This window comes from Mangifera indica, chromosome 7 (assembly GCF_011075055.1).
Source record: "Mangifera indica cultivar Alphonso chromosome 7, CATAS_Mindica_2.1, whole genome shotgun sequence".
NCBI classification, from domain to species: Eukaryota; Viridiplantae; Streptophyta; class Magnoliopsida; order Sapindales; family Anacardiaceae; genus Mangifera; species Mangifera indica.
Window position 1 is genome coordinate 9,788,532 of NC_058143.1, and position 72,089 is coordinate 9,860,620.

General features: G+C 30.2%; 2 protein-coding genes across 6 annotated transcripts; one reads left to right on the top strand and one right to left on the bottom strand.

Moving 5' to 3' along the window:
- Positions 1 to 16,514: 16,514 nt before the first annotated feature.
- Positions 16,515 to 27,397, bottom strand: LOC123220565. 4 transcript variants are annotated; one of them, XM_044642823.1, is made up of 12 exons: positions 26,965 to 27,397; positions 26,437 to 26,514; positions 22,551 to 23,507; positions 22,197 to 22,282; positions 22,004 to 22,098; positions 21,615 to 21,899; positions 20,956 to 21,468; positions 20,060 to 20,810; positions 19,680 to 19,910; positions 19,447 to 19,571; positions 18,751 to 19,169; positions 16,515 to 17,814 (listed from the first exon to the last, which is right to left on the bottom strand). In XM_044642823.1, the coding sequence occupies exons 2-12, from the start codon at positions 26,482 to 26,484 to the stop codon at positions 16,798 to 16,800; spliced, it is 4,527 nt and encodes a 1,508-aa protein (XP_044498758.1). In that variant the 5' UTR covers positions 26,485 to 26,514; positions 26,965 to 27,397; the 3' UTR covers positions 16,515 to 16,797. The 4 variants fall into 4 exon arrangements, with proteins under 4 accessions (XP_044498758.1, XP_044498757.1, XP_044498760.1 ...); XM_044642822.1 differs by having other exon boundaries at positions 21,615 to 21,905; XM_044642825.1 differs by having other exon boundaries at positions 21,615 to 21,905; positions 22,551 to 23,510.
- A 20,304-nt stretch (positions 27,398 to 47,701) lies between these two features.
- Positions 47,702 to 51,944, top strand: LOC123220022. 2 transcript variants are annotated; one of them, XM_044642014.1, is made up of 5 exons: positions 47,702 to 47,857; positions 48,610 to 48,745; positions 50,662 to 50,755; positions 51,445 to 51,525; positions 51,602 to 51,944. In XM_044642014.1, the coding sequence occupies exons 1-5, from the start codon at positions 47,824 to 47,826 to the stop codon at positions 51,737 to 51,739; spliced, it is 483 nt and encodes a 160-aa protein (XP_044497949.1). In that variant the 5' UTR covers positions 47,702 to 47,823; the 3' UTR covers positions 51,740 to 51,944. The 2 variants fall into 2 exon arrangements, with proteins under 2 accessions (XP_044497949.1, XP_044497950.1); XM_044642015.1 differs by having other exon boundaries at positions 51,614 to 51,944.
- Positions 51,945 to 72,089: the final 20,145 nt, after the last annotated feature.

Below are 72,089 nucleotides of genomic sequence, written 5' to 3' on the forward strand. Positions count from 1 at the left end.
CAGGTTTTCATCACTTAAGAGGGAGACAAACAAAATTCGCCTGACAATAACCTTAGCATATCATTGAGCAAGTTATAAACTTTCCTTTAGTCTGATTATTTAAAATTGTGTACATTATTTGCCTGAGATTACTTTCTTGAAGTTATAATTCAAGCCAAGGACATAATCAAGAATGAGTAATTAATATTAACTGAAACTCAACATACCTAATTTCAAAAATGAATAATGAATATTATATGAGATTATATTTTATTAACTAAGTTTCAATACAAGAATATAACTCGATGGTAGTAACTAGTGTACATATATAACATAACAACTAGTGTATATATAACCAATTTGATGCCCTTAAACCATAAACGATACCAACATGGTCAATTAACAACTTAGTGTACATATAAACAATTCTCATAGTACATAACCAGTGTATATACAAGCATGCCAGTAAGAATATCCAGTGTATAGTAAAAACTCAGTTTATATATAACCAGTTTAATGAGCATGAAAGTTAAACTTAGAAACTCAATGTACATATATAACCACGTAAAGAATAAGGGTAGGCAAACAACTTACCGACAACAATGAGTTGAGTGATAAATGAAACATGTTTGATGAAGGCTAATTGATTGAAGCTTAAGATGAAGACTAAGACCAAAAAGATGGTGACAGGGCTATGGTAATTTTCTAGTGAGAAAGAACGATGGTGATGTTAGAGATTCAAGTAAAGGTGGCTATGTTCGTGTGTGGGATATGGTTGTAACACGGAAAAAGAGGTAGTTTAAAGATAACTTAGGTTTATCAAGTTATGTTTTAAAAAATAAAATAAAATAAAAATTATATATATATAATTTACGGTTTAGTTTAGTTTGGAAACCGCAAACCAAACTATGAACCATTTTTTTCAAAAAATTTCAACCCAAACAAAACTATAATTTTTTAATAGTTCAGTTTGGTTTTATGGATTGAATTGAATTATACACATCTCTATAATCTAACTTGCTAACTATATGCGCCAAATACCTTGTACAACCTTTACTCAACATCTTTTTGGCTTTAAAACCATTGATCATCAGACTAAGTATTCAACCCTCTCTAAAGAAGAACCTATTCCAATTGTCTAAATTGAACCAAACTTTTTTGTTTCTACAGTTTATCTCTACCCCATATTTGCTCAGATAACTCTATGTTTTCTCTAAGAACCTTTTGCATAATCTTCCTGATGACTACTAAAGGTTTGTCCTTAAGCCTCTGTTTGGCTTCTCTTTTAGGTAAATACCTCTAAAGCATCTCTAATAAGTGTCCTAGATCTCCTCATCCTGAAAAAAACTTAAGTCGAGCAAATGTACTACTTATCCTATGTAGGTTAAAATTTACTTACAGTAATAGGCACGTAAAAGCGACCAACGTTGCATGAAACGTCACTTTCTTTACTTAATTGACTTCTACATTTTTCAAACATACTATGACTTTACACTTTTTGAGTTCCAAGAACATGCTCTAATACTAAGAAATGTAACACCCCTTTTCTAGAAGCATACCCTTAGATGAAATATGACTTGAAGAGATCTGCACAACATAACTTCTTAAATAATACAACAAAAATAATGAGCATGTAATAAGACATGCAACTCATATACATGTAAAAGGTGTAAGAAATAAAAATTCTTAATTAATAAATAATCATAATAAAAACGTCCTAAATATAAATTTATCAATTAAAAATATTGTCTAAAAAATATCTAAATCCTCAAAACAAATGCATAACTCAAGCAACTATCTAAATAAAATGTCTAATTCATAAAACATGAAAATGTTCTCCCACTTACATATGATAGAAAATTTGAACTGAATACTTGAACACAGAAATCTCATACAATAGTATATTTAATATTTGTAAATGTTTCATGCAATCTTGTAAGCAATTTGTAGTTGGGAACTTATTACTATGCATTTGTTAGGAATGACATAGTCACTTCAACACAAAAAAATAATAATAATAATTTATTGTTAGTCTTATTGCACTCTAAACTTACTTGATAACACTGACCTCTTTAATCCCTAAAAAAATTATGTTATCTCTTTGTTTATCATTGATCAAGTCATATCTCACATGTGATTGACAAGATCGATCACCTAATGGATATACAAAAAATAAATAAGTTTTTCTCTTCACTTCAAAATTCTCAATTTAAACTTAGCTTCGTCTCTCGATGAAGCTATTCGACTTTCCAGTCTAAATTTTGATTGACCGACATTCCAGAGGAGGGAAAAGAGACCATCGAAGCATGGTGATGCCTTTGGAAAGCTTCATCGTTGGCAGTGACATCAGATTTAACATCGGGGATTAAAAACTAAACCCTAAGGGGGGAATACTATTTTTTAAAACTTGGTCTATGGGAAAATGGTTAGTTTTTAAGAGGTTAAGGGGGAAAAAAATGCAATTTTAATTTATTTTTAATATTATTGATAAAATAACGATTTTGCCCTTTAAACCATTAATTTTAATAGCCCATGGGTGGGTAAATGGGATTTTCAAAGTTAACAAATAGAAACTTAAAATAACAGCGTACTTTGGGTGGGAAATAGTCCTTTGGCTTTTGAATAACAATAAATAGTATAACGGTACCAACATGAGGTAACCTCAAAAAGTCTCACACAATGAGGAAGCAAGGATTTATTTACTCATTACTTTTATTGGTCGAATATGCGCAAATGGTATGAAACATTTGTTATAGTGTATATTCCTCATAACTATCATACATAAAAATTGTATAAATCTGAGTTTAGTTGTTATACCCAACACCTAACTTAAGTTTTTAAATATCTTCAAACTTACAAGTGTTAATTAAGAACTCACATCTGACTTTCACAAATTATATGAATGTGGGAAATTTAAAGCGATCATTGTCAAATATGTCAATCCATGAACTTATCTTGACTAATCATGAAGGTGACATTTCAACTTTAATAAATCTTTTTCTCAAGAAATATCTCTTATCTTTGATCACTTTCCCAATGCTAAAGAAGATTGCTTGTGTGAGTAAGCCATTCTATAACTTATGTAACATTTTAAACTTGTTTAGTTTCCAAAAAAAATGATGCATACATAGTGAAATACCAAGAATTTCAAGATGCAAATTCAAAAAAAAAAAACTTAAATCATGGTTTTCGATGTTGTGTTACAAGTACAATATATAAGCCTAATAATATATCAATTACAGTCTATGTAATCTAAGAGATTTAACATGTACAAGATATACATCTCTTGGAATACATTTGGTCAAAAGATCAACATCCATATGATGTATAGAAATATATTGTATGTTTACTTCCTTCTTTGCAATGATGTCTCTTACAAAATTTTATCGAGTATCAATATGTTCGGTTCTATTATAAAATTTTGGATCTTTTGTAAAAGTTATTATAGCTTGATTATCGCAATGGACAACTATTGGTCCAACTATATTGTTCTGTATACCCAAATTTATGAAGAAGCTTCTTAACCAAACAATTTCTTGCATAATTGTTAAACAAGCAATAAACTCAACTTTCATTGTAGATAAGGCTATGCATGTCTATTTCGTACTTCTTTACGATATAACACCTTTTGGAGCAAGAATGCATAACTAGAAGTGGATTTGTGTTGGTCTAAATTACATCCCCAATCAGCATTTGAATAACCAACCAAACACAAATATGATCCTTGATAATATAAACAATAATCCACAATACCTTTTAAATATCTCAATATCCTTTTGGAAGTCTTCTAATGCTCTTTTCTAGGATTTGACTGATATTAACTAACCAACCCAATAACAAAACAAATATTTGAGCATGTACACATCATATCATACATAAGGGTTCCAATTACATTTGAATATGTTACTTTAGACATTTTTCTTCTTTCATCTTGAGTTTTGGGACACATTTCTTGGCTCAATAATTTGTCTTTTGACACAAGAGTATCAACAGGTTTGTAATTTGCCATATTGAATCATTCTAAAATTTTTTGAATATAATGTTCTTGTGACAAAGCTAAAAGTTTCTTCGAACAATCCCTTTTAATTTTAATTCTTAATATGTAATCTACCTTATCCATATCTTTCAAGTGAAAATTTATATATAACTAACCCTTAATGGTCATCATGTACTCCAAATTGTTTTCAGCTATTAAGATATAATCTACGTACAGAAATAGAATTGCAAATTTATCATTAGACCTTTTTCACATAAACACAATGTTTTTGATCAATCATTTTGAAATCATAAGACATTGTAGCCTTATGAAATTTTAAAGACCACTATTTGGATGACTATTTTAGGTTATATATTGATCTTTGAAGCTTGCACACTTTACACTCCTGACCATTAACAACAAAACGCATAGGTTGTTATATGTAGATTTCTTCTTTAAGCTCCCTAATAGTGAAAGTTGTCTTGACATCTATCTTATGCAAATCTAAATCTAAATATTTTACAATAGTTAGAATTAAAAACCTTACAATTGGGAAAAATGTTTTTTCATAATTTATATCTTTTTGTTGGGTATAACCTTTCCTAACAAGGCGAGTTTTGTATCTATTTATTGAGTCATTTATCTTACATTTTATTTTGAGAACCCACCTATTTCTAATAGGTTTTCATTTCAGTGGTAAGTCAAATAAACTCTAGACTTTGTTTGTTTTCATGGATTCCATCCCTTCTTCCAATGTTTCATGTCATTTTTCCTTATCAGGAAAAGAGAGGATTTTTTTTATGGCTTTAGGTTTTTTATCATCTTGAGGAATGATAATGAAAACCTCATTTTCAATATCAAAATGTTGCTTAACTACTTTTGGATGATCAATCTTACGTAATTAAGGATCATCACTCTCATTATTTAAAATAGGTTTGAGCTTTATCTCATTGTTCCCACATGGTTGTGATAGATAAGACAAGTTCTCATTGCTCCCACTATTTAGAATACGCAAATGCGTTACCTCCTGGGACTCAGCTATTGGTTTATAAGATATGTTTATTCCCCATTCTTCTTTCATCTTATATAGATGAAGACCTTTATCGATATCACATTTATTAGAAAAAAAAATCTTCTATTAATGTAACATCTCTTGATTTAATTTTAGTTAATTTTTAATCAAAATCTTCCCTAATGAACACATACCCTTTAGAGTGTTTAGAGTATCTTATGAAAATACATTTCTTTTATCTTGGTCCCAATTTTTCAAACTTATAAGAAGAGTTATAGGTATATGCAACAAACCCTAAGGTCGCACTCACACATGATTTAAATTAGGTTTTCTACTTTTTCATAACTCATAAGGAGTAAAAGCAACTGATTTAAAAAAAAAACTCGATTAAGTATATACATACCTAGTTAATAATGCATCACCTCAAAATTGTTAAAGTTTTTATTGTTTTGTCTAATTGATTTTCAATCTCATTTATATAGCTTCTAAAGCAATATATTACTTTTTACTTATGGGAGATCAAGTAAATATGACTGAATCGAGTATAGTCATCTATAAAAGTAATGAAATATAAGGCACCATGTCTTGCCTTAACATTCATAGGACCATAAATGTCCAAGTGTATAAGTTGCAAAAGAATCTTAGCTCTTATAGCTTTGTCAAATGGTTTTTTAGTAGTTTTTCCAACTAAGAAATGTTCACTTGTAAGCAATTCAAGTTTTGTGATAAGTCTTAATAAACCTTCACAAGTCAATCCATTCATTTTTTTTTTTTGGCCAATATGCCTTAATATTGCACGTTATGTATTTGCATCTACATCCATGCTTTTAGGGGTAACAAATAAAGGAAAACTAACATTATTATCATTATTATAATAAAAAGTGTCCCAAACCATAAAACTATTTGCAAAAAAACTAAATCCATACAAAATAGTACTGTTGTAAATTTTAACATTATTCCCATAAAAGTTTAAATTATATCCTAACTTAAGAAGAATAAGCATTAAGACCAAAGTTCATCGAATGTCTTGAGCATATAAAACTTTATATAGGTATAAGGTTCGACTACCTCATAAAACTAATTTGCTCGTGTCTATTTCTTTTATTTTAACCTTCGTATTGTTAATGACATAAATCCATCTCGTCTCCTTTGCAATTTGATGAAATTCCACGAAAACTCCTCTATCATGAGTTACATGGTTTGTGGCCCATAAGTCTACAATCTACATAAGATGAGATTCAATTAATAGGATAATACTAGAAACATAAGTTTCATAACTTAAAGTAGAATTAGATAATTCCTTTTTCAACTTCGTGCATTCATGAGTGAAATAACCCATTTTGCCGTAACTATAACAAGTAATCTTGGTTTTGTCTTTCTTTCTATCATGTTTGCCTTTTTTTATTCTTGTTCTTGTCTTTAAAGCCTTGTACAATCTCTTTTCCCTTATTGGACTTATGTCATTTACGTTTAAAGCAAGAAAACCTCTTGAAACTAAACTCTGCAATATAAGCATGAGCACCTAATCCAACTAGGCGCTCATCATCTAGCTTAATACAGTGAGCAATGTTAGAAAAAGTCCTTATGTGCTTATTATGAGTCATATTCACCTTTATATGCTCCCAACATTTTGGAATAGATTGTATTATAGCTTGAATTTGTTGTTAATCTGATAGGTTGTACTCATCTAACTTTAGCTCCATTATCATATTTGACATGTCCCTTAGATGTTGTTTCATTAATTTGTTAAGGACCTTATTATATCTGTCAAATTTGATGGTCAATTGCCACAGTTTAGAGACAATAGTTCCTCTAAATTCAAAGCCATCTTTAAAGTGTGTGCAGTTGGGTATTGTTCATATACTAGGTCATCATTCATAGAGCTGATTAAGATACCTTGCACAGTGGAGTTTTTCTTTTTCTATACGTGATATGCATCCATATCACATCTATGTTAGGCATTTTTCAAGTTCTACCCTTAAGCTAGCCAAGACTCTTCCATAACTTGATTTATGACTTCCAAGGCCTCTTGCTCATCTAGGACATAATGCATCTTTAGATGTCATATATTATAGTTTTCTCCATCCAGTTTTTTGTCTTTGTTCAAATTAGCTATGATGTTTTTGGATGCCATGACTAATCAAACTATAGAGACATATCAAACATAACATTAACTAATGCAATTATGTATACATAAATTGTCACATTTGTACATAAAAATTTAATTGAAAGTTCATTATGTTTCCAATCTTTTATGATTCAAATATTAGATATTTTAAAATTTAATCCAATTGTGTCAATGTAAACTTTAGATGAGAATTTCATTAAATTCTATTCATCTTAGAATTCTCACACATAACATTTCTAATATGTAATCATATACATAAAATTTATTCATCTCTACTATGACTATAACCATTTTTAGGATTACTCTTATTTTGAGACATATAGTTATTGAAACAGGGTATTCTATATCTCAACTATTCTTCATGTTTATTGTTTGTTCTCTATTTGGTGTTAAGAAAGACCATTTTATCATTACGTACAATTCTTCGAGTCACTTTATCCATGATAAAGTTTTTATGTTGTTTGTGATAGCCCATATGCGTTGTACTTTGTTGATTTGGAAAAAATAATAAAGCAGTGGATTTTCTCACATTCATTATAATATATTGCTCTTTAGCAAGCTATAATCCATCCACATAATCCCAAAAACTCTTTATATTCTTATCTCGAATAAGATAATATATCATAGGAGTCTAATAGTCAGACATGGATATAAGTAGAGTATATATTATCTCTATTCTGGTTAAAAATATGTGACTTACTTCTAAGTCTAAATATCTATGATACACAACCCCAACATGCACAATTAAATTATCAGATGGTCTTATGTAATATTTTAGGTAATGGTCCTTAATTAATACGTTTGTCCTTATATGAAGAAAAATAGAAGCATAATAAGATAATATGTTGTCTAACATTGCATAATTCAAAACATGTGCCTGGAAACACTGTTATGTGTTTACATAAACCGAAATGAGGTCTTATAGGCTTTCATGTCTCGTAGGGCCTACTAGACTTAAGTCCATGCCTTCATCTGAGTGTTAATGCACTATCACACATTGACAAGAGGATTCCATGCGTTTTCACGCATTAAGACAGTAACTAACATGTTGAAACATTATCCCCACGCTCCAAAATTAAACCACACATACCAACCATGCATAAAATTGAACCACTCATGCCATTAGGTTTAGATCATGTGTAGTTTTGGGTTAGGTTAACTTGTTTACCTAGTTAGGTCAGACTATTGACCATTCTTCAATTAACCAACCTAGTGGGCATTGACTTATTTAGATTGTCTGGTTAACCAAAAGGAGCTGACTTATTCACTTTTAGGTATGGACTACCCATTGATCAAATGAATTGGGTTACTAGGTTTTCGCAACCCGATTTCAACTTGTGATTGTCAAATAACCCTAATTTTGCCACTGTTTAATTCATCAATTCTGACTATCAATTAGGTTGGAGATTGTAAGGCTTTTAATCAATGCATGCTAATTGTGTTTCTCAACATATTACCTAACATTATTGTCATATGGAACCAACAAAATTAGGACAAAACCCATCATGATTTTAGTCTTGTTTTTTGTCAGTTCTGACCAAAACATAGGTTGATTTAACATTTGATTCATGCAACACAAATCCATGTATCAACCTGACATGTTTCTAAGTCCCAATTTCATGTAATTTTACTCAAAACAATTCGAACCCTAAACTTCAAATTTCAACAATATATAAATGCAAAACTAGAATTCCAGGTTATGATTCCTATTCTCTGGATTATAGAATCACAAGCATAAATAAATAAATAAATAATAATTAAATGTTATGAAACTTGGGGCTTTTAATGTAAAGAATGCTTGGTTTGTGCTTCATTTACAACCTTTTCTCTATGGATTACACTTATGAAATGAACTTGTGTTTCTAAATTTTAATGATTTCAAATTCATGGTATGCTAAAATCATGCCAAGGATTAAAGATTATGAAAACTAAATTGAGGTAAAATTTTAAAGGTGCATTAATTACGAAATGAAAATATATTAATGGATTAAACTTAATAGTCAAATTTGAGCAACAAATTCAAACTATGAGTTCGAGCTATGAATTTGAATCATGAATACAATTCATGAATTTGAGCACCGAATCCAAGCCATGGCTACAAACCTTGTAATTAAACACTAAATTGAATTCAAACTAACCTAAGTTTCAGTTCAATAAACTCGACTCAAACTCAAACTGTCATAATTTTCTATCGAGACAAACTTGATCCAATCAATGTTTTGGCTCAGTTCAGTTCATATCCAACCCCAATAATAAATTGATATTGTTGAACTTAGTTGAATTTATTAATGTTGTTAGAATTGATATGTTACTTGGATGTTGAACTTATTGGTATTGTTGGATATTGATATTGAAAGTTTTTTAATTAAGAAGAATTTTATGTTGAAATGGTCTTTGGTTATGTTTTGGAAGGCATTGATCATGGATGTCAACATTTGGTATTGGATGTGTTTGTGGACAAGCTTTTTATCATTCCTTTTTTATTTATGCAAAAAAAAGGGAAATGATTGATGAGTTATGCAAATTATGACTGTATGAAATGATTATACAATGCACTAAATAGCCTAATATGCAAATGAACTTGGTAATTTAAGTGCTTTAAAATGATGAAAATACAGGGAGCAAATACGCAATCAAAGAGAGGGAGCAATTACATTTTTCTTTTAATTAAACTTGTTTTGGTCATCAATAAAAAAAAAAAAAGGAGATTGTTAGGTCCCTAAATGTTTTAACGATAACAAAAACAAGTTTAAAATCACTAATTTGTACAAGGCATGACATAGATCATGACCAAATTGGACAACACTTGAAAATGTAGAACAAAGCAAATGCACAATTATGTGCCCTTTATGCATGCCCATGCATACTTAAAAATCCAAGCATACATGCCAAGGTACTTGACGGTGTGCAGTGCATGTTTAATATATTGGATTTCTAGATTGCATCAAACATACCATGTACAATTGTTCATGCTTGACACATTCTTGTACATTGCTTGTATAAGGCTAGTCATGAACAACCCTCTTCTCATGCATTTCATCTCATTCATGTATAGGTTAATGCAATATCTTGTCAACAAATAATGCACGCCTTTAAGCATCTTGTGTAAAGGAGTCATGATTAGTTTTTCCTGTTCATCAAAAAGTTATGCATGAAAGTTCAAGTCAAAGTAAAGTCAATACTCAAGGGCCCACCTATATAGAAGGTATGCACACCTATACACAAGTTAAATTTAAGGTGTACATACTCCCTACATGGAAGGCATACAAGTTATTGGAATCATCAAGGACTTGATCTCATGAAGCTATTTATGACCATGCAAGATATATGCAAGTTCGTACATGCGTTAGGCATGAGAAATAATTCAACCATTGGGAGGTTCAACCGAGGTTAACTTTATTTGAAAAATAGATTTTCTGGTTAATCACGACCATACACTTGGTATGCAGGTCCATATATCTATGCATTTCAAGGGAAACATGTCACTTTCAGATTTCAATGATTACCTCTTCATATTCAAAAACTATTTCAAGCTTTCTAACACTCCAAGCATATAAATTCAAGTCATTTTGAGTTGTTAAAGGTTAGAGAACACAATTCATCAAGTTATATTTTTCTTCTTCTAAGCTCTAGACTTATATATTTGAGTGACCACTTGTATTCAACTTTTGTAAATCATCCTTGTAGAGGCATTATTACTCTTCCAACTTTTTTTAAGATTATTGTGGGTGAAATCTCAAACAAACAGTTGTATTAGGTGCAATCCTAGAGAACTAGTGTAAGGAAAAACATTTCTCTTCTAATGAAACTTCAAATAGTTTGCTTAAAAAAATAGACGTAGTAGTCTTGGGTCAAAAAGCTCTAAACTAGTCTAAATCTTGTTAGACTTAAAGTGGTTTACTTATTGAGCACTGTGATTTACATTAATTTTTGTAACTGCTTTTTTGAAGAATTAACAATAGTTATTAAGTTAATACCTTATAACTCCCTTTTGAGGGTTAATGGGACCATTATTTTTTTTTAACTCTGTTTTGAAGATCATTATGTTAAAATTTTGTAACTCTCTTTTAAGAGTTAATGGTCATTATGTTTATTATTTTGTAACTCTCTTTTAAGAGTTAATGGCCATTAGGTTTATTTTTGTAACTCTTTTGAGAGTTAATAATAGTCATTAAATTGATAGTTCATTAAAGATTTAATATATCAGTTATGTTTTATAGGTGGTAAAAAACATATTTTGCTTTTGTTTTTTAATTAATATACAATGAAAGGTCCCAACCTAACTAGTATAAAAGGCCTATGACAATATCATCATTGTACTATCATTTTTGTATTTCACTAGTAAAGGCTAGAAGACACTCAAAAAAGAGATGAGAGTTTGTGTTTTATTGTTTTACTTGAACAACAATAGCTAGAGCATCAGGTATGTTTTCATTATGCATATTCAACAAAAGATAAGCAACACTATTGCTTTTATTAGTGGTATCAGAGCCTCACTCTTGCCATGTTGTTTAGTATTTAGATCATACATATTTTTTTATAAGATTAATCATCTATGACATGCATATATATATGATGTTGATATCATATAATTTTTTGTTATAAATTTGATTTCTTTTTATGCATGTATTTGTCTCAAGATCTACATATTTTTAATGTTTTAGAGTATGAATTATTGCATGTAGATATTATCTAATTTAGCATGCATGTTATTTTCAATTATGACTTTTTTATTCATAATTGGATTGGACATAAAAGCATAAATGTGCATAAAAAAATCTTTTAACTTTTGATTAAAAGAGAGTTTGATAGATTTGTACATTCATACTATGGTATAAAGTTTCTATCATATTTTTAAACACCGTATATGCATATATGTTAAACTTTTGTTTTATTAAAAAAAAAGTATTAAATATTTGGTTTCTTATTCGTTTGATACAGATTTCTATGAATGTCTCATTTCAAGTATTAGAATTTATATTGATGTCTTAAAAATGGTCACAACATCCTAAGTCATAAAATATAACAATATATATATTTGGACAAAGATTAATAGACATCTAAATTTTATAATTGATCTATGGACTATAGGAAGGTGATTCTTTTATAAATTAATTATAAGGTTGTGAATTAAAGATGCAAAAATAACATTCCTATGCCTTCAGGTATGGATTATTTTTTTTGTATTTGAACTTCACTAATCCTAAAGTTAATTGATAAATTCATGTTTGGTATAACCTTTGCCCACAGGGAGGTTAGACTTTATCAATATTTTATATTTATTTTTCTGCTTTATTATGTGAGATTTATATGTTTCTTGGTTCTTGATCATTCTCATAGAATTGTTAAAGTTAGAAATACTAAATTTCTGAAGGATTTTAAGCATAGTGGGAGTGACTTTCCTTGAAAAATATAATTTAAGAAAGTAAAAGACCAAACTATAAGTCCCACATTAGAACAACCGATTCAAGAACAAATATTCTATAGGGAAAAAATTCATAATGAACAGCAAGAACAAGTTCATAATAAACAAGAAATGCAAGAAACAATAGGAATGTTTGACAGATATCAAAGTAATCCAAGGTTGGAACATTGTAAAGCTGTTAAAAAAAATCATGAGATATTTGCAAGGCACCAAGGAAAACATGCTCACTTGTAAGTGTACTGACCATTTGGAATTGGTTAGGTATGCATATTCAGACTTTGGTGGATGTATGGACACAAGAAAGTTCACTTCATGTTATATTTTCTTTCTTATAGAAGAAGTTAAATCCTAGAGAAGTGTCAAATAAATAATAATTGTTTCATCCACTATGGAAGCAAAATTCATTGCATGCTATGAAATTACATCACAGGTATTGTGGTTGAGAAATTTTGTTTATAGATTAAAAGTTGTTAATTCAATAGATAAACTCTTAAAGATTTATTGTGACAACCTAACAGGAATCGTTTTCTCAAAAAATGACAAAAGTGAAAGTCACGACAAGCATATTGTTATAAAATATCTTGTTGTTAGGGAACATATTAGGAAGCACAAAGTAGATATTCAATATGTAGTGCATAACTAATGATTGCAGATTCCATGACAAAAGGATTGTCAGCTAAACAATGTAAAGCTCATGTGGATCGTATGAGACTTGTTGGTTTATTCAAGTTTTCATTTTATTTTGCTTCTTATGATGATGTTTGGGTTAAGAATTTTTGCAAAAACAAAATTAAGATTAAAAAATATGATTTTATGAACAAAAGAAATTTTGTATGTCTATAGGATTTTGAATGAACCATTGGAGGACCATTTCATCATTATTACTAGAGTTTTCATTGATAGTTATGATAATTTTAAACTATCAATTTATTCAAGTAGGCCAAGTGGGAGAATGTTAAACTTAAAGCGGTCTACTTATTGAGCATTATGATTTATATTAATTTTTGTAACTGCTCTTGTGAAGAATTAAAAATGGTCATTAAGTTAATTCTTTATAACTCTCTTTTGAGAGTTAATATGATCATTATTTCTTTTTAACTCCCTTTTGAAAATCATTATCTTAAAATTTTGTAACTCTCTTTTGAGAGTTAATGACCATTATGTTTATTATTTAGTAACTCTCTTTTGAAAGTTAATGGCCATTAGGTTTATTTTTGTAACTCTTTTGAAAGTAATGATAGTCATTAAACTAATAGTTAATTAAAGATTTAATACGTCAATTATGTTTTCTTGATAGTAGAAAATGTTTTTTTTTTTTTTTTTGATTAACATACGATAAAATATCCCTAGTCTAACCAGTATAAAAGGCCTGTAACAATACTATCATTATACTGTCATTTCTGTATTTCACTGGTATAGGCTAGAAGACACTCAAAAGAGAGGTGAGAGTTTGTGTTTTATTGTTTTACTTGAACAACAATGGTTGGAGTATCAGGTATGCTTTGATTATGCATATTCAACAAAAGATAAGCGGCAATATTGTTTTCATTTCTATTCTTTTCTCTTTACTTAGTGTGTTGTGTGCATATTTTACACAGATTTAGTGTCTAGTCATTAGGTTTTTAGGTGCACTTTAGTTAGGTTTTTAGGTGCACTTTAGTTAGGTTTTGTAGAGTTTGTGTTTTATTGTTTTACTTGAACAACAATGGTTGGAGTATCAGGTATGCTTTGATTATGCATATTCAACAAAAGATAAGCGGCAATATTGTTTTCATTTCTATTCTTTTCTCTTTACTTAGTGTGTTGTGTGCATATTTTACACAGATTTAGTGTCTAGTCATTAGGTTTTTAGGTGCACTTTAGTTAGGTTTTGTAGAGTTTTATTTGATTTGAGATTCATTGCATGATATTTTCTCATTTTTGTGGTTTATTTTGTGTTTGTAAGAAATCCAGTGAAGCTTGAAGGCAATTGGATCAAATTCAGAATAATTTCGGAAAAACCAGAAAATGATGAAACCAATTTCTCCTTAAGATTCCAAAAAGCACATAGAGGCGCTAATACAATTGTATTAGACAAAATTTGCAAAATCCAAAAAATCTAAGAATCCAATATCTAGGCACAACTATCACCCCTAAAGAACATAAAGAGAGTTTCTAACATTCCAAGACAGAACTTTTCGCCTCAAGACTTCTCAACTGCTTAGGAATATTTGGAGAACAAGAATATCAATTTGTCAGAATCCTTAAACTTCAACCCCTTATTATTATCTTTCTTGATTATTTGAGTTGTGTTCTTGTAACTATAATAAGTGGCTATGTATTTTTCTAGAGATTAAGAGGGATCTTTCAATCCCTATGAGTTTGTAGTGTTTGAATATTTGGTTCAATAATAATTTTAGTGATGTTGTTTGATTTAATGTATGAAAATTACATATCTTACATGAAAGTTAAGGACCCAACGTTATGCATGTGAGTAAGTTGATGTAAGTTATCAAGAGATAGGTGTTTAACTAGTTCATATATTCGTTAAACCTAGAAGTTTAACTTACATATATTTTGAATTCCTTGTGGAATCACTAATTGTCGTAGAGTTTAAGGGTTTATACTAACCAAGTACCGCAAAAGTAGGTATTCATTTAATATTTACACATTTAATCAACCTTAAAAGAGCTATTAGGGTATAATAGAATAATCAACCATTGACACATCACATTCATCTTAGAGCAAAGGAAGCACTACAGGTTATGTGTGATATTTCAATTTAATTCCTAATTAAAATTTCAAATTATGTTATCCTTCCCTAATTATATATATTGTATCTTATATTATCAATCATAGTATATTATGTTACTACATATAGATTGTATTCTCCCAAATTAAAAGAAACCATTTTTGCTTGACGAAGTTTTCTAATGGTGACTTTCATTTGTCAAGTCAGGATCTGAAAGGTTCAATTAGAGTGGCAGGAAGGCTATGCCAGCAGCTCAAACCCCACTTTTAACCCAACCTGCTAGACCCGTTACGCTAGTAAACCGATTTGACATGACTTGTTAACAACTTTTAGTAGGGGCAAGCACTACGGGTTATGTAGGATGTCAGTGAAATCTTAACCTTAGAATCCAAATATTGATAAGTTAAGACAATGGTTAGGGAGTTAATTAGTTAGCTTAGTTTATTTAATTTAGCAGTATTAATATTTGGTGTCTTAGTTAATTTAGGTTATAAAATAAACTAGTAGTTAACTCTCAATCTTTGTGAGATTGATATATATCATATTACTTTATAACTCATGCACTTATAGATGAGACACAACATATTGCTTATTACTTGTGTTGATTGATTTTAATTACTTGTGCTTCCATGAAAATTATAATGTGTATTTTAATTTTTATAAATCCTCTTAAGGTTCTCACCATCTTAACTTTATTGGAACAACTTTTTATTTTTTAATTTTGAAATGTTCATTTTTTTCACCTATCCATCAATTTTGTTAGTATATATTGTTATATAAAATAGCAAAAAAATCTTTTCTTCCCGGAAACTTTAGAATTGAATAAATCATTAGCTTAAACCAAATTCTATAACTCTCCAAAAAACCATCCATGCTCATAAAAACCATGAACAAATAAAAAAAGATTACTTCTTCTCCCAGCAATATTGGCAAAATAAATTGAAGATGTTAAAAGCAGAGACAATAAAATTGATTTGTCATCAAAGTATTAATGAACCAATAACTTAACCATCACTGATCAACCCCCAAAGTATTAATGACAAAATTGTGGAGAAAATAGGCAGCGCAACCAAGGTTGGTCACCATTTGAAAGTTCATCTGTCTGAAACATATGCCTACCGTCAATACATTTAATAAAATCTTCCAAAATCAAATGCATCACAATGCCTGTCGATACCAAATTATATGGCAACGAACAGTTCAAATTCTCCAATGGGCCAAGAGCAATAATAGAATATGAAAACAAAATTCCTCACAAAAACATTGGTCTGCAAATTTCTTGTGGCATTTGAAACTTTGTTTGGCTTTGATTCTCTTTATATACAAACAGTCTTTAACTATGCACTCAAAAAACCAGGAAATCTAAAAGGAAAATGGTAAGAAAAATTATTAGAAGTCTTGTGTGGGTTATTAACAGATGGAAAAGTAGGTCTCCTATAAAGCTCATGAAGATCAATGCACATGATCATGATATACATTGACACTCATAATCCCATAACCCCGATGGGGCACTATAATGTACAAACTGTGAGATTTCATTGTTGGTCTATTTGTCCAATAATCCCCCAAAGAGGAATAGTGATGTATCGACACGACGCCTTTCATGCAGAAGCTGCTCTGTTTTCACAACAGGTTTGACAGTTTGTGGTTCCTTGTCCGGAAATGGGAATGAAAGGGAAAGGGAAAGAGATGCAGACACATCCTCCTCCTTTCCCGTATCAGCCAACTTATCCCGAGGGTTGTCCTGGTTATTATTTTTGTCTACTGATCCAACAAAGAAAGGAAGCATTCGCTTATTTGGTGGTTTCTTCTCTGCCCCTAAAGCAAGCTCAAGATTTGGAAACCCATCATGAAATTGATCCTCATCCTTTGATGTGCGTTCTTTCCATGTCATGTGGTTAGAGCCCAACCGAAAATCTTTTACATGAGGATCCACAGGAAAGAAGTACCTCTCTGTAGTTCCCAAGTCCTCAGGAATAACTTTTTCGTCACATAGAACATCACATCTCTTATCTTCAACTGACGAACTGGGATGCAGATCATCTCTGTGTGATGAAAATCCATCACTAAAAGAATCTCTATCTCTGGAACTAGATCCATAAGTTCCACTAAAACATATCTTTGGCTTCTTACTAGTACTTTCTCCATCTCCAAATGCTTCTTTCCAAGTCATTTTTTGACTTGTGTATGAATTTTCTGACAGAGTCTCTCTTAGATCTAAGTGTGGACGTTTATGGTGACTAGACTGCTGACAGTTGAGCACTTTGAAGTTCAGGTTTCTACCCAATGCAGTTTCCGGGTCTATATACCCATCATCATCTTTCAAGCTCCTTTCAAGGTCAACTTGATTTCTGCCCCCTATCATTAAACCTGGCATCTTCTCAGAAACAACTGTCACCTCATCACCTACAGGGAGAATTTTTAATTTTGAACTCTCTTCTCCAAAAAATGGAGCACCTCCATGCATTTCTGTCTTCTCAACTTTGTTCGAACTGATATAAGTTTTAATTTCTTCAAGAGATCGTTTGAGCTCTGAGCCCTGCCCGCACACTGGCAGTTCTTCCTGCAATTTAACCAATAAATATCAATATGCATTGTAAAGGAAGTGGCTGCAAGGCTTTAAACAATAACTTTCTGGGTTTTTTCAAGAGCAGCTGCTCCCTAAACCAAGGTTTCCTAAGAATTTTGAACTTAAAACAAAGTTTCAATGAAAACCCTTATTCTCTACAAATGGAATAAATCACTAAAAAACCTCAAGAAGCTTTTAGAATTTAACACAATCAAACAACACAAACAAATCTAATGCCAAGTGCTCTATTATAAATTAATGTAAGTTTTAATCTGTCCAAAACAATAAACATAAACAATTCAAAAATCTTGCAGATAAGTATTGAGTTGTGAAATAGATGATAAAGAAATGTGAGAGACAATAAATGAGAGATAAAGGTCTTAATTGTTGTTTTATCAAGGGGGTACTTTGATGTTGTCCTTTTGTTTTTTTGTGGTCAATACATAAGACAAATTTGAGTGGTTATTTTGCTTAACACCCCCCAACCAAGCTCATCTCATCTCGTTCTAATTATTCTTAGAAAGTTATTTTGCAAATTGTCTTGTATTACCAGGGTTTTCTTTAATTGGATATTGACATGAACAACTTTAAGAAATAATATGATATTGAAAAGATACTCTACATTCATTTTCAGAATTGATTATTAAATTAATGATAAAAAAGCAACCTGAAACAGTTACAAGTCTTAGCTCAAGAAATAAATGATTATTTCCAAACTACATCAACCCTAAACAAGAACTTATTCTCTTCAGTCTGAGTGTCTGTAAAACATGTATTTCACAGAAATCCCATCAATGTCAGATTCGATATGAACATACACCACAAACAAGGGCATGGATATAAAAACCAAGCAATTATATGAAGCAACAATCATTATGTATTTGACATCTTGTTTGTCAATCTAAACAAGCAGAGGTAAATAAACATTACCAGAGGAGGGGTGGTGCATCTCATTTCCTGGGACAATTGAGTAGCCATTGCAGTCCTTGACGTAAATCCAAAGTCAAGTCCATCCCGTTGCTGAGACTGGGCTTGTGAACCCAAAGATGTCTGTTCATCACAAGATACCTTGTTATTGCATTCCCCATTTACTGCAACACCTGTCATGTAGGGACAACTGAATGCTGGGGCTAAGTCATGAGAACTATCAGAAGCAGGTGAATCTTTATCTTTATCTACATGTTCCGGTAGACATGGGTTCTGAGACAAAGATCTGACATCAGAGGGGACATCTCTCTCCAGGGGAACCATATTCAAGCCACTGATAGTACTTGAATTTTTTGAGGCATCGGAGCAACCCACTTTCCTTGCCCTGAATACACCCCAAAGGAAAAATAGCAAATTCCAGCCTGCCAAAAAAAAATGTGATTTATTCTGTTGTATATCACAAAAAAACCTCACCAATGGAGGTATAGTATATTAAATAATAATATTGCACATGATGCACATATCAAAACTACAGAGTTTGTAATCTCATAAGCATGGTGACCAGGAAGACAAATTTCTTAGTGCAAGCCTCAATTTGCATTGGAAAGACATATTGTGGCCTCACTGTAGGGTCCAGCACACTAAACTAACTAAATTAAACTGGGTGCTTCTAAGAGAACTTTAAGTACTAATTCTTACGCTGACAGTTCTCAGGAAGCTGGCTAGATGGGAAAATCAGGAGTTCAACACCATCTAGGTCTCCCTTCAGAGCTAAATCATTCTTCATCATGCTATCCACCAGACACTTATAGTTTCTCTCATAGCTGTAGCAGAATTAAACAAAAACTTAGAAAGTAGAGAACAACATATAATAAAAAACACCCACAATAGTGTTGTTGATTGAAAGTTAAAATAAGTTATCATGTGCTTACCTCTCATGATCCTTGGCAAAGAAGTAAAGAGCAATATTATCTTCTTTTGCACCACTTTCATGAAACTTCGCTGGCCATGTGCTCAAGCGAGGTTCTTCGTGCAATTGAATTTTCTGGGGAAATTTGTTCACCATTTCAAGAACTTTAGGTGACGCGTAAGATGATAGGTGTGCTTGAATTCCACCACATAAATCTGAAACTTTTCCCCCCCTATGTACCTCAAATCCCCCCCTGCATTTATTCAAAAGAAGTTAAAGTAATTGAAATTTCAAGAAGCAAGATACAACCACCATAGAATCATATATAGGAAAACAAAACAAGACAAATGCATCATCTCTCATGAATGAAGATAAGGATTTAAGATGGTTAGAGAATCTCACTGCCAAATGTATTCACGCTCTGGGATGGCTGACACATTTAAGAGAATAGACGATGCTGCCAAAGCATGACCAGACAAGTCCCTCATTGAAGCCTTTCCAAGAGAAGCAGTAGAACTTGGATCCCCAACTATCAAATCAGAGGAATTGGCACCAAACTGTTTGGTATGATTGATAGTTGATTGTTTGTAAAAGTCAGAGGAACAGTTTTGGATATTGATTTGTGCTTCACGTGTTTCTTCTAAAGAAATCATATTCTTCATCTTATTTGAAACTGATGATTGCTCTTGAGAAGCTCTTTCACAATCCAAATCCACACTTGCCATGCACAACCCATCTGATTGATCAGTCACTCTATTCCTTCCATATGATACAGGCAGCTTATGCATGGCAGCCTCAATGGCAGCTTTCAACTTGTTACCTTTGATCATCCCCTCCCTAGGATTTTTTCTAGCAGGTACATCAATGCCAGAAACCTGTGGACAACTTTCCAAATTATGACCCATTTCTTTGCACTTTTGACATGTGACGCCTTTTGAACCAGTAGTAAGAGTAGGCCCTGTAAGACTAACACTTTCACCCTGAGTTGTTGATTCCAATGATCGAGGTAGACCATCTTGCAGAATTTCTTCAACATTATTTGATGGCCTATCGGCAGTCCAAGAAGAACTGGATGCAGGCTCATCCTTGGGGATAATAAGGTTTGGCTTCTGTTCAGCAGAACTGGATATTCCATTCATAGATGAAGCCCCGACTGCATTGTTCCAACAACAAAACAATCTCTTAATTTGCACAAACCAAAATACAAAAAAAGGAAACCTAATGTCTAAGAAAATACAAGACAACAGTGAGCATTAAAAAAAAGCAATAGCATGATCTTTCTTCAACAAAGGGCATACCTGGAGAAGCAGGAACTTCTGCACCTCTACGTGCTAGATTGCTGTTTGACTTTGACAACATACTTACTTTTCCTTCAGATTTCACAATCTTTGACTCACGGTTGTTGCCTGCAGAGGAAAGAGGCACCGATTCACCATGAGATATGAGCTTTTGACCAACCTTGGGTGTTGGGACAGCAGCACTAGCAGTCGCCAAACCAGTATGAGATTTCTCCAACTTCAACATATTTTTCTTGTCAAATACATTACGCTCTTTCACTTGTTTTAGTCCTTTAAGTTCCTGAGACAATCGAGGTGAAAGGGCTCTAAATTTTGATTCACTAGTACTTGTACGGCCAAAATTTGTAGATTTAAATGACTGCGATTTGATCATGGCTCTAGAAAATCCTTCTTTCATATCAAGAGCTGGTTGCTCTCTGCTCCCTTTCTGTTTTTGAGGAACAACTTCAGCAACAACTTTCACTTTTGGCTTGGAATTCAAGGTGCTGAATGAATTGGATTTTAATAAGGTACCTAAACAATAAAAAACAAGAATCACCACTCAATATTACACAAATAGATCACAACGAAAAGAGCATTTTGATATTGCACATATAATGAGTTAAGAAAACCTTTAAAAAACTAAAGAAAAGATTTGGTGCCAGCAGAAAGACGTATACCCTTGGGTGTCTGAAGCAGTGGACCTGTAGGAGAACGCGCAGTCTCTGAGATATCATTGCTGGAAACATTAACAAAAGATGCTGGCTTTATTTTCCCCTTATCTATGCTTTTGAATGAACTATCCCGTGATAAAGCAGCTGTTCTGGTAGGGTTGGATGATTTTGCTGGTCCTAGACTTGTTTCAACAGCCAGCCTTTTAGCTGTCACAGCAGGCTCTAGATTTTCAGCTTGTCTCTTACCAAAGCTTTGTGTAGCTATTTTGTTTGTTCTTTTACCTTCCATATCTAAAACTTTAAAATAGGATTTCACAAATCAGAGAATAAAGTGCTCATGTGTCTCAATATCGATTTTTTACTCAAAACCCAATATTTATTTCAATTTTACCTACCTTGCTTCTGGTTTTCAGTTTCCTCTGCAAATGTGCATTCTTCACATAGCCATTCACCTTCAGGAAGTTTTTGAAGCATTTCTTTCATGCAATAGCTTTTATAAATAGCAAAAACAATATTAAGACTCAATCTGTAATATCAACTACTAAAATTAGCTATATGCAATAAAGATAAGAGACAGCATATACTTACGTGTGCTCTGCCCCATCACTGCATTTACTACAAATAGCAAGCAAATCTTCTCGTCCTGCATCCCCACAGATATCACATACTTTTACCTGTTTCAAACAAAAGAATGTGTTCAGCAAGTATATTCATTTTCTATAACTTCAATTATAAAAAAGAATACAGGAAAACAACTTAAAATGAATACCAGTGGTCGTTCAAGGCTAAAAATAGACCAGGCGTCAACTGAAGGCAACCAGAATCCATTTAAACAAAAGCAAACAAGAACATACTAGAGGTCACTGGTATTGCATACATATATTCCAAGTTACTTTTTTTTCTTTACAAATAACAGAAAAAGTGAAAGCATCATTTACTCACATCTTGTTCTATAAGGTCTGACTCTTCACTCTCATTCCCAGACAATGCTTGTAGAGGAGGCTGCATGTAATCATTAAACTTCAAATGATGTTCATCATGCCCTGAAATTTTAAACGCTTTATCAGGAGGTTCCCCACTATCGTTCTCAACTTCAGCTTCTGACTTTAGAGATATTTTTGTTGAGTATTCAGGAAAGCCTCCAATAAGCAACTTATCACCATGAGAATGAGAAAATGGACTTTGAACCTTCGGAGAAGCACAACCAGTATCAGCCTTTTTTTCTGAATCAAAATCTGAGCTTAATTTCTGGGAAAATGGTGTCTTTGCAGATGCTTCAGGACCTAAACTACAATCTAAATCTGGACCATGAGATAAATTCTTAATGTCTACATATCCGTCATCGTGAATGACTGCTGTATTGGCATCATTGGCTCTACTAACACTTGACATATTATCATCATGTCCTTCCACACCTTTGGTATCATCATACTTAGGAGAGGAGATTCTCTGATCCAAAACGCACTCAGGTTTCAGAGATAGATGATCCTCTGCACCAGATATACCAGAGGACAACTTTGGATGTGCATCAAAATCTTCTGAAGTAACAGATACATCACAAGACCTAACGGTTGCTTTGCTTTCAGCATTCACTGAGAAAGAATCATGACTTGAATTGGCACTGAGCAAGTTACTTGCTTCACTGGCAGCATGTTGAAGGCTGCCACATTGTCTACCTTTAGAGCCAACATTGTCATTGTCAGAAAAATGACTTGCTGTTGTTTCGCGACATGTTTCATCAGAGAATTCATCAATCTTTGATCCCATGATAGCTATGTTGCGGTGCATACAAGATGAACAAGGAGCGGAACAGACGTTACAAGTTCCAGATTCTGTTCTCATATGATTTTTTAGACTCATGGAGCGCTTGCCAAACTTTCTTTCAGCCTGAGCTGTTACCTACTAGAAACAAAGAACAACTTAATAAAGCCAAGAGAAAGAAAAATAATAATGGCAGTCCTTAAAAAGAAATATGTTCTGAACAGAAAATATTTAGATAAATCCCACTATAGTAGTAAATCCATGTCAAAATAGGAAAACTAAAATTATTTTAAATGAACTAGAATGATCATCACTATATCTGCAGTAAGCATGATTCTAATTCAGTAACTTGTCTCAGTGCACATAAAATTTCCCCCAAAACTCCAGGCATACGAAAGTTGCCAACTAGGCTATCCTTGGTCCAAACCTTCAACTACCAATTAACTCCTTTTTTCTTAGATGACACTGTCAATGGTCTTAACATAAAGCAATCTATAAAATAGGCAATAAGAAAACATGTCCCAAAGAATACAGCCCAAACTTCCTTGGAAGCCTCATATTAGTACATGTTTTATACAAGGACATAATCTTGCCTTTTTAATATCCCACCCTCTAGCTTGGACAACAGTCTGTCATACTCTTGCAAAGCATCATAGAAAGATAGCTTTTTTTTTTTTTAAATATAACTCGTTTTTTCCTGCTTCTATTCCCCAAAATAATACCCTGGAAACATTAAGGCAGGGAAAACAAACATAATATCTCAGAGCTTTATAATCAGCATCAGATTGGAGTTACATTTTCCATATCAACTGTCAAAAGTATTACAATACAATTGGTTTAGCCAATGCTTCCCATTTATACAAAAATTCATTCCAAATGCTTACATTATCTTACTTGAGCATATAGCCAAGATGTGTAGACTTAGTGTGCTCTAAATTGTTCCTTTGTATATAAAATAATGCCTTGGCCCCTCCTTTTCTTCAGAAAAAAGTCCACCCAGTTCATTAGAACAACTAAAGAAAACCCCCACCATACAAGCAGAAAATAATCCAAAAGAAAGCACCCAGTTCATTAAAACAACTAAACAAAACCCCCACCATATAAGCAGAAAAGAATCCAGAAGAATGACCATTGATATGGCCTTAATTTTATCTTTTGACAAAAAGAAACCGAAAAAAGACAAATACCAACATAGTCTAGACCATGATAAAAGAGGTCAATTCTTAAGAACAAATACAAGTCTAGAATATGTATTGACATGATCAAATTCAAGCTTGTCAAAAAGAAAACAAAATGTGTGATGGGCCATTCAACAACCATTTATACATGCAAGGATGCTAGCCTGAGATTAGAGCACAACAGACCACAAAGACCAAGGGTGCTACATTCTTCGATCCATAAAAACAATAAAAAGAGTATATAACACAATGTTTTACCCAGCAATACATCGAATGTCTTGTTTTAGCCTTTTTATCATTCCTGTTTAAGATATGAACATACCCAAAGCTAAGAAACACAATTATATCTGACAATATGTTTCTATCTACTCCTACATTGTCAGGGTAAAAAAACTAAACGCCTTGATGTTTCCAGCAATCCACAACACATAGCAATAATAACAGCAATCATTCTAATTCCACTTCAATCAATCTTATATTAGTGCACAACAATGACTCAGTGTTGTGACTAGCCTCCTCATTTCTGGGAGTAAATATGTAGCTCACCTTGAAGACTCAACTATTTCCAAAACATAGGCAAAAATATTCCTAAGATTTTCGATCCAATCCATATTCGTAGGCTTCAAACCTACATCTTTTCCTATATGACAATTTCGAAAATTTTGAATTGCTATAATGTGGCTTCAGCAACATAGACACAAATGTATCCTACCCAAACTACTTCCAACTAACAAAACTTATCATTTCGAAGTAAATATAATCTTTAATCCACACCTACAATATCCTAACACTATTACAGCTCATTCCTGACTGTAAAAATGTTATATACCCATGTCTGCTATCAAGAATGCATTATTTCTAGTCCTTTTCCAGTCCAATTATACCCAGCATCCTTTAATAACATATTTGAAGGGCAAGATGTGAGGTCGACAGCATCTCTTATGGAGTACCAGAATCAGTCAATAAGTCACTATGTAACTGCTCTTTTCTGGTAAAAGGAACCAAAAGTATGTGTACTTATTCAAAAAGAACATATTAAAAGGAAGGACATGCTTAATATCTAGATGACTGTTTCCAGCGATTTAAAAGCACTAAAAAATGGAAGGCATAACCCAGCCAGAACAATCAAAGCCCAATAATTCAAGTCTTACAACCTAATTCACAGAAACAGCCCAACACTTACGCATCTTCTCCTAACAAACAACCCTCTGTTTCAAGGTTTTTCCAAGTTCTGTACTACCAAACAACTATTATTCCAATTCCTTCAAAGTTCCATTAACTCCTAATATTTTTCAAAATTTATCAATATGGCATATTTATGACGATGTCTGAAATCTTGACAAGACCACAACATTGGCAGTGGAAATAAAAAACTCCTTAGATAGAGGGGAATTTAGATTTTCAATTGGTTAAACTACAACATTAATAGTCACATAATTTAATTCATCATACACAGACTATAATTATTTCCCATAGAAAAATATGATCTTTTTCCCATTGCAACTAATCTTGAAAGTTATATAAACTCAAATGATAACAATCACACATTGTATTTCTCTCAGGCAAGTAGTTTAGTACAACGTTCACAAGGAGATAACTATCATATTAATGTTCATAATGGAAAGAGAGAGGTTCATGCAATTTCAAGAATACTAAAAGGCAACCGCCTAGCCCTACGCTAAGTTATCATTACCTTCTATTCACCAAAACCTAGAATTAAGTAATATTTAAACCATAGATAGTCTCATGCATTCTTTAAAACACATTAGGAGAGCTTCACAATCTCAGTTTTTCATACATGAACATGAAGGTAAAATGAACAAGAAATAAGAGGGAATTGCAGGAGTTTGAAGATAAGAAAACAATATGTAAATACCATTTTATCTCACCATATTCTTCTGGACATCAAGATCTGCTTCCTCTACTGGTCCTTGCATGCAGAAACTTACTCTCAAAACTGTTGTGACCTAAAAAGCCCATTAAAAATTGTATCGATTAGTACACCCAACACTGTTTACTGAGAAGCTGAAACATAGAACAATCTAACAGATATTAGATCAGTTTGGCAGCTCAATCACCAACAGCTTCAAACATATTTCACCTTTAATAAAAGAACAAACCCCAACAACACTCAGAAATTAATAAAGGAAAAGAAATTTCTACAATTCCTCCAAGCAGCTAAAAACCCTAATTTCTAATGAACAATCAAAACCCACCCATCCTAGTACAATAAAAATCCCAAACTATACAATCAAACAGAAATCAATACAATACAATAAAACACCACTGATTCCCCTGATTCAACAATAAACTCAATCAAAAATCCAAACTTAAAGAGAACCAATTAGCACAGTAATTGAAACACTAAATTAGCAAAACAGAAAAAAAAAAAAAAATTAATCGTAAAACACCCTTGCCTCTATTTGATAAATTAATTCCGTTGCATTGCAGAGCTCCTCCACACTTTGTAGTTTGTTCCTTCCTTTTCGCTGCCAATCGATCGTCGACAGACCCTGACATCAACTCTTAGAATCTAAATTTAAAGACCAAATTGCAACAATCTCAACATGCTCTCTTCGAATTTCCCTCTCGACTCTCACCCTAATCTAAATTCAGAAAGCTTTACAGATGCAATTGAACAAATTATATCTGTCCAATTTTTTTTTTCCAAAAATACAGGTATTCTTAAGACTTTGTATCAATATTTCTGACCGTTTGAATGATCTGAAAATTAAAAAATGAAAGAAATCTTTAAAACAGTTGAAGATGTGATGAGGAATGTCTTCGTCTACAAAGCTTTAAATTCCCTTCTCTCTAAAATTAGGGGAAATATTTCTCTCTCTCTTAATTTTAATTTTTTAATTTTGATATTTATATTTTAAATTTCGTAAAATTTGGATTTTATATCACAATTTTTGTCAAGTGGTTCTAATATTCGGTTCGGTCTATTGTCCATACTTGACTACGAGGGTCTTAGTAAATACGAAAACAATAAAAAAATAGTATAAGAATTATATAAATAAAATATAATATATAGTAAAAATTTTATTTGTAAAAAAAAAATAAAATTTAGATATTACAAAGATACAAAATACATATATAAAAGTTTAATATAGATATTATTAATAATATATTTCAAAAAAATATGACTATATTAATCGTATTTTTAACACTTTATATAAATTTTTTAATTAAATTTATATAATAATTTAAATGTAAAATATCAAACTTACTATTAACTCTAATATAATAATTCAAATGCAAATTGAGGATAGTAATTTTGAGTCTCTACATTTGTAACACCAAAAAACAATATTAAGAGAAACAAGAAAAAATTGTCTTTTTAATCATCAACATATGTTAGCATCAAACTGATATTTAGATTGTAAGCTTAAACCTAGTTATTGTTGTTGGCCTGTTATTAAACCCTTACAGAGCATAAGAGAAGAGATTTGTTGTTGGTCTATCATTGCTATGAAGTATAATGAACAACACCGATGGACAAAGTAGAAGAGAAGAGATGAGGGATTTGAGTGAAAAAAATAGGGATATTTTTTTATATATAGCCATGATATTTTTGTACATTAGACTTATTATCAAAATAACATCATTTTATTTTTATGGTATTTAAGACAAACATATTTTTATTTCCAATTGCGGTAACAAATAACATAGATGATATTTTAGAAAACTAACATTAGGAATTTGACAAAATGAATCAATACGAATATATTGTTATAAAAAATATTTTATAAAATATAAACTCTAAATACTTTAACATAAGTCATATTAATCTAACCTAACACAATACTAATTTATATTCAGAAATCTATTAAAGGCAGTAGAGTGAAATAATATCTTAGTAATATTTTTATTATTGTCAATCTAACATAATAATTATATATACAAGTCAATTTTACAAATTATATTAATAATTTAAAGTTAATAATTTTCTAAATAATCTATCTTTATGATAATTATTCTTTTTTTATAATAAAAGATTATTCAAACCAAATAACCCCGGTGGGTTCTACGAATATAATTGTTAGAATATAGGTTGAAAGAATCTGCTTCATACATAAAGGAGATACCAAATGTAGATTTTCTCATATCAATATATCCAAAATAGTCTGAATTTAAATATCCAGTCACCATAAGATGATTGGACCTTCTATAAGTAAGCATATGATCCTTGGTTCCTTACAAGTATCTAAGAAACTTTGCAACTTTCCAATGATCCAAACCTGTATTACTTTGGTATCTGTCCAACATTCCAATAGCAAAACTAATATCTAATATGGTGAAAGTTTGAACATATATTGAACTCCTTACAATTGATGCATAAGGAATAATTTTCATTTTCTCTTGTTTTAATTCATTTTTTGGATATTGAATGAGATTAAATTTATCCCTTTTTTGAATTTGGAACTACATCTACTGAGCATTTATCCATCTTAAATCTTTCAAGGATTTAATTGATATAAGCTTTTTGAGATAGCCCTGGCAATCTTTGTGATCTAGCACGGAATATTTCTACTCCAATCACATAAGTTGCCTCTCTTATATCTTTCATTTCAAAATTCTTAGAAAGATATTTCTTGGTTTCATGTAACAGGCCAAAATCATTAGCAACAAGTAATATATCATCTACATTTAAAACTAGAAAAATAAATTTCATCGCACTAACTTTTATATACATACACCGATCAATGGTGTTTTGTTGAAAACCAAAAGAAATTATGATATCATTAAACTTAATATACCATTGTTGAGAGTCTTGTTTAAGTTGGTATATTGATTTCTTTAATTTACACACCATATGTTTGTTTCCTTTAATTGAAAAATCCTTTGGTCGATCCATATAAACCTTTTTCTCTAAATTTCCATTAAGAAAGACAATTTTAACATCTATTTGATATAATTCTAAATTATAGTGAGCCACTAAAGCTATAATGATTTTTAAAAAATCTTTCTTAAAGACTGATGAAAAAGTTTCTCTATAATTAATACCTTCTTTTTTAGTGAAACTTTTAGCAACAAGTCTAACTTTATATAATTCAATATTACCTTTCGAATCTTGTTTGGTCTTAAAGACCCATTTGCATCCAATCTTTTTACATCATTTAGGTAATTCAACAAGATCCCAAACTTGATTTTGATCCATAGATTTTAACTTTTCTTTCATAACATTTAACCATTTAGTAGAATCATCACAATTCATGGCTTGTGAAAACGAAACTAGATCATTATCAATTCCTAAGTCAATCCTTGACTCTTGAAAATAAATCACATAGTCATTAGAAATAACATATCTCATTTCTCTCTGAGACCTTCTTAATGGTATTTTTTATAGTTCAACTATTGTTGGTTCATTATTGGTATTTTCATCATGAAGTGTTTGATCATTTATTTGTTGTTCTTGATTATTATTTGGTTGAACTATAATTTGGGAAACATTAATGGTAGAAGTTTTAGGCATAGAAACTTCAACTTCTTGAATGCTACCATCATGCATTATTTCACTCTCACTAATCTCATCATTTCCAATGAATCTAGCATTTGCAAATTGAACAACTCTTGTATTATAATTAGGACAATAAAATTTATACCCCTTGGATTTTTCCAGATGGCCAATGAAATATTCATTAGTTGTTCTAAAATCGAATTTCTTTTCATATGAATTATAAATTCTTACTTCCACTAGGCAACCCTAAACATGTAAGTGTCTTAAACTAGGTTTCCTTCAAGTTCATAATTCAAAAGGTGTCTTTGAAACTACTTTACTAGGAATCCTATTTAGCAAATACATGGCGGTTTTTAATACATACATCCACAAAGAAAAAGGTAAAGATGAATAACTCATCATACTTCTAACCATTTTCATTAAGGTACAATTATGTCTTTCTACAACACCATTATGTTATAGTGTACCTGCCATTGTGTATTAAACACAAATACCATGTCTTTTACAAAATTTGGCAAATGAACATAGACATTGTCCTAATTTATCAAACTTTCCATAATATTCACCTCTCTATCAAACCTTACAATTTTCACCTTTTTATTTGATTGTGTTCCAACCTCTATAATATACACCTCAAGTGCATTAATGGATTGAGATTTATCATGCAATAGATAAACATATCTATAGCGTGAAAAATCATTAATAAAGGTGATAAATTATTTTTCTCCACCAAAAGATGAAGTATCGAAAGGTCCATAAATACCGTGTGTATACTCTCAAAAAGTTGCGTGCTTCTTGTCGCTCCTTTCTTAGTGTGTTTTGTTTATTTTTCTTTAATACAATCAATATATGCACCAAGATAAGTAAAATCTAATTTTGGAAGGATTTTATTTTTTTACTAATCTTTGCGTCCTTTCTTTAGAAACATGACCCAAATTTTTATGTCACAAGTAAGTAGAATTCTCATCAACTAAATTACATTTTGTGCCAATATTATGATGCAAAGTCATCAAAGTTTCAACAAATACATTATCAAGTTTTAACTTGGAGAGACCATTACATAATATTCCAAAACCAATAATATTATTATTTTTAAATAAACTAAAAGATCTAGAACAAAACTTAAATGAAAATCCCGCTATACCAAGTTTTCGTAAAGACATTAAGTTATGAGAAAATGTAGATACATAAAGAGTACTAAACATATTTAAATAATGTCCTATGTCTAAAATTAAATGATATGTGTCGATGCCTTCAATTGGAGCTTTGGTCTTATTCCCTATGAACACAAAACTTTCATTTGGCTTGATGGCTCAGATTATAAGAAATCCCTTTCTTTTCAAACCAAGCTTTGTATTTCAGACAATCTCTCTTTAAATGTCCAACTTTTTTTTTAAAATGACACTTAATAGTCTTATGTTCTTTCTTGTGAGCAACCTTTGAAGATTCATTCGGGTTGTCGAAACCTTTCTTCTTGTTTCCTTTTTTTTTTCTTTTTTGGATTTTTTCCAGCTTCTTGATGACTTAAAAGATAAACAAAATGAGCTTTTTGATTCTTTAACCTTGTCTCCTCTTGAATAAGCATACTTGTCAATTCATTAACATTCATCTTATCCTTTATAGTGTTGTAATTCATTTAAAATGGCCCATATTGTTCAGGAGACAAAAAATTAAGTATAAACCATACTAAGAAGTACTCATCCACATTTATTCCTAAAGTCCTTAATTTTATTGCTAAATTTTTCATTTCTAGAATGTGATCATGCATAGTACATGAACCATCATATTTCATGGTGGTTAAAATACTTATTAATGTACCAACAAGTGATTTACCAATAGTTTGAGAACATTCTTCCATAAATTTCTTAAATTCCTTACCATCATCAGTTTTAGGAAGACATAACTTTAAGTTATTTGCAATTGTCATTCACACAAACATTAAACTTAATCTTTTCGATCTTTCTCTAGCTTTAAATAAAGCTTTTTCATCATTCTACTATCATTAGTAATAGTATCAGGTTTCTCATTTTAGAGTGTCATATCAAGATCCAGAACAACTAAGTGAAACCATAAACTTAGACTTGATCAGGATTTGACAATATAAGGGTTTTACCTACACGAAAACGTAGGATTAGAAAAACATGTTTGATGGAGTGTTTCTTCATCATGGTTTAAGGACTATAACACATTGCTAGATGTAGCTATAATTGTTTAGTCTTCATAAATGTTTCTCGAATCATTCGAAAAGGGCTTATGACTATGTCATAATAAATCTAAAAGGTTATAACAATAAATAAAACATTTTAAAGAGTGAGAACTGATTATCTGAGGTTGGCTAGCACTTTTCAAAGGGAATAAAAGAAACATCATATAAAGTGTTATATGAGCGTGAAAGTAACAGTTTATGAGTTAAGATGTTTATGAGATAAAATGACGGTGATTAATGTATATATAATATATACATACATGACTATTATGTAAATAAAGAATTTTGAAAGATGTCATGCAACAATTAAGAAATTAATAATTAAGTCCACCAAAAGGCTAAAGTTAATGCATTTTGACTAACACCTTTTCATTTTAGCCAAGTACACTTCTTTCACTTCTCTTTCACTCTAAAGTTTCAGCTAAGGAGGAAGAAGCTTGGTTTGGTGTAACTTTTGTGGTCTTTGCACTTGGAAAGCTCCACTCCATCAATTCCATCAAAGAAAATAGTTTGAAGAAGGTATAATCCTACTTTAATTTCGTGCTCTTTTTGTATGTCATTGATTTTTGCCATTAAAATGCATGCATTTTTCATTAAAATTCATGCATTTCCATCGTGATTTTCACCTAATATTTTCAAATGGTATCAAAGCCATTTTAGGCTCCTTGCTTGTTTGATTTTGGAGCCTAGTTTGTGTTATTTTTGCATAATAGTATTTGTAGTTAACATGGGTATGCATGCATGTGGTTGATTTGCCTTAAAATTATTATTTCAAGCTTGTTTATGGTAGTGTACCTCTCGGCCAAGCTTGTATGGTTAGGTTTTTTTTTTTGTTCTAGTGATATCAAGTTGAAGAACACATCATTAAGGCATGTACATGATGAATGATTCATGAGATAAATAAGTATATGATTGAATGTCACATGCATGTTCTTGTTTGGCTTAGAAATTGATTTTCAACATGAAAGATTGTCATGCATGTCTCGAGCATGATGTATATGATGATATATATTGCGATTTTGGTGATGTTTCTATGTAAGGTATATGAATATTTGCATTGGAGACATGCATGTATGATGTATGCATGGAAAATATAAAATATATGAAGATATGTTGATTGACAAGCATATAGTTTTTTGAAATGTTGAAATTATTTTTTTCTTAAATTTGGGTTATACATGCTAAATGTGTAGACTTTAATATTGATTAAAGTGATTTTGGGTGAAGAATAAAATATGTGAAATTAATGCAATTGCATTTTGATGGAATATGGATGCATGGTGAAATGAACTTTAGATGACATGATGAATGGTTTAAGATGTATATGTGCCATAAAAATTAATACATGATTTAGTTTAATCTTGATAAAATGATAAATTATGGAAATATGTCAACTTACATTTAATGGCAATTAAATGTAAGGATTGATTCAAAGTTGATATAAAGTTAAAATATACTGATATAATATAAATTATGTCTTTTATTCTTAAGTCCTTGAATCATTGTAATTTTATTGTGTTTGTGATTGATTGATCAATTGAATGTTTAATATTTATTTTTGTTATGAATGTTCATACTATCTAATAGATATTAATTTAGTTGATAGATAAATATAATTAGGGATGATCATAAGTGTAATTTGTGATTTTTCAAAGTTAAAGTCATTGAAATATAATATTCTTTCATTAAAAGGAATGTAATAATTATTTTTTTCATTTATTTTATTTTATTTTATTGGGCTTACGTCCTAAATCTCGAACGAAATTGCATTGACTGGTCAAGAACTTGAGTGAAATTCAAATAGTTATCTGATTGCAGATATAGACTTAGGTAAATAGTTTACTATTAAAGTGTTTTTTTGAAAATCCAATGCTCATCCCACCCTGCTTTTAATCATGCATATATGTGATGTATGTATATAGTATTGCAAATTAAATTAAATTAATTTTAATTTAAACCTTTATCTCTCTAAATGAAATTATTAAATTTAGGCCTCCTATTATGAGATAACTAAATTCTTTGACATAAATTTTAATATTTCAAAATTTCTATTATGTGAGAGATATGAGCTTTATGTCATGAAATTAGATTTATCTTGCTCTTAGATGAATATTTTCATCTTGATCAAAATTTTATTATGTGAAAATATCATTTGAAGAAAGCATAATGGTTCAAATTTAACTAACCAAGGATACCAAGATTTATATTATGTGAGGTATCCAAAGCTTAAGACAAAAAATATGAATCGAGTTTTATATAGATATATAAAAGGAAATGATTTCCTACTTATTAAAGTTAATTCACCAAAATTTCTATTATGTGAAGTTTATTAAATTTAATAAAAATTCGATTCCCCACTATAAATTTAATCTGACCAAAATTTATGGAACCTGTCTAAGGCTATGAGGGATTCAAATAAAATAATGGGTGCTAATATAATTATGTATTAAAGGTTTAAATTTATATGAGTCACAAAACTATTTTGTTTGTGGTTTCTTTAAATTTTGTGATAATTTGAAAATGGCCAGTAACGTCTCATTAAAAATTCTAGATAATAATATCTTAACTAGACCAAACTTTAAAGATTGGCTTAGAAATTTGAGAATTATTCTCAGTTTCAAAAAGATTGGATACATACTGGAAGTGCCCATTCCTATTGATTTTGTTCCAAATACCATAAAACATGAAAAAGAAGTTTTCAAAACTTAGCAAGAGAATAATATGAGAGCTCGAAGCTATATATTGGCTTTAATTAACAAAGAGCTTCAAACAAAGCACGAAAACATGTATACCATGTACAATATCCTTGTTGCCTTAGAAGAGTTGTATGATGAGAATTCATTAGTTGTCAAGTATAAATTGTGTGCAACACTTTTTGGGATGAGATTAAGGGAAGGAATGTCTTTGGATGATCATATCATAAAAATGATTAATATCATAGGGCAGTTGGATTTATAGGGAGTTGTCATGCTTAACAAACTCAAAGTGAATTTAATTCTCCAATCTTTTCCGAGTAGTTATAAACCATTTATAACAAACTAAAATCTTAACAGATCTAACATATGCTTTCAAAGCTTTTGAATGAGATACAAAAATTCTATAAACAAGGAAATGGGCATAGGGAAATTAATAATGCTTCTTCTATTAGGCTGAAGAAAAAATAAAAGAAACCTCAAAATGGTCCAAAAGTTATACCAAATAAGAGAACTTCAAGAAAGTTGAAACCAATATAAAGAAGGCTAAAGCTAAGGAGCAGTGTTTCCACTGCAAGTAGGACGAACATTGGAATAGGAATTGTCTTTTCTATCTTCAAAGCTTGATGGAAAAAAAAGCAGGTATATTTTGTTCATTTGTAATAGAATTTGAATAAATAGTTAATTCAAATGATCATTGTTGGATATTAGATTCAATAGCTACATCTCACATATGTGTTTCAATAAAGGACATGCATAATAGTTCTATGTTATCCAATAATGAAGTTATTTTGAAGATTACAAACAGAGCAAAGGTTGCAACTAAAGTCATAGGAAATTGTTCTTTGACTTTCCCATCTAAACATGTTATGAGATTGTATAGTGATCTTTATTTTGCCAGAGTGACAAAAAATATTTTTTTCTGTTTCTATTCTATGTAAAAATAGTTACAGTGTTCAATTCAATGAAAATGAACATTTGATTTATTTTGAAAATTTTCTAACTAGCACAATAGTAAATACAAATGGTTTATATGTTTTAGAACTAAATGATTTGAGTTTTATAAATATTATTATTGATAAAAGATTTCGAGAAGAAATTAACCCAATGTTTTTTTCACATCATCATTTAGGCCATATAGGAGACAACAAGATAATTGTTAGGTTTTCAGGGTGCCAATAACAGACATTGCAATGGAATTAAAACTTTAAAAATCATACAATCCCAAAAATCCAAGCTAAGATACTTGTTTTGCACATATATTTCATAAAAATGTGTTGACATGCATAGGGTCTTTACAAAATTATACCTACATTAAACAACTCCTTCATTCTATATGTGGCTAGAGAATAACGTTATCTTATGCTCAAGCAGCGACACCTTGGCATCCAAGTGAAGCACAAACATGGAAGGAGGCATTCTTTATTTGTAAGTGCATATGTGTACATGTATATCTAGATAACTATGCTTAGATTAGTATAATAGTGATGAAGGGATCAACATGTAGCTTAATTATAAGGACCTTCTGAGCATGTATGATGGCCAATCTAAAAGTGTTTGTAACCTTATGATTATTCTGACCTAGGGCATAAATAATACAATAAGATTAGCATAGTGTTGAACAACTCTACTAAAAGATAATAGTAATCTTACGTGTCAAAGTTGTTTATGTCAATTTGGTGTAACACATGGGTGTGTGTTGACTATATATCCATTAGATTGACTCACTAAGAGGATTTCATATAGATGGTAACCTCAGTGTCTATAGAACATATCATTTAATGGACGATGGTACATATAATCTTTGGACTTAAGATCAATATAACATTTTGGACATGAATTGGCCTAATTTGATACTAACCTAATGTAGAATTTTGCGAAGGATTATTAAAATAGTGGTGATTGGCCATGTCAAGAAGTGTTACAAGACTATGAGACCAGATATCTCAATATACCATTTGGTTATGATAACTAGAATTGACAATTTTCAATATAACTTGTTAACCTGATATGACATATTATAAAAGAAATCGAGTAGGGTTAAGATTTCTTGACATGAAATTTAATTTGAGTCAATCCAACATGACTCGAAACTAAAATGGATCAAGTAAGGGTTGATATGAAAGTAACTCGATATGACTTGAACTGACACGAATATTTAGATAAATGTTTACTATATCAGAACTTGCTAGAAACAGCTTAAAGAAATATTGAAGAACAAATATCAACAATAGTTAAGTTCTTATATATTGTATATAGATTTATTTCATACAATTGTAATTATTTTGATTATCATTGAATTTTATATAAAAAAGATTGAATTACATTTTCCTACACAAGGTTTGGTCTTAAAATACTTCTCTACCTCTAGTTGGTATAAATAATACTTTTTCACCCAAAATCAAGTATAAATAACATTTTCCCACTCAAAATTTCACTATGTTATTGAGACAACAATATTAAAAAGTAAAATTGTCATTTTATCCTTACTATTTCACTTTTTTTTGAAAAATTATAACATAATTCTAAATTAACAAAAAATAAAAATAATATTTTAAATATCTAAATTACCATTTTATCTTTATTTCTCTTTCCTTTCATATTTATTTATTCTTATTTTCTTCCTAAATATATAAAAAGATGTCTTTGTTGTATAATTGTGTATTAAAGGGTAAATGTCTTTTTTGAAAATATTAGGGGTCTTTTAAAAATTTTTCATGGGGTCACTGAAAATTCAGAAAAAATTTGGGGACTGCTAAAAATTTTTGAAATATCAATATGCTCTTTAATGGTTTCAAAAATGACAATTATACCCTAAAAAATTAAATAGGACAAAATAAATTATGATTGTAATTATCATATTATAACTATTGGGACCAATAGTAATTTTAAAATATATGAGAGTTTAAAATATTTCAAAGATTGATTTATGCGTGTTTAAACTTTTTTAACCATAAAAATTATTATGTTCAAAATGTTTGGTCTTATGCAAAACTGTTTTTCTTTTCAAAATTAATGAATGGTACCCTTATGTCATTAGTTTTTTCTGTAATGAAGTTTGATTTTAGGTGGAAGATTATTATTTATGTCAACTAAGGGTGGAAAAGTGTTTTTAGACCAAATTTTGGGTTTAAAAAAATATTATTTACTCTTTAAAAAAATATTTTATTTTATTTTTAATAATAAGAATGAGATTTAGTTACTAAGATTATTGGTGTGTTTAAAGATTTTGGTATGTAAATTTTTTAGCTCATTTGTAAACAAAACAAAATGTTATGTTATATGTATTGTTAATTATAGATTGAAGGTAATTTAATGAAGAAATTAAAACGCTAAAAACACTTATATGAGCAAAACATAAGATAATTTTATGTTATTTTGGGTTTGTTTAGGTCAATATGAACATAGTTTAGTTTGGGTTATGATTGAAAATTTTTGACATAATTCTATTTCGGATTACGTTAGGATTGAGAGTCTCTAACTCGAAACTTAAATTGACATAATAAATATACGATCCGATGACACAAACTGTCAAATCTAATAGCAATAAACTAAAATCTATGGTCATAATAGGAACAGATTGGTGCTTTATCCAATGTTAATGTAGTCATTGTTTGACTAACCAAACATTTATATTAAGGGTAATCTAAAGTAGACACTATTTTTATGTCTTAAATTTGATAAGATACCAATTGTTGAAAGGATTTGAATACACTATAATTGTACCATTAAAAGGTTAGCATCAATATTTCATTGATTCTTTGTTGGTTGAATAGTCATGGTTTGTGAATTTATTTATTATCAACATAATAGGGAACTTATGAGTAACATATAATAGAAATTGATAGTCATGATTAAAAGGTTATGGGTTAATTAAATATAAAGTGAATCACACCTAAACACAATATTTAGAACTCTTTTAATAAGTAAATATCGATCTGATTATATTATGATGAATGTCTCACTCATTGTTGGATCTAATAAATTATTGAATTGATACATTAGAGGCCAGACAGTAATGATCAAATTGTTTAGGGCAAGAATGTAAATATTGGAAGATGGATTAAGACCTAAGTACACTAAGAGTGAATCACCTCAGGATATCTTGAATATGGTAAATATTGGGCTTGGTCTACCCATGATGGGTTGACCCTACTCATATCTAGATAATGAGGAAATTACCTTAATTTCCCTTAGGATATGATTTGACAAAACTACCCTTGATAGTTACCAGTAGTTGGGATTTTGAAATCCCAACTACCTCCTAAATAAAAGTAATACAAAAAAAAAAAAAAAATTAAAAGAAGACATGAAGGTTGAGTATTTTCTTTAATATCTTCCCAAAACTCTTCTTCATATAAAAAAAAAAACCAAAAACTTGGAATATAGAGAGAAAAGGGCAAATAGTATTATGGAAAATTAAAGATACTACGAAAGATTCATCTACAAAGGATCATCAATTAGGTAAGTCAAGAAAACCTTAATCATAGAAATTTATTTTTCCTTGGAATTGATTATTGGAAATTGCTTACATTGGCATTAGAGCCTGTGTTTTTTTGTTGGCTTATAATTGTGATCATTTTGGCTTGTGAATGATTATAATGTGGTAAAATTTAATATGAATTTCTTGATAATTATTTGGGTTAAATTTTTATATAAATTCGGATTGCGTTTTTGCTTAATTTGTTGCAATTGAGTGAAATTGATGTATAGACTCATGTTAGGATGATTGTTCGATGGTTGTTGCACGTTAAATTGATGAATTTAGAAGCCAAATTTGTCACCTTATATCATGACATTTATGTCCCAAATTCACCATATTCCGATGAGCTTGGCATAAAAAATTGCTATAACCAAAACCATCATGATGTGGGCTTTAGAAGTCCCATCATTTCATTGTCAACTAATGGTCGAAAGACTACCAATTTTGTTAGCAGCCTCTTTTTAGATGTGGGTTGCAATTAGGTTAGGAAAACTTGATTGTTTAACCATTGGTCAACGAGTTAGTGAAAACCCATCAGTCAATAGGTTAACCCGCTTGGTCAATCGAGCCGTTTGACCTGGATTTTAACTTATGGGTCAGTTGACAATTAATAATCAATGTTTGATCAATCAACATTTAACATTGACTATCGCATCTCAGTGCGTGAAGTGTTTTCTCCAAGGCATGAATACCTTTGTCCAGTGTGTAGAGGCACATGAAGCATTGTTTTGGTGTGTGAAAGTTTGTTTTGACATGTGAGAGCATGCACGAGCTTTCTATCGATGCATGGTAGGTTGTACAAGCTTGAACCAATACATTAACTCAAATCTCGTGGGTCTCATGTCACGTAAGAGCTTGTGCAAACTATTTTTGTATGAATCGAATAATTATTAGTGTTTTCAAGATGTTTTTTTGAATTATACATTGTGAAATAACATATGAACATATGTTGTTTGTATTGTCATGGATGTATAATTTATTATTGTATATTTGTTGTTCATATATAGGGTGAATACGTTGACCAAGGACCATTATCTGAATTATAAAATGAATCCAAAGTACAATCTTTTCAAACACCTTGCTATGATGAATGGTAGATATTGTGATTTAAAAGATAAGAGCGTAAGATTAACTAAAAATGAAAGAATATATGGACTTTTGATGTCAATGTTTGACCATTGGGCTCCTAAGATCACCAGTCTTAGCTGGGACAACAACAAGGTGATAACCTATTTAGATTGTTTGTATAAGTTACAACTTGTGGAAAAGTGAAACATTGTCATGAACACAAGAAAATCAACAGCTCTGTCCATTTTCCTAAATCAATAAAGTGTGAGGCATATAGGCTATTGCAAACAATATGAGAACTTTATTATAGATAAAGTCAGTCCAAGGATCATTGAAAAAACTAAACAAGTATTTAGTCCCCATGACTGGTATAGATTGGAAGAGCGGTTGTTAGTTAAAATGTCATGTTTTAATGATTACATGCCTCAGATCAGGGATGTTTCAAATGCTAGTTCTTGTTAGGAATGGTCCTATCATTGAAATTATTTGAATTTCATGTATATATGATCCTTATATATGTAATGCCCTTTGTATGAAATTTCATTTTGCGTTATAAATATATGTTAACCATTTGTTGATTTAATAATTGTCTTGACTATTTGTGAGAATTCTAAGATTGGTAGAATTTAATAATTCTCGTCTAGAATTTATATTGGCGCAATTGGATTAGATTTTTAAAATATTGAATATTTGTGCCCTAGACAATGATTTGAAATATAATAAACTTTTGACTTTATGCCTTATGTGAAATATTCTAATTTTAATGCACAATTACAATAATAAAATGTGTATATATCTCGATTAGTTTATGTTGTATTGGTATGTCTCTGTAGTTGTATAAATAATGGTTTCGAAAAATATTATCGTCGACTTGAATAAGAGAAAAAGATTGAATAAGGACAACTATAAGATTTGAAGAATTAGAATGCATTATATCTTGGATGAATAGGATATTTTAGAGGCTATTAATCAAGTCATTTAAGAGCCACAGCTAGTTAAAAAGCAAAATCCTAACAATGCCTAATTTAAGCATGATATGAACACTTACAACACTTGAAAAAAGAAAAATTCAACTACTAGAGGAATCCTTATTAGCTCTATGAATGATGACATTACTTATCAATATGAGCAATGTAAAATTGCACATGCCATGTTAGTGGCATCGATAGAGAAGTTTGGAGAAATCATCGTCTCCAAACTTAGGCAATTGACCACCAAGTTCGACACGTACAAGAAGGTTCCCAATAAACTGATGAAATAACATCTAAGTGAAATGTCGAACATGATAACTGAGCTGAAAAGGCTTAACATAACCTAACTGATGAACAACAAGTTCAAGATGCTATATGATCTCTCATTGACAATTAGGAGCACATGAAAGTTAATATGACTTACAATGATACCATCAAAAATTTTGATGACATTATATAAATGAGATTAAGAATCAATTAGACATTATATAAATGAAGTTGAGAATCAGTTAAACAGAAGAATTAAAGCCTAGAAAACCAATCAAGGCCGTGAATATTTATCTAATAAATTTAATAAGTTATGTAGTGAAAAAAAAATTAGTGAAGTAACTAACGATTTCAAGAACTTTACAACAAAATAGTATAGTAGAGAAAAAGAACCGAACTTTGTTAGAAATGGTTAGGTTTATGATGGCGCAAACAAATCTTCTAATTTTGTATTGGAAAGATGCCTTGTTGACTATGACTTGTATACTTAACCGAGTGTCCACTAAGTCAGTTACTTATACTCTTTATAAGTTATTGACAAACATAAAACCTGGCTTGAATATGATATGACCTTGGGGGTCAACAATATACATCTATGACTCTTCCCATAAATTTAAAAAATTAGGATCAAGAGAAAAGAAATGTATCTTTATAAGATACTCAAAACACTCCAAAAGGTATATGTTTATAAAAGAGGACTCTTATGAAAGAGTGATTGAAATAGAATTTAAAGATGCAAAATTCATAGAAGACGACTTTCCTAATAGGGGTGATATTGATAAAAGTTTTCATTTGTTTAACACAAAAGAGGAATATGGAAAAGGTACATCTCAATGATCATCAGTTGTGTCATAAGAGACAATAAGCAACTTTCCATAAATGGAAATAATGAGATTGAACTCCAACCTATTTTGGATAGTGAGAGCAAAAATCCTTAATTATATAGGAATGAACATCCTAGAATCCTTAAACAACATTTTGAAATTGAAAATGAAGTTTTCATAATCTCTTTTCTAGAAGATGAAGAACCTACAAATATTAAAGAAGTTTTATCATCCCTTAATAAGAGAATATAACAAGATGCATTGGAAAAATAAATGAAATCCATGAAATTTAATGAAGTCCAGAGTTTGGTGGACTTGCCGCTAGGTCAGAAACCTATTGGGAATAAATGGATTCTCAAAATTAAACATTAGTCGGATGGCTCAATAGATAGATACAAAACTCATTTTGTGATGAAAGGTTATACCCAACAAAAAGGTATAGATTATGAAGAAACTTTTTTGTTTATCGTGAGATTTACTTCAATTCATGTAATTCTAGCTATAGTAGTATATTTAGATCTTGAATTGCATCAAATTGATATCAAGACAACTTTTCTTTATGAAGAACTTGACGAAGAATTCTATATAGATCAACATGTAGGTTTCATGGTAAAAGGCCAAGAGCACAAAGTATGTAAGCTCCAAAGATCAATATATGGCTTAAAACAGTCATCAAGATAATGATACTTAAAATTCCATAAGGTTATGTTATCTTATAATTTTAAGATGTTAGAATAGGACTACTATGTCTATATAAAAAGGTTTGATGACAAGTTTACAATTCTATCTTTTTATATAGATGATGTACTAATAACTGAGAATGATTTGGAATATGTGATGACCATTAATAATTGGTTATCCACAAATTTTGACATGAAGGATATGGGTAAAAGAGATTATATTTTGGATATTAAATCAAAAGACATATTATTAAGAAACTTTGGCTCTATCACAAGGGTATTATATTCAAACGATTCTAAAATGATTCAACATGGCAAACTATAAACTCGTAGATAATCCTGTGTCAAAAGACAATTTGCTAAGCTAAGATATGTTCCTCAATACTTAAAATGAGAAAAATGAAATGTCTTTAATACATTATTCAAATGTGGTTTCAAGTCTCATGTACGCTATGGTGTGTACTTGCCCTAATATTTACTTCGTTGTCAATATTAATCAAATCCTGGAATGAAAGACTAGAAAGTTGTCAAAAAGATATTGAGATATTTGAAAGGTATTGAGGATTATTGTTTCTACTATCAAGGATCAAATTTGCGTATGGTTAGTTATTTGGATGTTGATTGGGGTGATGATTTAGACTAATACAAATCAACTTCTAGCTATGCTTTTTTACTCCAAAAAGACGTCATATTTTGAAGCAGTAAGAAACAAATATGCATAGTCTTATCCACAATAGAAGCCGAATTCATAACAATAACTGATTTAGATTTCCCACATCCAAATAACTTGTAAATGTTAGATGCGAGTTCTTAATAAATAGTAATACCTATAAGTTAGAGAGATGGTTAAAAACTCAAGGTAGACATTTGGTACAACGACTGAACTAAGATTTGTATAGTATTGGTAATGACATTTGAGAAAACACATATTGTAGTGTATGATTCATACCATGTGTGCATAAGTAAAATGACTATTTGAAATAGTGAGAGGATGAATCTTTGCTCTCTCATTGTGTGAGACTTTATGAGAATTACCTCATATTAGTACCCTTAGACTCTTTGTTGTTATTTGATATTTGATCTTAGTGTTGCTATCTTAGCTTGACACTTGTGACTATACATAATTCGGTTTATGGAACATAACTAGAAAAACAACTAAGTTTAAATTGAGAATTTTTAGTAGAAGAGGAAGACTTATATATTATATGTGTTCATTGGTCGGCTGATCTTGTCATTCATATGAGAGAATAAACTTGATCATGGATATATAGAAAAATAATACAATGATAAATGAGAGATTAAATTGAGCTAGAAGCAACTATGTTATTTCTAATAGATACATATTAAATTAGCTCCTAAGTCAACTTACTCGCAAGGTCATACGTTACGTTTGCCAATATGAAATGTTCTGCTCTATGAAATTTCTATGTAAAAGTTTTGATACGAATCACCCATAATGTGTAAGTGAGAGACATTGGGCTTAGTCTATCTATGATGGGTTGACCTGACCCATATCTAGATAATGAAAGAATTGTCTTAATTCTCTTAGGGATAGGATTTGACAAAATTACCCTTAGTAGTTATTAGCAATTGGGATTTTGAAATCCTAACTACCTCCCAAATAAAAGTAGCACAAAAAAAAAAAAAAAAGGCATGAAGGCTGCGTATTTTTTTTTTTATATCTTCCCAAAACTCTTACCATATCTAAAAAACCAGAAACTTGGAATACAAAGAGAAAAAGGGTAGATAGTGTTGTGAAAAATTCAGAAGGTTGTAAAAGCTTCATCTATAAAAGATTATCAATCATGTATAGGGTTAGATTCAAGCAGAGCCGAGTTCGAGCTCAATAAAACTTGAACTCGGCTCAATTACTATTTAAATAAGCTCGAGCCTAAGCTTGGCCTTGGTGAGCCAAACAATTTAATACTTGAACTTGGCTCACTCACGAGCTAAGCTACTTGCGAGCCATTCATGAGCTCGGCTCGAGTAGGCTCAATGAGCCTGATCACGAGCCGAGCTTAGTGAGCACAAACGAGCCTATTCAAAGTCTATGTGTTTTTGCTTTCTTTTTAATAATCTAGAACTAAATTGAATTATAATAACTCATTTACTAAATTCAAACTACATAAATATAATTATTTCAATCATCCAAAAAGCTGCTTCTCATGAAAAAGGTAGAGGAGCCATTTCTAGGCCTTGGGATTTCAATTGCTGTTGAATAGGAAGTTCCGACAGATTTAGATTTGTCTCTGCATCTGTATGCTTGTTACCTTTTTATCTTTATAACAAAAATAAAAGCACCATGCTTAATAATGTCAACAAATAAAATGGGTTCTGTAAGATGGGTGTGCTCTTCATTTCTTCTTTTGCATATGATCAAATTTTAATATGGGTTTACTTAGACTTCATTGACAAGCAGATCATAGTGTGTGAGTTTGAATACCATGTATTAGTAATATACAACTTGGGGTCCTTTTCAGAAATGAATTTAACATAAAACAAATAAAAAAATGGTGCCTTTACTGTCTAAAAAGAAAACCTTAAAATAAGTCTCTCATGAATCAAAACAGAACCCAAAAATTTATATGAAAAAATATTACTTAAACGCAGTGGCTTCATGAAAGTCACTAGTGGAGGCTATAACACAGAGAGAGATGACTGAAAAAACAAACTGACAGAGACGAAGAATCAAGCCGCCTCGTGTCCAAGGCATGCCTTGGACATCCTTCATTCTGAATTTGGGACCATTTTGGGCAGCCGCTTTATGTCCCAGGCATGCCAAATTTTGAAATGGTTGAGCGCATGGGTGAGCTGCCTTGGCTCACGAGTTGAGTTGAACTGTTTGGCTCAAAGCTTGAGCTCGGATTTGAGCTTATTTTTTCAAGTATATAAAGCTCAAGTTCGTTTTTATGTGACTCATTCAAATCGAGCTCAAACTCGAGCTCGAATAAATTTAATTCGAATTCAATCTTAATCAGGTAAGTCAACAAAACCTTGTCTTGGAAATTTATTTTTCCCTGAAAATTGCTTACAGTAAATTTAGATTTTTAATAATATGCTTTAATATTTAAAAATAAATGTTAACGACATTTAAAGACTTAATTAATAAACATTAGAGGATTGGGTCAAGACTGTAATTAAACTAGCCCATGGGATGCACTATATAAACAAGGGTTTAGGGTTATGATTTGTCACATATGCATAGACATTTGTCATAAGCCTAGGTAGTTCCAAACGTCACCTAGTCATCCTTGACCTTCAAAAAAGAAAAATTTTCTCTTTCCTTCTAGAACACATTCACTAAAATTAAGGTAATCTAGCAATCTCCGAAGCTCTATACGCCTTTTCACGTGTTCGTGTGTTTATAGTTGCCTCCGTGTGAAAGCGTACATGCATTATAAAACTATATGTATTTATAATGACTGCTAATTTATATACCGAACATTGTTGAAATGATAAAAAAACCTTTAAACCCAACAATACTTTGCCACTAAAATTTCCTTAAATGATTTTTGTATCTTGATTTATATTAATTTTAATTAAAATTAAAAAAAATTATATATACAAATATAGATAAAGATATTAATGATGTATAATTGTACTTTGAGAGACAAATAAAAATTTTTGAAAATGTTAAGGGTTTTAAAAAAAAATTTAGGGCTTTTTTGGAAACAATTATAACAATTATAACCTCTCAACAGTTTTAATAATTTGGAGTTTTTTAATAATTTTTAAATTTTGATATACTCTCTAATAGTTTTAAAAATAACAATTATAACCTCAAAGAATTGAATCAAACTCAACAACATAAGAGCGAAAATATCATATTAGAAAGTACTGGGGTCATAAATATTTCAAAAATATACTCGGGTTTATATGTGATTTTGTAAACAACGGGAAGAAAATATCCTTTTGCCATTAGTAAATTTTAAAAAATAATATTTACATGTTCGTAATACTATTTATTGTTTAGTCTCATAAGGTTATTATGATAATATTTTAAACTTTATAAATAAAATGACACTTAATTATATTTTAACATAATATTTGGATGAAATAATATAAATATCTTCCAACATTTAAAATTAACTGTTTTTGACAAATTAGTGAAAAAAATGATTTTTTTCAAAGTTAAGTGGAGGATATAGATAGTTTGTTAAACCTTAGGTGGAATATAGTGATTTGGCCTAAGAAATTAACACTGATTACAAGGGTTTTTTTCAAAGTTAAGTGGAGGATATAGATAGTTTGTTAAACCTTAGGTGGAATATAGTGATTTGGCCTAAGAAATTAACACTGATTACAAGGGTTAACGGTTGTGCTTATTAGCAGCTCAGGCGGATCAACCAACAAAGCAGCAAGACCTTTGGATTTGACTGTTATTTATGCGTTCGTGCTTAAACGTCATATTCCCCATAATACCCTTCAGTACAATCATACACTACGCCAAAATATTGGAATTTCCTCCAACGTAGGGAGGCATTTCCGGAAACACGGGAATCCAAAGAAACGAACTTTAGTATACCCTCACTTCTTCCGCCCTCTTCGGCAATTGCTTACTGAAGCTTTACAGTCAGTTTCTCTCTCTAAAAACCTCTCTCTCTCTGTAGATCTTCTGTCATGGCTTCTTGTTTTGCTCCTGTATCGATTTCAGGTATGTGTATAATTCTTCCATCTGAATTTACGGTTAATTTCGTCATTAATATCAGTAAAATTTATCAGAACGTGAAGGATTATAAAATTTTACAGCGATAGTTATATATTATGTGATTGAATTGTAGTGTTTTTTAAGTTCTTGAAATGAATCGTAGTTTGTCTTCTTTTTATATTTTTGTATTAGTTCATGTCTGTGGATGAGATTCGTTCTTTCTACGAGTTTCAATTTTGATGTTTATTTTAATGCTGATTGGGATTTACTGTGATTCGCGCTGAAAATAGATTGTGCTCTATGTGTCATAGGGTAGTTTTTTGCTAAGTACAGTAAAATAGCTTGAAATGAGAGAGAGAGAGTGATGAAGTGCATTTAATTCAAGTTTTTTTCTTTTTCTTCAGATGTAGTAGAGATACAAACTTTGTATACGAAGTGACGAAGGAAAAATTAATGGAAGAGTACATAAAAAATGATCGCATAAAAATGAATATGAGAATGAATAATTTGACAATAGAAGAGTAATGTTATGTAATTTTGTTTCTTTAACATTACTTAACTTTTTCAGGATTATTTGTATATGAATAATTTGTATTTATATATTTCAGTATAATAAACGTTACTTTTATTTGTATTATTTGTCAGAATTATCTGTTTTTTTAGTTTATTAAAATTCTTCACTTACCAAAAGAAAATTCAATAAATAAAACCAAATTTATATTTTTTTCAAGTTGATGAATTGTTTCATTTGGATATAGGTGGATCTTATCTCAGGCCATGTGAGTTTTCATCGGCGAAGTCCGTTACCTTTGGGAAAACACCAAGACTGATAATTCAGAGGAAATCAAATCAAGTGAAAACCAGCCAGAGATTTTCAGTTTGTGCACAATATCAGTATGTTTTTCTTATCTTGGATTTAGGTGAAACAAACTTGAATAAATTAATGTTATAATCTTTGTGGGAAGTAAAACATGTGTTGAAATTTTTTATCAATTGGATGTTCATGATGATGGAACAAGATTTATGTTTTAGTCATGTGGGATTCAATATGAATTTTATGAGTGAAAGCTGGCTCAAACATTTCTTTGCTAAAGAAATTGTGCGTTCAGTTTTTTGTTATGTTCTAGTTGACGCATTTTACCCTGTAAACATGTAGTTAACCACTCATTTGGTGGTTTTAGTGATACCATGTTACTTTTTTTCTCTTAAAATTCTGCTGAAGTATTTTCTCTTTGATATTTGTATTCCTTGTCTCTGCCAGTAATGTTAGGATTAGAAGATGTTTGTGTCAGTTTGTAGAACTTTTTGAATTAATTTTCAAAATAAATTTTGCTAGCTTCAACAGTTATGCCTAAATGTAATCAGGTTGTTGCTTTCTGACATAATAATAACATAACATAAGGGCCTTCTCAGGGTGCTACTTAATCATTTCTGGTTCTGCCTACCAAAAGTCCTGCCTCTTGCCTGGTTATTCCCTTTTCAGTTGGGTTGATTTAAGTTATATTTTTTAGCTTCTATTTTTCACATAATGAAAGAATAGTGGGAATATTGAACAGGAAAATATCCGCATTGATATTTAGGATAAAGTAAAATTTTGACCTTTTTTATTGGTGCCTGTTTCTTCAGAATTTCTGGAAGTTGCTTTCTTCTGTATTCAATTCCTTTAGGAAGCTTAAATTGCCTAGGTTGGGAGAGAACTTTTTCTAAAAGGGATTTTGGTGTTTTCAGATTGCAGCTTTTACATGTATAGTTTCTGGAGCCGTTAGTTGCTTCAGACAGATTGCCCTTTTCTGGTGGACTTGTCTGTTCTTGCATACTTTCTTCTTCTAATAGGGGACCAAAGAGCCGAACGATTATATTATGTGCATAATTTCTGTCTCTTGTTCTGAGATAATTTTAAAATAAGAGGATGAGATGGTTGTTTCATTTTTTTGATACAAAGAAATGGTGAGGCGGGAGTCTAGGAGCATGGGGTTATGTAGCCATTATTTATTTTATGCTCTTAGTTAATTTCTCCTTTTGATTTAATTTTACATGTCATTCTAAGAACTATATTAAAGTGGAATTTTTGTGTTCCTATGTTTCATTTAATTTTTTCTTTTTCACTTTTTTACTATAGCTGATGTCAGATTCTAACTATATGGCTCTTTGAATCACTCACACAACAAAGGATTTAACTCTCTGGTTACACACTGACAGGATTTATATTGACAAATGATATGTGTCGTGTGGTTTTGGTGCATTAAAAAATATCTTTTTACATTATTATTCTGCTAAATCCCTCCTCTTCTACAAAGAATGCAGAGTAATGGTTTGGACTTGTTAAAGATTATCTACTTTCATTTGTTAAAGATTATCTACTTTCATGGTAAACCTTTCCCTGCTAGTGGTTAAAAAGGATGTGCACTCAGCGCCCTTCAATGGAGTAGCTAACAAGAGTATGCATCCATATACTTATGTCTAATACGATCTGATAACTGAATGGCAGCCCTGATCTGATACATATCTTTCTATTTGAATTGTATTTTTGCTCTTGCTTCTAAAAGAATTTAATATATAACCCAACATGAGTCAAAGCCTGGAGCTAGGCTTCATATGGTAAGACATACTACATGCTAGTACTAGAATATGAGCCAATGCTTGTGTTATGTTCTTTTTACTCCCTATACTACCAATATATCTCCTTAACTGAAAGTATAGGTGTGGAATAAATTTTCCTAAGTTGGTGGTTTCCTCCCTTCTGGTCTCTCTTGTGTGTCATTCATTGAAGCAGCATTTCGTACCTGTTTACAATGTTTCCGCTAATGCAGAGATGGAAATCGGGGAGGAGGTGGTGATTTTGTTGCTGGATTTCTTCTAGGAGGTGCAATGTTTGGAACTCTAGCTTATATCTTTGCCCCACAGGTGATTAGATTTTTACTCTTGGCTGTATTTAATTTCTGCAAGTAGTAATTTAGTATATTTGATGAATAACATGAATTGACTTTTGACTTGCTTGGTTTGATCCAAAACTTTTCCTTTTTTAATCAAATTCGAAGGGGGTATTGCATAACATTATTTAAGTTGCTATACTTGTTTATAGACGAATGATAAACTAGCATTTGCAGCTAGAGGATGAAAATTTTCAATGTTAAATGTGTACAGCTCGTAACATTGCTATTTATAAGCATAAGAGTGCGTTGCTTTGCCACAATAGTGAATTCAATGTTGTGGATTCATTTGTCTTAATTCAATGCCGTAGAGTGCAGGGGAATTTTATTGTGTAACTTGTTAGTAAAGGCTAGACAAAAAATCTTTGAATCTGATTGAAAAATGTGACTGATTATGTTATGTAATGCTACTTCATAGAAGAAATACAAGGGAAAGTAATTTATCAAGATTTTCGAATTGCATGAGTTGTGCAAGATTACTTATATATATTCTATATAATTTCTCATTTATTAAGCAATTGTTAATTATTTAGAGGAAAAAGAGTTTCAAATAAGGAATGAATCTTAACCAAACCGGAACAGGAATAAAAGCTACCTTAACTGATAACAGCGAATATATATATATATATGAGTTTCAATGAATTGCACTTCTTTTGTTTTCAGATTAGAAGGTCCCTGCTAAACGAAGATGAATATGGTTTTCGGAAGGCCAAAAGACCAATATATTACGATGAAGGCTTAGAGGTAGACATTGAAAGCACCTTGTTGTTTATTTTCTCTTAGTACTCTCATTTGTGAAAATCTCCTTTACTTATTGTAGAAAACGAGGCAGACCTTGAATGCAAAACTCAACCAACTTAATTCTGCTATCGACAATGTTTCTTCACGTTTAAGAGGCAAAAAATCATCTCCCGTGGCAATGGAATCTGATTCTGAAGTAGAGGAGGCTACGATGTGAGATTTTTTTTTTTTTTAATCATCAAGTTTCCTAGTTCTGAAGATACCAGTTGTACTTGGTTAATGACTTCCCAATTATTGAAAACAAAAATGGGATTTGTTGCAATGTGTTCATGAAATTGTAATTGATTGGAGATTTGCTGTATCACTTACTATTTTTGAATTAGACAATTTTCAATGCATCATATTATTTCAGCATGACTCAATACGAAGTGTTTTTACATGAACTTTAGTTTGGGTCAATTTGATATGATTCGAAACTAAACTTAATTGTGTTAAAGTTGACACAAAACCAATCGAAATTGATCCGAATATTTAAAAAAATGTTATTGTAGTAAAATTTGTTTTCGATAGATTGAAGAAATGTTAATAAGTATCAGCAATAACTAAAATGTTTAGATATTATATATAGATGTAATCTCTATGTAATTTTATTTACTCATTGATCTTGAATTTTATTTAAAATTTTTATATTATTTTTTGGGTAGTGAGAATGAGATTTGATTTTTAAAATTATTGACACTTTTTAACGGCTATTGATATGTGATTTTGGGGTCCTTTTAAACAGTGTAACATATTGTGTCCTTTGTTAGTACTTGATTGTGAGAATTTGAAAAAAAATATTGAAACACAGAAAACACTTAAGAGAATGAAAATATTTGACAATTTTGAGTTAATTGTACTATGTCAAGTCAATATTAATATGGCTCGGATTATGTTAGAGTTAAGATATTTTGATACGATTTTAATTTAGATAAGTTTAATTAAAAATCTCTTGTCTAGAACTCGGATATATGCAATACGGATATAATCTGATAACAAGAATGGTAAGTCAGTTTGAATACATAGTTGAGAGGTTTGTGCTGAGTTAATTATTTACATCAATAACTATAACTCTTTTTCTTTTTTTAATTTTATCTTGGTGATCATGGTAGTTATGTGCCTTCAAGGTGAGAGTTATTGTTATTTATAGTTTATTTGTATTTAAATTTAACTAAATGAAAAAGGCTTGCAGAATAATGAAGACAATTGGATGTGCCGGAAAGAAGTATGGAAGATAAGAAGTAATGCCTTAGTACTAGTGACTGTGCTGCATGTCTGGTGGATTTTCCACCACATGCCGCAAATTTGGAAAATATTGTGGGAAGGCAATAAGTATGGAGGCTGGAAAATTGGTGTGAATACATTTAATATGGAGGTTATAAATAGCACCGTCCCTTTTGTAATTTGGTCGATCTAGAATATATAAAAATCTCTTCCTCTCCTTTCAATTATTCACCTTTCTCTCAAATTTTCTTCCGTTTCAATCATCTTTTATATTATTTAATTAGATTTATAATATATTATCAATAAGATCTATTCAGATATACCATTATAATCTTTTAATTATTATATATATTTTATTTTTATTTAATTTTTTAGTTATTATTATATCTTATTTACAATTTGAAGTTTATAAAATCATAAATTTAGATTTGAAGTTCAGAATATTATAAATTTAAACTCAAAGTTTTGAACATTATTTATAATCTGAAGTTTACAAAATTGTGAATCTGAACCCAAAGTTCTGAATATTATTATAACCTGAAATTACAAAATTATTAATATAGACTTGAAGTCTTTAATATGATTACGGTATATAATTTGTAAGCTGAAGATTACAAAATCATGAGAAGATATATACAGGCCTGAAATCCTAAATTTCTTTAAAATATTTATTATAACTATATCTTATTTGCAACTTGAAGATTGCATAAGTGATGAAAATAATGAAATAGAAGTCTAAAACATTATATAAGTTTTGCATACTATAATATTACGACTATTAATCATAAAACCAGAAATTTTGTGAATGATAAATTTGAATCTGAAGTTTGCACATAAGTTTTCACTCATCATATCACTAATTTTCATTTCTTTCATCAACTTGCAATTGGTGAAAATGACAAATCTTGTAAAACTTCAATATGTTGCTCTTTGATTAGATGGAGAAAATTACTCTGAATGAGCCTTGGACACAGTTCTCTATCTACAATCAATGAGCCTTGGAGAAATAATAAAAGAAGGAAATAAAGTATCCCAGTAAGATAAATCTAAAACTACTCTTTTCCTTCGTCATTATATCCATGATGGATTACGAGCAGAATACATGGATATTATGAACCCATTAGAATTACGAAGAAATCTGAAAGCAATATTCAGTTATCATAAATCAATAACATTGTCAATGGTCCAATATGAATAGACTCATTTACGTTTACAAGATTTTAAATCTGTAAATGAATATAACTCTGCTATGTTTAGAATTGTCTCCTAAATGAGATTATATGGAAAAAAAATAACTAAAGGAAATATATTAGAAAAAATTTTCTCCACATTTCATCCCTCAAATATACTCCTGCAATAGTAATACAAGAAAAGAAATTTTAAAAAATATTCTGAACTGATATTTTGTTTATTGGTGGTTGAGCAAAACAATGAATTGTTACTGAGGAACCATTAGACACAGACCCCTGATACTACGTTGTTCCCTAAAGTGAATGCAACTACTAGTAGTACTTATTGTGGGGACAGACGAGGTCTTGGACGAAATAAGTTTCGATCCAGAGGTAGTCATGGTAGAAAATCTTTCCACTATCAAAGGACCAGAGATGAAGCGAAATAAGATAAAGGGAAAATGATACAAAATAAACAACAAAACCATGAAAGTAAATGTTTTAGATATGGTTTTAAAGGCCATCGATCGTGTACCTATCGTATGCCAAGACATCTGGTGGATTTATATGAAGCATCTATAAATAATGCAAACAAGAAAATCAAATCAAATTGTGTCGACAATCCAAACTCTGTCGATCTGACAAACTTTGATATTTTAGAATTTCTTCAAGACTAAGAAATTATGTATATTATATTGTGTAATTAATACTATATATATTTCTTTCTTTCAAATTTTGCAAGAACTAATGTAAATTTTAAAATGAAAGGAAATGGACCCCATAATTGAATCATTAACTTCAAAAGCTAGTGATGGAAACATGTGGTCGATCGATAGTGCAACCACCCACACAATATTGAAATAAAAGAAATTTTTCTTAACTTTATCACAAATGGAGGCTAAAGTAAATACTATATTAGGATCAATAAATCTGATTGAAGATTCTAGAAGAGCCACAATTGTGTTAAAAAATAGGACCCCAAATTATATTGTGTAATTAATACTATATATATTTCTTTCTTTCAAATTTTGCAAGAACTAATGTAAATTTTAAAATAAAAGGAAATGGACTCCATAATTGAAGCGTTAACTTCAAAAGCTGGTGATAGAAACATGTGGTCGATCGATAGTGCAACCACCCACACAATATTGAAATAAAAGAAATTTTTCTTAACTTTATCACCAATAGAGGCTAAAGTAAATATTATATTAGGATTAATAAATCTGATTGAAGATTCCAGAAGAGCTACAATTGTGTTAAAAAATGGGACCCCAACTTCATTTGAAAATTTATGTTAGATATAATTCACCATCTATTATAAGATATCTAGAACCATTAACAAGTGATTTTTTTACTACACAATTTACAGATTATCACTTTTATGAGACAACATTCTCATTTTTAGGGAAAAAGAAAATATCTCCTGAAGTTAGACATGAACTTACTTGGTATGTACCTACCATGTCTCATCTAAATTCTCGCACATCTTAAAGTAAAACTGAAGTGCAGAGGATAGTATGTTTACAAATTATTGTCAACCAAATGTTTGATGTATTTGTAGATAAGACAAAAGTGACAAGATCACATGTTCTAATTGTTAATGCACCAGCAAAAATTAATGTGACTGTTGAACAGTCCATTCGAATCATGATTGATCAATCTATTATACGCTAGAAACGTGATAGACCTATTGGATTAAAGGACATTGTTCCTTGAAAAAGAAAGACAAATAATCAAACAAATATCAATCATGATGATCCTAAAATGAATGAAAAATCCACTCTCTAATGTTCCTCCAGAAGAGGTAATGGTCCTTGAAGAGACCCAAACCCTTAAAGTGGCATGAACCCCTGAAATGATACAAAATCCTAAAGATGATAAAACTGAGATATCTTTAAATTATGCTTATACATGAGAGTTGCGAAAATGTGAAACGATTAATATTGATGATATCTTTTCATTTGCAATAGCTACTGAAATCATGAATGATAATAATTTTGAACCACGTACTGTGGCTGAGTGCAAACAAAGACATGATTAGCTGAAATGGGAAAAAACAATTCATATAGAATTAGTTTCTCTAATAAAACGTCAAGTGTTTGGGTCTATAGTTCCAACACCTCAGAGCAAACAACCCGTTGGATATAAAAGAGTATTTGTAAGAAAAAGAAATAAGAAAAATGAGATTGCTAGAAATAAAGCTAGACATGTAGCCCAAAGTTTTTCCTAAAGGCCAGGTATAAACTTTGATGAAACATATAGGACATGAAATAATTATATTCATTTGCTTTGGTTTTTATCCCATTGGATTTTTTCTTAGTAGAGTTAATGTAATTATATGTAAGTGGTGAAAATCTAAGGAGGAGTATTGCATGTCTGGTAGATTTTCCACCACATGCCATAAATTTGGAAAATATTGTGTGAAGGCAATAAGCATGAAGGTTGGAAAATTGGTGTGAATACATTTAATATGGAGGTTGGTAGAAGAACATTTTCCCTATAAATACCACCCTCCCTTTTGTAATTTGATCAATCCAGAATATATAAAAATCTCTTCCTCTCCTCCCAATTATTCACCTTTCTCTCAATCTTTCTTTCACTTCAATTATCTTTCATATTATTTAATTAGATTTATAATAGATTGAAAGTTTTTTTGGTTATATATAAATGGCCAAAAGTCATATTCCTACCCAAGGTTTGATGCAAACCTAACCTCCCACCCATTAGCTATAAAAAATTCAAACTTTCACCATATATGTTATTAAAAGTAATAAAAATAGTTAACTTCAAGGGTAAAATCGTTATTTAATTAATAATATATTAAAAATAATAAAACATTATTTATTTTCCCCTAAGTTTAGAAAACTAACAATTTCCCTTCCAAAATTATAACCTTGAAAAATTATATTTTTACCCTATTAGGTTTTACATTTTCTAATGATTTTTCTCCAGGTCTCTCTCCCTCTAGTACTTTTATCTCCCTCCGGCAACCGTCCTGCCCTTCTCTTCTTCTCTAGCATCTTCGTCTTCATCAACGACGATGACACCAGAGAAGGGGAGAAAGGTAGGATGGTCATCAGAGGGAGAGAGAATTGAAGAAAAAACATCAGAAAATGCAAAATCTAATAGGGAGAAAATGTGATTTTTCAGAGTTTAATTTTGGAGGAAAAATTGTTAGTTTTCTAAATTTAGAGAAAAATAGATAATATTTTATTATTTTTAATAAATTACTAGTTAAATGATGATTTTTACTTTTGAAATTAACTATTTCTATTACTTTTAATAGTCAATGGATAAGAGTATGTATTTTTTATAATTAGCAGGTAGAAGGTTGGGTTTGCCTCAACCCTTACGTGGGAAATAGTCATTTGGCCTATATAAATTATTGGCATGTGGTTTTAGTGGATGTCCATTAACGCCATGTTTGGTTTATGGATTAAATTGGAATAGGAATAGAAAAATTATGAATGGATAGAATGAGATTATATTATATTGTTTGGTTGTATTAATTTGTTTATTGTTGCCAGCTGGCATTTATAATTCAAAAGCTTGTAGCGGTAATTAAAATTTGAAAAAATTTGAAATTTTTTTCTCCATCGTGTGAAAGGACAAGTAGATATAAATAAATAATAATAATAAATGAGACATAAGATATGTTATATGGTTCAGTTTGATGACCAAAATACTTAATAATATGGGTATAGTACAAGAATAAAGTCATTAACTTTTCCCGCCCAAGGATCGGTCTTAAAACACACTTCACCACTAATTAGTATGCAAAAATTAGATTTAAGATTACTAAAACATTTCGTACATCAATTGACTTAGTTTAATATTTGTCTAATATAACCTTTTCGAAGGATTATTACAGGTGTATTATTACAAAATGACCATTCCACTTTTAGAGCTATCATTTCATAATGCGTCTATAAACACACTGTTATTCAACATTTCAAGAACTTTTGGAGAAATTTATCTCACCAAATTTTGTTAAAACACACACTTACCCTAGTGTTCTAATAGACATATGAAAACCTTTCCTTGACTTTCATTGGTCCGACTATTTTATGTGGATACTAAGGTATTTTCCTACTCTTGGTGGGAAAGCGAAAAAGTCTTAGTTTCAAGTTTCGAATGAAGAAGCCTCCAAACAAGATTAAGTAAATTCAGACAAGCTCTCCTATATGATATGATATGTCTATTATGTCCTAATATTATGCTTTTTGTTAGAGTTTTGGATTAACGTAAAATTTTTACTTATATTTTTGTTTCTTTTTACGATATGATCTCGTGATTCATATCTGACACTTTTCACTTTAGCGTTATGTTCTACTCCAAGTCTAAGTACTTTGATATGAGGTATCATTATATTCAAGATGTGTTGGAAATAAAGAAGTTTCACATTGAGAATATTCATATTGATGACAATGGATCTAATATGATGACGAAGGCACCACTTATGATAAAATTGTTGTCTGTAAAGGAGTTACGGGTATAATCATCCCTCACTGAAGCATGAGAGGAGATTTGATAGGTAGTTTTGCCTATATTGTGGGACCCATGCAAATGAAAGTTGAAAAAGGGAACCTTTTATATTAGAAGGCTTCCTTTGAAAGCTATAAGGGAATGTGAGTGTGACAAGATTTTAATGGGTAAAAAGAAAGAAGAGGAATTTTAGGGATTTCGGCAAAAAGAAAAAGAAGAGGAAACAGGAAGTTGGCTGACAACAACACAACTTGGCTAAAACAATCTAAACTAATTTTGGTCTTCTTATTTTCCTTTTACATACACTTTTGCATCTACTTTTGTGTGTATTGGACATTCCTCTTATGTCTCTTTTTACGATCTTTGTGATGGTTATGGATTGAACCCAAAGAAGTTTTTTATTACAATCTCTTTGTGGATTTTCAATTAGAAACAAGAATAATCTATAAGAAGAAATAACAAACAAGAGCAAGATTTTGTATAAGAGGAAAAGCTAAAATTTCCCTTCTTGTATTTTTGTTATCCTATTGATGATGTTATTGTGAACTCTATTATATCATTTTGAACTTCTTTGGTTGTAAACTCATTTTGATATGGTAAAAAATTGTTTTTAACTGGTTTTTTTTTTTTAATCTCCTCACTAAATTGCAAAGTGAAACCTTATTGAAATTTGGAATTTTGCAAATCCTAGATTGGTCAACCACAATGAGATCTTAGAAATGCATAGAGGGTATATTGAGCTTAGAAAAACCCTAATAACTAAAAATGTTAAAAACTTGATTTATCTATAGATATATTTATCCATTTATAATTTGTTCGTTAGATAGATTTAGTCCTTAAGAAATTATTTATTTTTTTATGATCCTTTAAATATGATTATTTTAATTAATGCCATAATATAATTTGATAGTCATCTAAATGACGAAAATAGATTATCAAAGCATGGTTGAGTTGGAAATTATTTATTAACTCGAAATGACTTTATATAATGAAATCGTTTTTTTATTAATAGATAATCAAATCTTTTTCGTTAAAAAAAAGATTTAACGGTGACAACAAAATTCTCTAATTTTATAAATAAAATATGTTGACATTTTTTGTAACATATTTTATATATTCAATGAGAAACAACAAATTTATTTTCTTTTAATATAAATTAGACATCCATAAATGGTGTTTGAATGAACCAAATAGTTTTTATGTTTTAGAATATTTTATTTTGAGTTGCATATGTAGGGTTTCTTTTTTTTTTGTGTGTGTGTAAATTAGAGTACGATGCTTTCTTTGAAATAAAAATATCTAACATAAATGAAACGTAACAAAGATAGGGCAAAAGAATATTTATGAAAAGAGCTTTCAAACTTTTTAGAGGTCTATTTTGTTATTAGAAAATTCTTATTTTACGTATACGATGGGCTTTAATCCATAGCCCATTTAGATATCCATGGAATTAAAAGTCGTCTATGATGGGCCTACACCATGTTGAAACCTTCCCAACTAACAATTAAAATCAAAGGGCAGTTGGGGAGACTTAAAGTCAAATGTTAGTTGGGGAGACAATTGGCCTTATCATTTGGTCAGAATCTTGACCATTCACAACAGGCCAATAGACTTATTCTCACCCAACGTTTGGTACAAATATAAATTCCTATTCATAAGGTTTTAAAAACTTGGTGCACTCATCTATTTTTAGATTTTTATTAGTGAAATATAAGGGAAAAACCATTATTTTAACAATCATATTAACAAATATATAATTTTATCTTATTTTTTATTCAAATTTTAAAAACTAACAATTTTTTCTCTATTCAAAGTTTGAAAGGACAACATTTTACCTCTAGGGTTTATTTCCTTTCTCCAACTTCTACCATTTTGATCGACGGTCGACCCTTTCCATTTATCTTCTAGATTTGGCCGTTCTGGAGACATCGTCGATGGCCAACATGTGACAAATTGAAGAAGGAAGCTGACGAATCTCGTGGTTCTTCGATTTGTCACCCTTCCTTCTTCAATTTGGGCGACGGATCTCGCATTGATGGTCGAGAGTCACTGATTCATGATTGTTTAGATGACGCTTAATGACTCTTGGCCATCGACATGAGATCCATCACCAGGATTGAAGAAGGAAGGGTGATGAATCAAATAACTATGAGATTTGTCGACCTTCCTTCTTTAATTCGTCGCACATCGATCACTGACTATGTCCCTAGAGTGGCTAGACCTAGAAGATGGGTTGAAAGGGTCGGTAGTTAGCCAAAATAGTAGTGGTTGGAGAAGGGAACAAACCCTAAAAAGAAAATGTTAACTTTTCAAATTTTGAGTGAATGAGAAATTGTTAATTTTTGAAACTTGAGTGAAAAATTGAGATAAAATTATATATATTTTTAATATGATTGTTAAAATAACAGTTTTATCTTTATCTTTATCAATTTTAATAAAAATTTTAAAACTGATGAGTCTTATAGGTATGAAATTACCTTACACCAAACCTTGGGTGGGAATAAATCTTTTGTTCTTCAACGATACTTTAATCTCCCCTAAAAATACATAAATTTAGGTTTCAAGAGGATTTAGTATTTCAATATTATAGTTATCAAATCCATTAACATAAATCATTATTGATTTGACTTAATTAAAATACATGATATGATCAACTTATACATTTAAGAAAATTCAAAAGTTTAATAAAGAAATTTGACTAACTCAACATTCTGCCTTTTTTTCTGCTTTTCTTCTATCAATTTCTCTCTCAATTTTGTATAATTTTCAAGCTAAATACAAACCATTGACCTCACTGAACATAGTTTAAAACAAAATATCAATAATTATAATAGCAACTATTTTAGTTTTTAATATATAGTTTTTTTAATTGCAATTTTTGAAAATGAAGATAAAATCCTAAAAAAAAAATTTGAAAAATCGTAAAAATTAGTTATAATTTATTTTCTAAATTATTAATAAATATATTTTTAAATATTCAAACATACCCGAATTTTAATTTTGTAGTAATTATATCTACCTTCATTACAAAGTCAACTATATCTTCTCTTATATAATTATGGGTATCTTTTTATAATATGAAAAGCATCAATAAAATAAAATAAAGAAATAATTTCTACTATGGGCAAGTTGGTGATGTTGGTAACCTACAAAAGAATAATGTAAGGCTCCACTAAATGAATGAAAGAAAATAATATCAATAATTGTGGATTAGGCAACAGTTGGTTTCATGGAACAAGTGGACCAAATTAATTTGAAGAAAGAAAACAAGATAACAGAACAGTTATTATAATTTATAGTCCATGAGATGACATTTTTCTCTCTTTAATAATGCATAGATAGTGACTGATTTTAAGTTTTTCTCCCGTTAAGCTTTGCTGATGAATCAAATTTGTCTCAACTAGAGTTACGGCGGACAAGTGCAATATTCACTATATTATTACTGTCAGCAAACAATAAACAGGATATGCATCCATGCGTAGGCTAGCACGGGCAAATTGATGCTATATGTTACGAATGCACAGCAACATTCCGGATGACCTTGGGAGATTTAGGAAAAGATGAAAAATGATGTGAGGAATTACAATTCAGATAGGGACCTAAAAAATAGGCACAAAATGGTGGCTAGACAGACGGGTGTGCACCACACTTACACAAGCCACGCACCAGGCAGACAGACCATGCGCGCGAGCAATTAGACGGTTTGAACTTGCAAGCATTTGGATAGGCCGCGTATCACTCATGCGTCTCATCTAGACAAGTCGTGACAAACGCGTGTGCAGGAGACAAGCTGCACAATGCACGCACTAGGCAATACAGCGCGCGTCCCATTCAGACAGGTCGCGCGCAACGCAAACGTAGATAAACCCAGACTTGTAGCCTTTGCACTCTTGGGCGACTTAAAGGCCCAAAACATATCATTCTGAGCCCCAAACAAATACCCAAGACATAGACTAAGTCAATGAACTTGGGGGAGCTTGAAGTTATGAAGAAATATCCCATGAAGCCAAATAGTGTGCACTAAGCAGGAAATGTGGGCAAGAAAACGTGATTGGCTAAGCCCTTGAAGACAGGTAGCTAATTTCCATGAAAACACGTCCCATGATGTAAAGTAGTGTCTTTGATAATGCCTAAAGTGGTTGGGGGTGTCAACCACATGTGATGCCTATAAATTGAGGGTTGTGTATGACAAGGAAGTGTGTGGAAAAATTATTGTAAAATCTAACTACCTGTAAATATTTTTGTGATCATTATCTTGTATCAACTAGTGATAAAAATGAAATATGATCTTGTCATTCTCGGAATACATTAAAAAAATTGTAGGATATGGTTGATATTGTCAAATTCCGCCCTTCCCATTGTTTGTAGATTATTCATTGATCAATGCATGCTTTTTATATAATGAATCACATCTTTGGATGGTAAAACGTAATAGTTTATTATTATTATTATTATTATTATTATTATTATTTACCAAAAATCGATATCATACATACTATTCAGTTTGTTTATTTTTGTGAAAAATTCTTCAACCTTGCTTGTGCAAATAAAATATAAGAAATTACATGTGAATGTGCGAATCCATGTACAACCTTTTTTTAGAATTAGAAAATTAAATCAACATGATAAAGAATGTTTTTTTTTTTAATTAAATAATATTATGTGTACACATTTTTAGATATACCGATAATATATTACCAATGGCCGACCAAACATTTTTGTTGAGGAGGGGCCTCTACGTAGGAGTGGATACAAATCAAATCGAGTCTATACACCCTTCGATTAAAAAATATATATAGTTTAGCATAAGTTAGACTCGAGTTTATCGAGCCAATATTAATAGTGGGTCAAGTACGCCCTAATAAAAAATAATTAAACTAGATTTAATTTGAGTTTGATTCAAATTTATTGTTTGAATTAGTGGTTTAAGTTCATGACTCAGTTCTACTGGCTTATTCGCAAAACAATTTCTTTACCTAAATAATAGGCGAAACCAACTATTTATGTCATGAATTCGAACTGAATTAAGCCACTAATCAAATTACTAAATCAAGCTATGAATTTGAGTCAAACTAAGCTATAAATTTGAACCACTAATTTAAACAATAAATTCGAATTGAACTCAAACCGAATCAAGCCGAATATCTCTTAGTTGAGTTTAACTCAGTTTAAACCTTTTGATGTGAATTCAAATTTAAAAAAAAAAAAAACTCGAACTAAGTTGAACCAAATTAAATTCACTTCCGAGACCGAGCTTGCTTGGTTTAAATCTAACCCTACGTCCACGGTTCCATAATTTTTTGTCAAAAAGTAGTGAAAACTTAAAAAATAAATACCACCAATCTTTGAGTAAAGGAAATAATATAAAAGAAAGAATACAATAACACAAGTAATTTTTTTAGTAGAAAAACCTTTTCAACGTAAAGAGAGCCGAAAAAAAAGTAATGAGATCTAATGATAAACTTAAATCTAGTAAAATTAAAAGTATTTACATCAATTACAATCCGTGAAAAGTATTCCACACAAATTTATAGCTTAATCACAGTTCTGGTACAAGTAAAATATATAAACGTTTACAAAATGATTAATTAAATTGGTTAGATAAGTAGTCAATCTTTAGGTTATATAACTCTAAATTTAGTCGATAAATCAAAACTTAATAGTTCAGATCAAAGATCTACACCTTATTTTACAATAATGAAAAAAATCAAATTAGAATAGTATATTTAAATATATAAAAATTTGAATATAAATTATTTAATTTAACATCTTTTTTCAAAAGAATGAAACTTTGTCTTTGGAAACAAAATTATGAGGTATGGTTGTCGAAATCAAGTTGAAGATCTAGAGGACGAAATCTCATTTTTGAATTAGCCTTTTTTATTTCAATTAATATGAGTTTTGATTTTTTATGTAAATATGATGATTGCGTGACGTTTTGATTCAATTTTACGGTAGGTTTAGAAAATATCATTTAAATCTGATTTCAAGACCATCTAAGGTTGGACCTGTTGACATCTCTTTGAATTATTTTGTTCAAACATGTTTACAATTGAAAGTGAGTCTACTTGACTTATTTTCAATTTTTTACGGGTGGGCCTAAATAATTTTCATTCAACTTTTTCCAATTTGAGGGTAAGTTTGGTTTTACCCTTATATAGATTGAGATCAGTAAACTTAGAGCTATTTTTATATATCATTATGTAATTAAATAAATATTTATAAATATGTATATATATAATTTTATTGATTTTTATTTTTGACGGTAAACAGTCCTACGGTAGTTTAAACGCAATCTCTTATTTGTTGAAGCTTAATTCTCCTGACAAATTAATTTGATTAATAATTGCAGCTTCGATAAATTCCATTCATCTCAATGGATTACTAAATCTTTAAGTCTTCTAGTGAAAATAATTTTTAAAGTAATGTTATATATATCTATTTTGAGTATATAATTATATACACATTTATATATATTATCATATAATTAAGTATTATTTTATCTTTAATTTAAAATTATTTAAACATATGATGATACATATAAGTATATATATATTTATGTATTAAAAATATATATACATAGTTTTATTAATTTTTTTAACCTATGGTTTTTTATTTTTTAAAGGGTTTTTGACATTTTATACAAATTTTTACTATTTGAGACTTAAATTATCTTGTGCAAGCAAATATTAATATTTTGATAATATAAAATGGTAATATTTAAATGAAGTAATGATCTGACCATATAATACGACACATTATTTTCAATATAAATTTTGTTATAATCTTATTATAAGAATTTATTTAAAATTATATATTTATGTGATTACGAGGATCATTTTAAGAAAAAAAAGTTCTGCTTATGAACCATCTTATTTTTATATTCTTCGGTCAAATAAAGCATGTCGCTTCAGTATTTTAAAAAAGAAATAAATTTTTTTATTATTTGTTTTTTAAATATTTTTTCAACTCGTTTGTTCAACGATGTGCAACGCTAAAGATGAATGATTGTGTTTCTGATAATGATGCAAATGCACGGCTGAGACGCAACCAGGTACAATTATTAGAGCTAATGAACACGTGGCATTGCGTAAGCTAACTAAAGCACCCCAATTGTGACGGCAATTTTCAGGTACTTGGGCGTCTAAGATAATGAGTACTCCGTCACTTTCAACAAGTTTGTTCACAATTTCTTCCTTTATTTCATAAGGAAAAAAACTGAAAAAATAAAAAATAAAACATATAAAATGCCCTATGTAGAGCTGGTAGATCATGTTATTGGTTTGTTTTCTATAGTATCTTTCTATGTTTTTGGACAAAGTATACTTCTTATAATTGTTTTTGTGTGACATTATGTACAAACGTTTAAACTTTATATGAACGGTCATTCATCCTTTAAAATTTTTATACATTGTAATTATCTATTTCAATTGACGTAATATGTAATGAACGAACATTTTTATCCTCAAAATATATGTTTATCCTCTCAACAAACTTAAAATTAATTTATTTTCATTTTAATTCAACTATAAAAGTGATTAGACATAATAATACACATAAAGTGACTATTATGACCTTAAGACATATATGTAGGTGTTATATACAATCTGCTAGAACGTTGAGAATAGGAAGGGTGTTTAGGCGAAGCGCAAACATGCATGTGTATAGATGGCTAAGGCTTCAAAAGAATCGAATTGTGAGAATGAGGCTTGTGTATATAGGCATCACGCATGCCCCATTGATTCCCAATCCTGTACAATTTGTGGTTGAAACATATTCCTAAGCGTACATAAGGACCAACAACATACAGACGTACGTGTGACCATGTACAACCATATGTTGTCCCACATATGGGTGTACATGGTGACATGTATGATCGTACGAGCTTCGGGAAAATCAAGTTGGCCTTTTTCTTATTTGATAGGATAAATCCAACCCAATGCAATCTCACAATCTCATCTAGTCAATAAAGTGTTAACAAACAACTCTAAGTCTTGTTAGCTATACAGTTATGTATAGTATTATATCTTCGTCAACTGATATCTCTCGAGATTGAAACATAGATACAATGCCTATTTTAAGAGCCCCTCCATATGAACTAATATGTATTAATGACTAAATGATTTAGATTGGGCTTTAACTTAGTCCCACTAAGGCCATAGATTCGAGTGGTCATCAATGTCTATTAGTATACTCATCAAAGATATCTTTTCTCATTTTTGGGAGTGACAAATCCTCTATTAATCTGACATAGCCTCTATACAAATTCTAATATGATTAATTATCGCCTTTATAGTTACCCTTTCTACAACGACATGTTAAGTGGCATTAAACTATATTAATCCTTACACGAGATGATCCGGTTACCTCAAGTCAAAGCATCATATGTACTTGTAAGTTAGAAAATGTATTCCATAAACACTAGAGCAACCACCTATATGAAAATCCTCTGATTTGGTTTGTTTAGAAAACACGTTTACAACATGCACCCATCTGTTGCATCAAACAATCGACAAACAACTTTACTATATGAGAACTGTCGTAATCTTTCAATGGAGTCACTTAACACTATAATAATTCTATCATCATTTATTTTGTCCTTGGTTAAAGTAATGTCAGGATTATAAAAATTTCTACACTTATCATCTAATGTGAATATAAGATTCTCGAGATTAGTCGTCTAATTTTTTTATCACAGTTTTATAATTCTAATGTCATATTGAGTGTTCAAACATAAAGTAAATATATACAATATACATAATCAATAAATTGTCTTTTATTAATAATGAATAAAATAATTATAAATTACAACATATCTAAATGGCTCTAAGACACTACCCTATCAATTTCTAATACCCTAATGTACAAAATAAGGCATCAATAATACAAATGTAAAGCCGATCATGAACAAGTCATAACTAAACCCTATGTCATATTTCTATTCAACATCAATTGCATTTTAAACACACCCATCATAGCATACATTTAAAGCAGCACACCACTCATCATATTTCTTAAAAAATCAAACCATAAATGAACTTGGAGATCTCCTGCACAGCTATTTTTAGTAAACATCAACAAAATTACCATTTCACAATATCTCCTACATGATACATTATTAATAAAGCCTATCTACATAATTCATCATCAAACATAGAGTAAACATTAGACCAAAACGTCCTACACGCATACCATAGATAATATTCGTGAACTAAGAGAAAAGATTTCCTACTTTGTTTCTAAAGCAGGAGAGTTTGCTGCTAGATTGTCTCGCTCTTTCTCTACGTTTTTCTCCTCCTTCCCATCACCGAAAAAAGCCATTCTTGTCGCTGGAAACAATCTATCAGATTCCTTCTCTCTAATTCTTTCTCTCTTTTCCCCCAAAAATATATGATAAGTGCACAAATTTTACAGGATGACTCCCCAGATCATGCGATAACACACACCATTTTTAAAGGAAATTTCTATAACGGTATGCATGAGTGTGCATCCTCTCGGTGCAAGGTCATGCATCATGTTTAAAAAATGTTTATATGGCTCTTATTCAATTTGCTGACATGGAAAACTATGCACAGACATACACTAACTAATGTACAATTGTGCATGGGCTAAAATTAAATATTTCTATTTAATTTCAATCCAATTTCTAAGCAACAATCAACCAAGGTCAAACCTATATGAAGAAAGATTATTTTACACTTAAACATACGTGCAGGTGCTACATGAACTGTGATAGATTAGAAGATTGAGTCACATGGTCATGATATTGAATCTCTATCTCAGTTTAATCTGATCAACATAGAGATGAAGATTGAATAGAACAAATTTTGGAGAATGCTTTAACCATAGAAAATGATGATTGAGAATACATGCGATGCATTTTATGTCATTGAAGATAAGGTAAATATAAAACCTAAATGATGAAGGAGATATAAATTAGGAATGTGAGATAATGAGAAAAATGGAAGAATGCATTATGAATGATTGTAGGATAGATGCTTTTACTTGTTAAGTGCAATTACTCACCTTTTTTTTGTTTGATTTTACAGGTGAGAGATGATTAGTGGTAGTGTGGTGGTGATTCAGCTCATGTGGAGGCATGAGAGGGATTCTTACATAATTTTATTTTCTTAAGAAGTTAATCATGTTTTGATTTTGTACACACACTTGGATGGTAATTCTCTTTTTTATGTTTAAGACACTCTGGGCTTTACTCACATAGTTTGTTGAATAAAGGGTAATTTGATAATTTTGCATTTTTGAGAATGTCTTAACCAATATTATTAAACTGAGCCAGTGGTCAAAATGGTTGTCTTACCGGTTTGTAGTTCAACTGGTTCAATCGAATAACCAATTGGTTGACCATATTCTCAAATTGTTATGTATTTCTTTAATAGTATTAAACATTTACCACATTTTTTGAACATAAAACATATAAAATATAATTTCAAATATGTTAATTAAACAATTGACACTTCATTATATAAATAAATAAAAAAACCAATTACAATTTTATTAATAATTCAATTAAGATCTTATAAATTGTAATTCTGTTAAGTTTTAATAAGACAATAATTGTGTAGCATATGTAAACCTAGTTTTATAGGTTTTAAATAATTTTTTTCCATTTCAACAGATTTGACCAAATTTCAAACAAGTTAATATTTATATATAAACCATACCGAATTGTAGATTGCTTCATAGTTTAATTGATCGAACCAGTTGATCTGATCCGATTTTAAAAACATTGGTTTAAGTACCTTGTATGCGTATATGGACTAAGTAGCACTTTACCCTAGAGGGTAGGACTTTCAGAGTAGGGTGCTACACAACAGTTCTAATGTTTTGAGTCCATAATTAAAACTAAATATCTCATTGATCAAACTCACAGATAAGACACCTAAAAGGCGATAAACGATTAGTGGATAGATGGCTTACCTACTTAGGTCAAGGTGAGACGCGAATAAAAGATGGTCTCATTCAAAAGCAGCAAAGAGGAAACATGAGACAATATCTATTACAACTTCCACAATCTTTCCAACATTAAGTAATAATTTCCCATTACCGTAAAACCACTTCCCACAACTTTTGTAATTATAATGAAAGTGTAATTACACTCATACCATATTAGGATTAAAGAATGATGACAACAATTGTCAAGTTCCATAATATTATATTTTACTTGTTTGATTACACATGTAACCCTAATCTTTACTAGTATAAATTGTAAGATGTGGAAATGCTAAGGGATGACACTTCGAGCGTTCAACAAATATTCATAGCTTTTAACAATGTATTATTGTTACTTCTCTACGTAGTCAACTAATAACACTTTTGTAGACCTAGACTAATACTACTTTCAAAATTATAATTTTAAACCTTATTATAAGTGTTTAATAATTTAGATCTTAAAATTATTGTTATATAAATAATGGTGAAAAGAACATATATTATGTTTTCCATATAATTATTGCGTTATGTTTTAATATTAATCAATGCTATTTGAAAATAATAATGTATTAGGATATTATAAAATAAAAATTGGTGCATTGAATTGTCATCGGACATCCACCGGAGACTACTCTCCGTGGTCGACATTAACAAATCTATTTAATGCCCACTAGATCATTTGTATCGTCCATGGTGTTTGACCGCAATTAAGAGATGACCTAGTTAGCTAAAATGCAATATGATATATATTCAATTGTGAGTATTTAAATCTAAATGATGTTTTATCATATAATTATGTATTAAAATACTAAATTTTATAATAACACATTATTTAGATAATCAATTCAGTATTTAAAATTGGATATATATAATTTATTATGACCAAAGAACTTATTCCCAATTGATATCCATTAACTATTGAAAAGTCGAACACCCACTCGTGGGTTATTAAAATTAATAAAACCAATTAAATTTTAAGAATAAAATTGTTATTTTATTAGTAATATATTAAAAATAATAAAACATTATCTATATCTCTTTCATGTTTATAAAACTAATAAATTCTCCTCAATATTAAACTTTGAAATGTTACATTTTCCCCCAAAGGTCTCTTTTTTTTCCCCCTCACTTTTTCAATGTCATTACCAACCAACTTCTCTTTCCTTCTCCTTTTCTGGTGTTGTCTTTGGAGAAAGAATATTGTCTTTGTGAGATACAAAAATGATTGTTTTTATTTAGTGACAAAGACATTTTTTGTTTGGAGTCGATGCTGAAAAAGGGAAGGGCAAGATAAGCTGGTTGGTGATACTGTCAAAAAATGAAGAAAGGAAAAAAAGAAACTCTATGGAAAAAAATATAATATTTCAAAATTTACTTTTAGAGAAAAATTATTAGTTTTCTAAACTTAAAAAGGAAATAACAAATATTAATTAATTCTATTAATTTTAACTATTTTTAAATAAATATAGTCTTTAATAATTAATAAATAGGAAATACAATGCCATTTGGGTGGAAATAAGTCCTTTGCCCTTTTATTATTAACCAAACGAAGTGGTGAATACTGGCGGCCCCTCTTGATCTGCCGTCAGTATCATCAACTTGATGTCAACGGTGGGCCAACAATGTTGTTCTATTTTTAAATGAAAAAAAATTCGCTAGATTATTAATATATTTAGTTAATTGATGTAAATGAATTTCATAACTTCTATTTATTTGATATTATATAAATGGAAAATAAGTCCAAGGAAAAAATTATTATTAAAACAACTTTTGATATGTTTAATTATAATGTTCTAAATTTTTTCTCTAAAGATACGTTTGATTTAAATAATATTTTATTATAAAAAATAAAATACTATTATAACGATCGATTATGTAGAAGATAATTATTGTATTTGATTGAATGTAATAATAGAAACACAAATATATTATTTTACTTAAATGTTTTTGGATATAATTATTCTAAAATATTTTTTCATATTATTTGTTATATTAATTAATGATGAGAGTACTTTTATTTTTAAAAAATTAATATGTAACGATTTAATATAATAAAATTAAAATTATTTTGGTAATCTTTTAAAACTTAAAGTAGATATAGTAATCAGATAACATTTTATATTGCATGTTACATCACCATTGATAATAAAAAATTACTCACATATTTTATTACATAACAAACCAAACAAAACAACATTAGTAATAAAAGATATATTACTAAAGTAATATTTAAATATCTGAACCAGACACCCCCTAAAATGCTATAAAAAATCCTTTCATCTTTAGCTATTTCAACTTTAATTGTTTGTTTGGTGCAAATTATACACGTGGAAAGGAGACTGCATAATTTAGTTTAAACTGTAAACTAGACCGAATTGCTTAAAAATTACAATTTATTTGGTTTGTAAAATGGTTTGGTTCGGATTGATAAATTTTTTAAAAACAGTTTTCATTTTGGGTTACAGTTTGATGACTTTCAAACCAAACCGTAAACCGCATTTGTTTAAAATACATATATATATATATATTTGACAAATTTTTTATAAATAATTATACAACCTTTTTTAATATTTATTTTATCATTTTCTTTATATATATATTTCATATTTTTTTTACATGATTATATTATATTCTAAAAAACTATAATTCAATTAATTTTATTAAATAATATATATTTAAAAGTAAATAATTTTAATAGAT

Coding starts and splice junctions, on each gene's coding strand:
- LOC123220022 (XM_044642014.1), top strand. CDS start 47,824: ATGGCTTCTTGTTTTGCTCCTGTATCGATTTCAG. Junction 47,858..48,609: donor TGCTCCTGTATCGATTTCAG/GTATGTGTATAA, acceptor ATTTGGATATAG/GTGGATCTTATCTCAGGCCA. Junction 50,756..51,444: donor CTTATATCTTTGCCCCACAG/GTGATTAGATTT, acceptor TTTTGTTTTCAG/ATTAGAAGGTCCCTGCTAAA.
- LOC123220565 (XM_044642822.1), bottom strand. CDS start 26,484: ATGCAAGGACCAGTAGAGGAAGCAGATCTTGATGTCCAGAAGAATATG. Junction 22,283..22,550: donor CAGACCTTATAGAACAAGAT/GTGAGTAAATGA, acceptor TGTTTGAAACAG/GTAAAAGTATGTGATATCTG. Junction 22,099..22,196: donor AGTGATGGGGCAGAGCACAC/GTAAGTATATGC, acceptor TATTTATAAAAG/CTATTGCATGAAAGAAATGC.